Source organism: Pseudopipra pipra, chromosome 4, assembly GCF_036250125.1.
Source record: "Pseudopipra pipra isolate bDixPip1 chromosome 4, bDixPip1.hap1, whole genome shotgun sequence".
Lineage (NCBI taxonomy): Eukaryota > Metazoa > Chordata > Aves > Passeriformes > Pipridae > Pseudopipra > Pseudopipra pipra.
In genome coordinates this window covers 3,397,465-3,469,553 of record NC_087552.1, presented here as the reverse complement: position 1 = coordinate 3,469,553, position 72,089 = coordinate 3,397,465, and the positions used below count along the sequence as shown (strand labels likewise).

General features: G+C 42.7%; 2 long non-coding RNA genes across 8 annotated transcripts; both read right to left on the bottom strand.

Moving 5' to 3' along the window:
• Positions 1 to 21,756: 21,756 nt before the first annotated feature.
• Positions 21,757 to 31,305, bottom strand: LOC135412644 (uncharacterized). Of its 3 annotated transcripts, XR_010429821.1 has the most exons (3): positions 30,139 to 31,303; positions 29,008 to 29,310; positions 21,757 to 24,382 (listed from the first exon to the last, which is right to left on the bottom strand). It is a non-coding gene; the product is annotated as an uncharacterized LOC135412644 (long non-coding RNA). The 3 variants fall into 3 exon arrangements; XR_010429822.1 differs by having other exon boundaries at positions 26,679 to 31,305; XR_010429820.1 differs by having other exon boundaries at positions 29,008 to 31,305.
• A 3,976-nt stretch (positions 31,306 to 35,281) lies between these two features.
• Positions 35,282 to 66,857, bottom strand: LOC135412648 (uncharacterized). Of its 5 annotated transcripts, none has more exons than XR_010429827.1 (8): positions 66,703 to 66,857; positions 65,538 to 65,581; positions 65,395 to 65,484; positions 45,766 to 45,882; positions 44,540 to 44,655; positions 43,118 to 43,168; positions 39,522 to 39,611; positions 35,282 to 35,568 (listed from the first exon to the last, which is right to left on the bottom strand). It is a non-coding gene; the product is annotated as an uncharacterized LOC135412648 (long non-coding RNA). The 5 variants fall into 5 exon arrangements; XR_010429826.1 differs by having other exon boundaries at positions 65,828 to 66,856; XR_010429825.1 differs by having other exon boundaries at positions 65,538 to 66,855.
• Between the last annotated feature and the right edge of the window lie 5,232 nt (positions 66,858 to 72,089).

Below are 72,089 nucleotides of genomic sequence, written 5' to 3'. Positions count from 1 at the left end.
GTCATCAAATGCCACATCTTTTCAAGGCAGCTCATCTATTTCTAAAGCTCTCCTTAGTAATTAAATGACTTTATCACTATTATAACAAATGTCACTCATACTGTTAATGAAAGCATTAGGATAGTGTTTCAGCTAAGAGCTCAGCAGGGGATGTTAGTATATTTTGGATTCCATATTTTGAAATTTTTGCCTCCTTTTTTTTTTTTTTTCAATTGGAAGCCTAATTTGAATATAGAATACGTAGGGTTTAAACAGTTGTTTAGCATTTGAATATTTCTTTGTTTTCCCTGCAGTGGCCCTTTCACACCTGTGCTTAACACATACGGTGCAAACGTCAGTAATATATTAAGAAGATGGATGGAGAGATGTAGAACATTAATATATGGTGGTGGTGGCAAGCTTGACAACTGTCAACTTTGTATGCATTTATCTGGTACTCTGTATTATTTATTCATCTGAAACACTTTTGCAAATGAAGCAGATGAAAGGGAATGTTAGGTAAATTAAGCCTGCTTGGGGCAACTAGAGATCAGAACAGGATAAAATAGAAGTAGGAATAGAGCACCTGGGCATTGGTGGCTGCTTCCATATGTGAAGTGTTTCCCTTAAAAACATGACTCGAATTATTCAAGAGTCACTAACATCTCTAGCCCCAAAGCATCTTTAGTTTATTCTTCTGAATGTGCACATAATAAATATTTTATGGTTTAAAGTCTGAGTCTTCAAATGATTGAAGGAGGCAAAGGGAGAAAAAAATTCAGATAAGAAAGTGAGCAAAGAAGGAGGCACCTAAAGAGAAGGAAAGGTGCATCCCAGATGCATTTATTGCATCTCCCACATTGGGAGAATGGGAAAATGCAGTCCAGCTCAGGACATTTAGGCTGAGCATAACTGGGGGCAAATGGTGACTAAGTATTGTTGTGTGTTTTCAGACTGAGCTAGACTACATAGTAAAACTATTTAAATTTTCTCATCTCCTTGTGTTTGAATTGTGTTGGATTTCATGTAGCTTAGCTCACAGCCATGGAATTGTTTGGGGTATCCATAATTTTCAGCTGCTTCTGGGAGCTGAGCTGGTGCCATTGCTGCTAGATGTTGCATGAAGGATGGTGAGTTGACCTCTATCTGCATAGCTTGGTGCTGTAAAGTGTTCTTACCACTGTGATTTGCATTCCCCTTGCTTAATTTTATCCCTGTTCCATGGTAGCAAATGGCCTGGGAAACCTGGGTAGAGCTGTATTAATCATAACAGTCAAGGGTTTGGGCTTGAAAAATCAACATAAAGTGCATCAAGCAGGATTTCTTTTTAAATGGCTGGTTAACTAAGTCGATTAAGGGCTCCTCTACTTATTATTTTGCTGGTTCATTTCTTTGGGCAGCAGGATTTCAGGCACTATACAGCACACAAGTGATGGGAGTTTGATTTGTTCTCATCTTTTCTGTCCTCGCTTACCACGTTCAGACCCACTTGCTCTTCACGGGGCAGTGCTGTCTTAGGAATCAATCAATGACTACAGACTCTCTGTAGATGATTTGGTTTGATTATTGATATGGTTAAATCAACATGAATATATTGCACAGTCACAAAGCTCAAAGCATAAACCAGCTTCTTTATTTGAGTGCTTGCTTCTTTTCTTACAGAAAATCTTTGCTGAGACGTTGCTGACTACAGGTAATAATGGCATTTTTAGAATCAGAAGTCTGTAGTTACAGCTCTCTCTCAGGGTATGGGTGCACTGTTTTTCCTCAGCATTTTGCTCTTAACACCTGTGGAGACAGGGAACCCTGTCAGAAATAAGTGAACTAGTTTTAAAAGGGTTGTTTCTCTCTGGTTTTGATGGGACCCCCACAGGTTATACAAAATATGAGAATATTTATTAGAATGAATGAACGCCTGTAGTGAGAGGGACCTACTGACACAGGGGGAAGATCTGGATTCCAGTTGCTGCTTGAACCAATACTTAACTAAATGATAGAGTAGAAAATATTGATGCATTTCTTAGAGCTGAGTTATAAGAGACTATTTTACTACTCTGCTGTTCCTCCCTCTCATCGCTGAGTGTGTTAGTGGAGCTGTGCTGCCTTTCTTTGCAGTGGTTGCTCCCAAGGAGCAGCGGGTTCAGTGATGCTGAAGGGGTGACTTCTGGCAGTGGAACTGGCAGCGGTGCCATTACAAACTGAGCAGCCACGGTGCAGTGAGATGAGTGTATATTTTTCATGCTGCTTGACCAAATTCAACCTACTGTAACTGCACCCCCAAAATTGTTTGCTTTGTGGTTGTGGGAGTTACTTGAGTCTGACATGAGAGCAATGCAAATCTACACAATGTTGTCTTGGAGAGCAGATCAGTGCACACTGGGAAATTAGCAGCCTCCCCTCGTGCTCCAGGACAAACGAAGGCAATGATATTAATCTCCTTACCTTTCAGAGAGTGTCACTCATCCTTCATCAGCAATTTTAGGCTGCAAGATAGATGCTGTCATTTCAGTAATTGTATTAGCTTGGTTATTCTTCTGTACATTAACCAAATTCATCACTTAGTTTACTCAGAAGAAGAGGGACCAGCCTTAGCAAGGTACACTCATGAACACAAACAATATTTACTTGTTTTCTTTTGTTTATTAACTACTTACCGTGTACTTCTTGGTGCAATTTTTATCCTTGAGACGGTGCCTTCATTGAGATACATGAGAACAAATATCTGTGGGCAAATAGAAGTCCTCTAAATACTAGTGATGTTACAAAAGATAATTAAAGCTGCCAAGTAACAACAAGGAATAATTTCCAGAAATCGGATGTCGGTGGTTCAAAAAGTTCCAACTCTGTGTTTCATTTTTCCCCACTCACTAGAAAGTGACAAAACCTGAACTATTATTCCAATAATCGTCTTGTTTATTGTTGTTTGTAAAAGGGCTTCTGGCTAAATGTTCATTACCTTTTTTTCATGTCTCAACTAGTATAGATCATTGCTTTATGGATGCACTAAAATAAATGACCCATTTCAAACCTTTGAAGGCTATGTAAAAAACCGCCATATGATGCAAAAATGGTATATATGCTGTATGCAACAAAAGCAGCTTTCCTATTGTTTTCCTTTGAGGGAGAATGGCAATGTAATAAATTGTGACTGGCGACATTTCCCCATACTCCCATCTATCTGTAACACATTTACTTAAAGGCTGTGTTGGCCATATCCATTCATCTTTTCTCCTGGGTCAATTATGCTGTTTGCATTCAAATCAATCCCTTAATCAAGCCCGTTGATAATTGCAGCAGTGCCAGGGAGATATTTGTCATAGAAATGTAAGGAAGGCGCTCTGTTGCAGTGCAGCAGAGTCTAACATTGCCCTGCCACAGTGGACCATTTATGTGTCTGTGTGGAGTTTCTGATCCTGGTCACCAGTTTCAGACCCAGGCGCGCTCAGATCTCACTGCTGGGGTGGGATGGGGCAGCATTACAACCTTCAGACCACCATCTTCAGGGTCTCCATGTTGTCTCTTGACACTGCTGATTTCAGAAATCTGCTTCTTGCTTCTTGCTTCTTCTGTGCAATCAGTGAGAATACTGTTTGTGGATGGTAGTATGAGGCTGTGAAGAGGTAGGGATTGTGAAGAGAAATAATAACTTTTATTAGATTAAAATACATAGCTGGGAAAAGGCCAGTCATATTTTGATCACTAACACATTTCCTGTCTGAAACAGAAACAGCAAGCTTTAATTTGAAGGTAATACTTAAATATTTTAATTCCTTTACATGAGAGATGAACTCAGGTTTTTCCTTTCTGGTAAAACTGTTTTAAAATCTCGGTGGTTTTTGTTTGCATTAGGGTTTGTTTTTTTTTTTAAAAAGCATTTGTAGTAGCTACCTCTTGTTTAACCCGCTATGAGATTCTAACAAAAAGAAGTTTAGATCCCTCCTTGGCCAACAAAGGCCAAGGCCAGTGAATTTTAGTTCCTTATAAGGGGATTCAGCAATGCTCTTCAGTATTTCAGCTAATGCCATTATGTGTCTAGATTCCTTAGTGTCCTTTCAGAATTTTCCCCCTGCAGCTTAAATACTGAACATTGTATGTAAAGTTGTCCCTAATTAAAAACCATCATTGTAGATAACTACTGTCCTGGGAAAGAAAAAACCCACATTTTCATCGTAGAAAACCAAGTAGTCCAGTTCTACAAAGGGAATACAGTTCCTCAAAACACGCTGCCATGTGCAACATCAGAACACAATCTTAAATGAACGTGATGAGACCACGCTCACGGATGTTAATTCAAAAGAAATGAACATTGAAAAAACTTATTTTTGATGATTCAGGTTATTAGCACATATTCTCTGTGCAGCCAAGCCTAAAACAAAACTGTATTGAAGTTTTCATACATCATTTAGCCAGGGTTCTTTGAACTGCCGTTCAGCTCAGCAATGTTCCCAAAATGCCTCAATTCCAATTTCACTTTATATTTCAATTCACCAGCCTTCACCCTCCTTCCCCCCTGCCATGTATTCTCTGGGGATCCTAAACAATCTACAAAAATGCCATTTTATTGCCCAGGTAATAGTGTTATTTGAGGCTTCAGATTGTTTAGGCGCATCCCAAGTGAAATACTTTGCAAGCACTGAAACTTTGAAATTGTGGTAAGATGAAAGGCAGGGTCCTTGCTGCTTCTGTTCCAGACTGAGGCTGAAATTCTGATGGGTTTTGACTTTCCTGACACTGTCTGGGTTTTGATTTGTCCAAGTAGCCCAAATTTAAACACAATTCCAGGTTAGATATATACATGCAAGATCTCTGCTGTCCAGCTCTAATAAAGGGTCTCATTAAATACCTGTTCACATATATCTTTATGGCAAACACAGGAAAAATGCTAATTCCCTTGACAACCTTTTATGACAATTATGGTATCGAGTAGAAAACCTGGATATTGATGTGACAACAGGGCCTGGCTTTTTTAATCCATTGGGACAGTTTGGAATTGTCTTACTGACAGGGTTTTTTCCTACCTTTTGTGTTATAAATCAGGTCATGAGCAATGTCTGTGTTACTAACATAACTCACACTTGTTAAGAATATCTGTTTTTAAGATTTCTGGGCAGAGAAACTAACTGGTAATCATTAGTTCCTACTGATGGTCAGGATTTTGTAATGCCAATTTGTAACATGCTTGTGGATAGCACATATAAGGAACTGGGAATGATAACGTTGTTTTAATTCATTATTGACCTCCTTTTGCGGTGACACTCCTAGAATAACTTGTGAATACTTTCATTTCTGAAGTGTGTTATCTTGCTGCTAAAGCAAAATAAATACCATGCCACCAAATATTGGTTGGGTCCAGAAAGCAAATCGAGACAGAAAATGTTAGCACATGATTTGATTCCTGGAAAAACAGAACAAAACTTTATTACACTCAAATAAGAGACCCCTTGCTGCCTGAAGGGAATGACCAGAGAGTTCCACACGAAAGTGATACCAAACAAATGATAAATAAATAGATTTTGAAAGGGAGTAAGTATGTAAGTAACTTAAAGTAGCTTAAGTTTAGGTAACTTATTCTTCAGGTACTTAAATATTGGGAAGCATTGGCAGGATGATAATGAGGTGTGTTTTTCAATTCAGGAAAGTGCAGTAAACCAAGTTCTAAGAGAATTATCTCTTTAAAAAACATTGCACTGTACTGTTCTCAGCTAGTTCATGATGCTTAATCCAGGATAAATTGTGATTTTATACCTTAGTACTTACTTATCATCGATTATCCATGTCATACCTGGGATTAAACTCTGCCTGCACTATAAATAACATGTGCACTCATGCAAAGACACTGTAGGTCATTAGTAACAACTTAGAAATCACATTGTAATAAACTTCTTTAAAATTGGTATCAGCAAAACAACTCAGCTGAACCGATTGCTTATAAACAGCAGCCCTTTACTCTCTTTAACCTGCACCACTGCAGTGATTAACTTTGGCTCATCCCTGTCTACCACCAATAGAATAAAAAAAGTGGCAAACAAGATGATCATTTGGAGGGTATTCCCACTTCCTCCATTTAAGTCCCTTACACCTGGCTGTTATCTGCTACCAGAGACAGCATCCTGGACGGACTTTTGCTGTGGTTTAGGACAGCCATTCTTATACTCACAGAACCAAGACTAGAGTCCCTGTCCTGCTCAAGTCCCTTCAGATCTCCTGCAGAAAGTAATCCCAGCAGACAGAGACACCAGAAATGCGAGGTGGCTGGGAAAAGTTCTGATGAAAGAACGAGTAACTGTAAGGGATTTTGAGAAAACAGAGCCATGCAATTTCTTGATTTTTATTTATTTGTACATAAGGACATGCCTGTGGTTAGAGAAGGCCTGACATAGAGATGTTTCTCAGTTATATTGCAACAAGTTGTACACAGTAAGAGTATTTTGGATTTGAGAAGAGTTATGACCTCTTTAACAGCAGGAGGGAGGCAGTCACACCGAGTGGACATCGGATTGCTTTGTGCTGACTTCTTGTATCAGATCTCAGCTCACCCCTGAGGGAGGTGATGGCTGGTACCTCTTTCAGATATCCAGTCCTCTCTGGGTCAGTGGTAATGTGGAGCAGCCAGCTCATGCTGAAATCATGCTGTTTTTCCATAGGGAAAACTCCTTTTTGCTTTCCTGAGGTATTAGCTCCTTTCCCTATGGCTGGGAGGGATATTGCGATACCTTTCAGTAAATGTTAACTATCACAAATAATTAATATCAAGCACAGTGGAGAGCACCTGGGGGAAAATGAACTCTATGAAGGTATGAAATGCTTCTGTAACGTGATAGGTAAAGACCTCCCCTGAATAATGAACAGGAGAAGAGCAGTTCATGCTGCAGTATCCATGGGTCATTCTTTCCTTTAGAAAATATAAGGTTACCATGTCTTTGAGGTAACTGCTGAGTGGCTTTTGTGCTTCCCAATATAGCAGGTCTATCTTCAAGGAAAGTCCATTATTTGATGAGCCCTTTGTCTACAGAAAAGATAGCCTAACATATTTAAATGGAGTAACCCAATGTTCCCACATTTTCCATACTAATCTAGTATTAGGAATCTCACAGGAAGTGCTGACAAATGCAGAGCAAATAGGCAGTCTTTGAAGTAAATCTATGTAGTATTAGGTATGTTACAATTCATTTCAAAGGACAGATTTCTGTTCCAAAGCTGTGTTTGCTTCTGAAGATACTCTGTAAGGTTATGGCCAAAGAAGGTTTCTGCTCACTGTGGAATCTCCTGGGTTTGATTTAGCAGTGACATCTCCCCAAAAAAAGCCATTCAGTAAAAACTAAGCCCCTTCTTTCACTCCACTCTTCCAGAGGCACCCATGAGGGTGGGTTTGATTCCTGTGAGAGAGGAACGTGCACATTCATGGCGGTGACTTCAGTTCCACCTTCTGAAGACATATCCCATCTACTCACATCAATCCCAAGCCTCCACTGCAGTCTGCAACTGGCTTGTTCTCCCATTCAATTAGTAATTTGCCTCCTTAAAACCAAACCCAGCTGCCTTTCTTTCATTTTGCCTTTCCCCTGTGTCCAGCAGGCAGTGGGGTGGAGGTGGGCTGTGAGGGCCACTTCAGCCTGTCCTAGGAAACTGCCGTGTCCCAGGACCAAGGTAAATGTGGGCTCGATGCCCCAGCTGCAGGCAGTTGAAATAAATGAGGCTTGGCCAGACAGTGCTGAGACAACCAGACAGGAGAAAGAAGAGACATATCCCTAGTCTATACAGGCTGTTTTTTTCCAGCTCAGCAAAGGAAATGGTCCCTTTTTCTGAACAGCACTTCTGTGACTAACACTGGGAGAGGCTGAGGCTATTAACAGCTCAGGGAACTGGAGGTGGATATCGGGCAAGCACTAATCCATCTGTTCGGGCAGACGGTTCTCCTCCAAACATAACTCCCCCATTAGCTCCACTAGCTCGTTTCCTCCTCCTTTCCCTTTCCTGCCCATAGTGGCAGAGATGGTCAAGGTGCTGGCTGAGACACTCTGGCAGCCTCAGGCCACCTCTGCAGGCCCAGGGGATGACTGATGTCAGCTGTAACCTGCTGTGAGGAAACAGAATTGCTGCCTTGCCCAGAGCTGGCGTGATCTGTGGCAGTGATCAGTGGGAGCAATATTACTACCATGTCCACAGTAAGAAAATGAGGTCCTGATGGGCTGTGCTGTACAGCTCCCTGCTCAACATAGCTGTGATTCATTGGCTCTGTATGAATGAGCTGCAGAGGCTCCTGAGCCTGGGAGAGATCACATGATTTATTTAGTGGAAGTCTCGTGTGCCCTGTAAATGCTCATATATCTGGACACAGGCACTGACTCGATTCTGGGGAGTTTTTAATACATCCAGATTAAAACAGAGTTCGAGTTAACTGGGCATACTGAGAAGTGCTCTACCATACATAGCATTATCCATTTATTCTGTGGTTTTGGTGTGATTTTGGGACTTACAGCAAACCCAGGAGTATCTTTGCAGCACATGGCCTAAAACCCAGCGATTTTTCTGCAGGCTGTGATTCTTTGCATTAGCTTTGTGAAGGTCTCACTCAGGACAGCAAAGGGCTAGAAGTTGTGTTTGCTTCTGGTTGTATCAAACCTAGGTCTGATTCTTTCACCCACACAGCAGCAACACCCCTTTATATGGAAACCCTCTAACATGTAGGCACTTAGGCCATATTCTCCATCCCGATACAGCAGATTTGCAGCCAGTGTTACAAAGTGCCTGATGAGAGAAAACAGGTTTCTGCTCATTGTATTTCATGTTCTTTGAAATCTTTCTCAGTTCCCTAGTGAGAAATCACTTTCATACCAAAAGAGAGTGTGAGCGGTCTATGGGGGTGCTGGAGATCAAAAAACCTTGGCATTTCTATTTCTAGCAAAGCCATTATCTTGAAGACTAGTGAAGGGTGAGAGGTGGAAAACAGCATAGATGTGGTTTCTTTTGCTGAGACTGGATTAATAAGAAAATTAATTATTTTTGCTTTCAAGATTGTCTTCATCATCCCAAGGGTAACTCAGTGTTCCTGAGGTACATTTAGTTATTTCTCCTTTCATCCCACACGTGCAGCACTGATGGACATATCTGGACATCCACCCACCTGCAGCAGCAGTGGTGAGAAGTTTCAGTAGAAGCATCCCACCAAACACACAGATGAGCCGCCTTTCTCTTATAAAAACCTCATTTACAGCTTGGGAAAGATGAACTGGCACAGTTAATCCATAGACAACTGTTTAGGGAAGACACTGTGAGGATGTGCTTCTGTTTAGTCTGAATCTTTGCTCCTGCAGGTGTTGGAATATTTGCAGTGGCTGTGTTTCCCTACAGGGTGCATGCTATGAACCCCATTTTTTTTGGTTAAAATTGGGAATATGTAGGCTTGAATAAAGCCAATCATGCTCTGAAATATATTCTGGTTGGTTTTACTTAGATATTTATTTTTGCTATAAAGCTTTCATTGAAATAAAACAGCCAGGCCCAAGGAAGTCCTTGGTTCTTGTTGCATTTTGTGCCGAGCAGCAGATTTACGTTTGCTGTTAGCTTTGCTTTCTGGTTCACCCAGGCTGAAGGTGGGGGCTGAAAGCTCCAGGGTCCAGCTGCCTTCACTTTGGCAGCTTCACCAGCTGGAGCAGTGGCACAGCCTAATGTTATCCAACATGGAGGTTTTGCAAGAGGCAGCAGGACAGCAAGTAGGGAGGAACTGGCAGAAGGATGGAGGAGCTCATGACATTTGGGTAGGTGTTGCTGTTGTTTCTCTATGCTGGTTTTTTTTTTCTTTAAAGATGTGGGCATGTGTAGTATTTGGGAAAGTGAAGAACAGTTACCAGGCCTTCTGCTGATGCATCCCCATTGGAATCAATCCCCCACTTTCAGTCTTACTTTATGTCCAGATAAATCCCCTGGCTGCTAAATTTCTCTGGAGCAACAGTGACACCTTGTGGGTTCCTTTTAACTGTGCTCCATATGGAAATGTTCGTTCCCATCCTCTCTGCTTGCATGGAAACCAGCAGTTGGAATTCAGGCGGCATCCATGGCCATCTGCTCAGCACAGCCCCAGACCTGACAGCACAATAACTGATGGATGGCAGAACTGCTCACAAAGTAGGATGCCAAGGGCTTGTGTGGAAATTCAGTTAGCAGGATCATATTATTGGGAAATAGTATTTTAATTGGAGACTGACTGGTAATTGGATATTACACATATTTCATTAGAAGACACATAGAAAGTGTAGTTCTACACGGACAACAAGATGCTGAGGTATTTGTTAACACATAGGATTTTGAAGATGAAAGTGTCCTTGTTTTAGTTGGTGAGAATGCAATTAGGTTAACGTGTTTCAGGTCCCCCTTCCCATCATGGTAACACCCTTTTTTATTTTGGTTTTCATCTCTGAGCATAACTTTTGCTACTGTGTTTGCCCGTCTGCTTGCAAGACTTTATTCTATTCAGACCTACTTTTTTTCCCTGGCATATTGAATTTGTTGCTCCAGAGGATTTTTCATTCCAGCTGGGCTTCAGTTATTCTCGGATTCCCCCAGGGCTCCATTTTGAGTCCTACTGTGATTTGCATTTGTAGACTTTTGATGAGTAAACATTAGAGCTCCTCAAACTCTGTACTGTCACATCCTTTCCGATGGCACTCAGCTCCTGCTGATCTTGGAAAAAAGCAGGATGCTTTGCATAATATTCTGCATGACATTCAATTATGGAGATCTTCACATTTAAAAAAACCTGGAATCGAGAGAAGAGCGATCTGCTATTAATTAGCTGTCTGAGGCCCTGGACTCATGTTGATAGTAATGGTTCCCCTTAGCTATGGTTTTATTAATCCATAGGAAAACATGCCATTATGGATATCAAAAATTCATTTCAAAAGAATACTGCCAGCTTGAAAAAAGGAATTCAATCTTTTTAATTTATTACTCTTTTAACAGAACAATTTTGAATAACAAGTTCTAGATTTAAAGCACTTATTTCCAGCAAACTTGAAGATGGCATCTTTATGTTAGCACATATTTGTGCACACAAGCACTGGAATGACTGCTTAAGAGAGCTTTGAAATCTCTCTTATTGAATATACTGGCACAAACTTTGGGAATGGATGAGGTTTCTAAAGATGAGCCACCCAAGCTGATGGTTAAAGTCCTTTCCACCTATTTTTTCCCAATATGTGCCTACTCAGACCTACACATGAAAACATCCCCACATTTGCACATACATACAAATTTTAATGGGTTTTTGAAAATGAATGTTGGCACCACACATCTCCTCATCCCCTCTGCTTCCTCATCTCCTTGCATCATCCTCATTTTAAAATCCAATCCCTCTCTTGCCATAAATACAATCTATTGCCCTGGATTAAGGATTGTACCTTGTACCTGGCAGTGTTTCCTTCCAGGTTTTCCATGGTGGATGGCCAATATACTGTTTTTTTGCCCATGCCCTCAAAGAGAGAACCATGATCTTCAGTACCACCACACATTGTCTCTCTTGTAAAATCAGTGACATCTACAGGGATTTTTTTCTTGGAATCATAGCTTTAAAAGTGAAAAAGTAGACAATAGAGCCCACAACCCAATAATCTACTTATCTTGTGCAGTGGTAATTCATCACAGTGCCATCTATTTAGAAACATTATAAATCAAATGCCTTCCCTGTACCTATAATGATGTCTATAGCAGATTGGTGGGTTTTAATTTATTAAAAAGAAATTAAGGGAGATAACAATCCAGCAATCTATCAGTTTCAAAACTACATTCTTTTGGATATTAGACATCAATTAATAAAATCATACAGGTGCAGCCTGTCATTACTATAATACATTTTTTTAGTGCAATCAATGTTTCCACTTTATAAATTTCTAAGGATTGTGAATTCTGTTCTTTTAGCCATATGTGCATGTTATCAGGGCAAGGGGATGCATGTCAGAGCAAAATATATTGCTGCATTATCCCTTAGAATTTATTCTACTTTCTTTGAAGGAACATTATTTTTACCAACAATGCAACTATGGGGATTTTTTCCCAGATTCTTCTGGCCTTGTCAGTGTGTATTCACTGATTTTCCCACCTGCACTTTTGCATGGCTACTAAATCAAGCACATAATTATATTGCTGGTGTTTATTAGGTGTAGGAGTATCCTTAATCTGCTGGATGTTTTCCATGGGAAGGTAGTTACTTATATAGGTTATACCCAGGAGTTACTGATTTGCAGCCAAAAATGCTTCAATACATTTACTCTCATTAATACTCATATTGTGTGAGTTACAAAGACAGAAGTAGGTTCTGAAAATTATTCTCTAAGTGTTTTTAGGTCTTGTCCTTTCTTTCCTTCAATGGTTTAAGTATGTCATGTAGGAGAACTTTCTTTCTTCCAAGGGAGACAGAAGGCAGTTCCTCCAGAAACCCTGTGGGCAGAACAGCATCTTGTCCATAGCTCTGCCCACACAGCAGGGCTCAAACCAGTCCTTTCTCTGGCATAAAAGATCCACCTTCTAGATGTTTCCATCCTTTAAATTGTGATCCAAGAAATGTCTTCAGTTACAATGGAACAAAATTTTGAGGAAAGATATTGCCATGTGCTTGCAGTTTCTCTTGAAGGTCTGTCCAGCTGGCAAACTTTCGCTATCTTTGGAGTGATTAGTGCCTTAAACTTCAATTATTTATTTCATTTAAGTGATTTTTAATGACTTAAAAGCTAACAGGAAAATTCAAATAACTTCTCTTAAGAGTTACACTGCTGTGATTCACGGAAATCTCAGTATATATGTTTTTTTCAACAAGTCTCACACTCTCACCTCCCCATATTCTAAACTTTGTAATATATGGTGTTGAGGCAGTTTTAACATATTTTACCCTGGAATTCAGGGAAGTTTGGGGATTTGCCTGATGTAGCTGAGAAAACAACTTCCACCTACATGGAAAATGTAGCGAATTAACACAGCTCTTGGCATTTAAAAGGAAAAAAGAGACTGACAGTTATGTCCGGAAGACCTTCTTAAGGCTCCCTAATAATTTTCCTGGTTTTCAAAAAATGCAAAGGCCTTGACAGGTAGTGAGGGATGACATTTAACAAAGTGATGGGAAGCGGTAGAGAACCTGAGAGCTCTGAAACACAAACGGTGATTGCATCTAACTACATGCTTGGAGAAAAGAGAGGCGCTCTGTTCATGTCATCTTCTTAAATAGGCCATCAATTTGAAATCTGAGGGATGAAACTGAGTGACAGCGTTTTCTTATGACAAACTTTAGGACCCTGCATCTTGATCAAAGGCAATCCTAAAGTGCTTTTGTTCCAAAATAGCAGCTCTAGCAAGAGGGCAGCAGCAGTGACATTTTCCAGGGTGAGGTGGCCTGGTGCACAGTGCACAAAGATGGGCTAAAAAAGAGGGAGAGCAGTCCCTCCTTCCCCTATAAATCCTTGTAGACATAATACCTGGAAAATCAGGAAGTAATTTTCAACAATAACAGCCGTAAACTTCTCAGAAGAAAATGTACATAGTTTTGCTGTGTTTGAAAGGATAAGAGTGTGTCTTGATGTAACTTTCTGGGGGGATGAGGTTGGTGGGTTTTTTTCTCTTTTAAATAAAGATGTGGCATTTGAATAATGGCAAGTAGGAGGCATTGCTGTGTACTTTTCCATGTGTGCCAGCTTGTATCTGTTTCGGGGAGGAGAGTGGGAAAGGCGTCTCTTTAGTCTGGCATTGCAGGCAGTGCTCTAAACTGGGAGGAACAGGGCTCATTATAGCAGGGAGTGGAAGCAGACAGGGATGTACCTGTGAAGGGTGGGCGTCCTCTCCCCAACAGAAACAAGTGGCAGTTTTTCACAGTTGCCTCATCTTCTTTGCAAGTGCTTTTTTGGGGAAATGAAAAGTGAAAAGCAGCCTCCAGATTGATGCATCTTCAGCATTTACAATAGAAAAGACAGCGGGTGGGACAAATCCTGCACGTCACCCTTGGTGAATTATTCCTCTGCAGCTTGGCCATGCAGGCAGAAATGGCAAGATGTGTCTGCAGTGTCACCAGAGACACTGCTGTTCCCCTTCAGGTGGTGCAACCACAGCAGTTAAATGTGACACTGCTTGGTGAGGATAGACAGTAGCTTGGAAGGTTTGCAAGGGATTGTGCAGGTGTTGGTGGTACTGCCTGTAGAATAGGGCAGAAATACAGAGCAGGCTTCGAAGAGTTGTGACAGTCAGTGTTTATTCTGAAATAGTTGTTACTAGTTTATTCCCGTTTTCTGGCAGAGGATTGGAATCTGTGCTACGTAAGCTGGAAAATGAGAGGGAGAAGTTGTGGATAAAAGTGAGAAATCAAGGGACAAAGATTGTTGAATGTTTCAATTTATTTTTTTGTTTCTTTGGTCACGAGGAAGAACTGATTGGCTTCTGGAGAGAAACCAAGGTGTGCTTTACGGCCTGCTAGCTGAGTACACAGGAAAAATAACACCACCACATCACCCCCCATGTATTTGTCAAGCACGGGATGCTTTTGACACCGTGTTCCTGATTTAAAGACACAAAAGAAACTAAAAGAGGCAGAGAACTGAGGCTGCTGATTGTAGTTCACCTGCAGCCTGGTGCCCTGCAGTCAGTGACCCAGAGATGAAAAACCCTGCTGTGATGTGTGCAGAGCCTTCCTACGGAAATTGTGGAGATCTGGCACTGTTTCTGATGCTTGAAATAACTTGTAGGAGTTGTCCACTGACATTTTTTGTTGCTCTTTGCACACAATTATTCCAGTGTATTTAAGTGTTTCTTGCTCTAAGTGTGATTTTAATTGAATCCCCCTTACAACTCCATGTGGACATTTCAGGAATACACATTTCATCAGACAATTTGACTTCTGATGAGAGAATATGCAGTGTACAGATAGTCTAGGAGTCACTCCTCATGGTAAAATTTGTGTTAAGACTTCCCAGATTTTAAAAATCTATTGAAGCTGAAGTATTATGCTAAAGTTAGCATTACAATAAGAGCTGTAGTAGGAGCCAAAATCTTAACAAGTATAACATCTATAGCTAAATTCACATCTGATACATTTCCCTTCAAAAGGAGGTGGGGGAAAGGATATTTGTAAAGCCAAAGATTTCTTGGGCAATATTTTTCTGTAAGTCAACATAAAATCAAAATACTTAGTTTGGGCACACCAAATCTGCTGTTCTGGGTGAAGATGTGATGGTTTTGATATGTGGGCTGGTTTTGGCTAGGAAAGAGTTCATTTTCTTCAAAGTAGCTGGCATAGGGCTGTGGCTTGGATTTGTGCTGAAAACTGTTGATAAATCAGGGATGCTTTCGTTATTGCTGAGCAGTGCACTCACTTTTACTCTTTGATTCTTTCCCCCATCCCACTGGGGGGAATGAATGAGTGTGAGGTTCAGTTGCTGGCTGAGGTTAAACCACAGCACATGTTTAAGGTCTGTCTCTTTCTGCACTTCTGAGAGATTTATTTATTTATTTATTATGGTGTTATGATTTCTGAAGAACTCTCTGGCCTTCCACACCTGACCCCAACCGCAGCAATGCCTTAATGCCATGTGCATCCACTAAAGTGCTCTGACAAAGTCCCTTTCCCCCCTTTATTCACCATTTAAAAGTCCCTCCTGAGCCTCCAGACTCCTTCAGCAGAAGGAAGCTCCTGGGCCTCCTCCCTCCTCCTCAGCCTCTCAGCGGGTCCAGAGGAGCCCTGAGCAAGGCATAGATAGCAAGTTGCACCATGGAAAATTCATATGCAGTTTTGAGGCACTCTACAGGCTGGTAGATGAAAAAATAACAATAATCTCTATAGCACAAAACCACAGGGAATATAAGTGAAGATGAGCAGTCTTTTCCTGACTAGTTGGCCTCATTTCCAATTCCTTTTGCTAACTGTTGGTGCAGCTAGTGCCATTCTTTAGAACCTGGTCAGAGATCATCACTTAATCCAGCTTCATTTATTCATTTCACATAATTATGACTGTGGATTATGATGACTTCAGAGTTCAAAGCTGCTTATATTCACTATGATTTGTCTACAACATTACTGAGGGATATATTTTCAAAGATTGAGCTTTTCTAACAGGGTCACTGAGTGGTGTCAAGCTGCACTTAGCAACACAGTAAAGGACTTTTTTTTTTTTTTTTGCAAATGCTGGGGGATTGCTGGTCACCACACAGTACTGGTAAAAAGAACCAGGAAAGCTGGAATAAGAGAGGCAGGAGCAAACTCCAGTTAAGCACTCGGTGCTGGTGAGAGCCTGAGCCCCTCTGGGTGTCAGTAACTTGCGTGATGCATTGCCTCACGCTGCTGCTTTGACTAAGTAATGCATTATGTACATCTTGGGGGATGTGGTTAGTGTGGTATTTATGCACACAGGTATCTCTGAGAGTCACCTTGAGCACAGCACAGCCTGCACAGAGCAGATAAACAGCATTAGTGCCTGCAGTGAGCGCTCAGGTACTTCACTGCAATCCAGCACCTTGGCTTTACATAAAAAAAGTTATAAATGATGGAAGTTCACTCCTCAATTGGCTTTCTAATGATTCCTCTAGTAAGGAGAAAGAAGTGTAATGTGGGGTCTCATCTAAAATGCATGTTTTTAGACTTCAGCAGCAATAAGTATTTTGGAGACACGTACGTGATCATTTAAACCACTTGAACCCTCCTCACCTGCTTGAAGGGCAGGAAGAGTGAGAAAACAGCAGACAAAACTGGTGCTGATAAATGATATAATGAGTTCTGTGTATAGCTGTAGTGTTACAGCTTTACCATTTTGAGGAAAGAAGGTATAGATAGGTGTGACAGGGTAGCCAAAAGTGTGGTAAACTTCTGTGTAAATAGGCTAAGATGTTTAACTCTGGAAAAAGGGATATATGGGAGATACATGTAGGAGTGGAAGGGGGAGAGGGGCTTCTACAGCTCTGCCATAGAAATGTAGCCAGGCCTAGTTTTTGTCTGCCTTTTGTTACATGAACCTAGGAGGCATCAAATAAAAATGGTACCAGTATGTGAGTAGCAGAGGGACACAGCCACAGACAGGGCTGCTACCGCTGCCCTCCCTTCGAGCAGTGACCTTCTGGTCCTGACGTGAGCCAGAGCTCGGTGTGACAAAGTGTGGGCAGGCACAGCCCCAGGCATTTGGTCACTGTCCTCATCTTGTCCTTTAATTCTAGAATCTTCTTTACAAAGTAGGCTGAGCATTGGTGGGATGCAGATGCTCTTGCTGCGGGGCTGGCAGTGGCAGTAAGTGTTTGAGCCCTTCCAAGCTGATCTCTGGCAACAAAATGCACCCAGGCACTGAGCAGCACGACAGTTTATTGATCTTGAGCTGAAGTACCTCCATTGTTCCTTCAGCTCCTGAGGCTTTTTGTGAAGTCTTCCATCCAGATAATGAAGAGGTGCAGCCCTCCTGAGCTCATAAAACCTGATGATTTCATGGTATGAATCAAGCCTAGCTTAAGGCTCAGCTTTGCTATTCCAACTTCATTACCGCTACTTGTTTTGGTGTGTGTGTAAACCATCTAATTTTCAGCTACGTTATTCTCAGAGTAGAATCAATACTGGCTTGATCCTGTTTAGCAGAACAAGGGTTAGCTTTTCTGATGAGGATGAAGCAAACAGAGACTTGCCCTTTTATTTTCAAGAGTGAAAACAAGGCAAGTTTGCCTTTGGAAGTGTGGACTTTCTTGTGTTTAGAGCAACTCCCGCTCCTTAGGTTGCTTCTTTTTTTCCTTTCAACATAAAGCAGTATTGCTTCCTGGTGCACAGCACAGAAAATAGAAGAGGCTCACTGGATAAAAGCTGGGTGGTTACCTGCTGCCTTCAGCCTTGCTCTGCAGTGTATTTTCTGTGCAAGTACCCTACAAGGGCACCTCAACAAGCTGCTGATGGGAGAGATCCTTTTGTCATGGCAATGGTTTGTAAACACCTCACTCCCACTCAGATCAGCAGACTGACTCGTAATTAATGGCCCCAGACAGGATTCAGTATTGGCCTAAAGTAATTATTACCATCCATCTACTTGTTAAATATGTAATTTTTCAATTCCATGTAGTTCTTTTCTTACTGCTGGTATTAGCCAGCAACCATCAGGCTGCAGCAATTTTCCCTTATTTTTGCTGTATGTGCTCCAGTCCTGTGCATTCCGATGGGGTTGCATTAGGCACTGACATTTAGATCACATAATTTCTCCCAACAAGGACCAAAGGTAGTTCAGTAGCTGTCAGCACCACGCTAGTGGAGCACCTTCCATCATCTGTTCTGCTCTCTCCTGAGCCATATTATTAGTGCTGACAAACAAAGAGGCAGGGCTATAATTGTTGGTAATGGTGGGCAAGAAAAGGCTGCTTTTCTCCTTCCCAGGAGAGAGCATTTCCCGGACAGAAATACCAATTCTCCCTGTTCTCTCAGGGCCATTGAAGGCTGGAGACGCAGACAAAATGGGCAGGTTTTGTGTCTGAGGCCTGCAGGAATATACACCATTCTGACCATGATTATTGTTTAACAGGGTATTGTTGGACTCAGTGAGGTAGGGATGTTTTAAAAGGGGCCCATTAAACACCACCAATAATTGGACTTCCTCAGCCTGGACACCATTACACCGGCTTAATGGTGGTGAGCCTCCAGGGAATGCCTGCAACAGCACTGGCATCAAATAGGGAACAGTGCTGACCTGGGCCACAGGGATAGATCTTAATAGGATGGGGACAGCAGCGAGTGGGGTTTGTTCATCTTGGAACACTGTGCTTCGTTTTTCTTTCCCTTCAAATCTGCTTTTCTTATTTTTCTCCCCATTTTCGGGTTTGCGTGTGATAGTGCCTGCCTGTTCCTGCAGCACCCGTCCTGCATCCCCCTCTGGACTCCTGCTCCCTGCCATCCCAACATCTCCACTGCTTCCTAGCCTGGGCGGTGCACCGGGGGTGGGGAGTGCAGTGGGTTCTGGGCAACCCCAGGGATCCCAAAGGAGCCACAGTGAAACAGGTAGCTCCTTCCATGCAGGGCCTGACATCCCCAGCGCACTCCCACTGCACCAGCGGTGTAGTTTGCCTGGAAAATCTGTCAGGCAAAATTTGTTGGGTTTTTCGCAGCTCTGATTTCTCTATCCCCGAGAGTGTCTTTGCTAAGAGAAAGCATTGATTTTTGCCATCCAGCACACACACGTATGAATATGATTCATTCCACCCCATTCCTCAGAATAACTTTGGTGAGTTGTTATCCCTGCTAAAATGAGCCTTTTCACAGTTCTGTATTTCCACCTAGCACACCCACAATAAAATTACCAGAGGTGAAATAAACTTTCCTTGGCTTGAGAAGAAATTTTACGTTGTTGTAGGGGACTCTTTCTGAAGAAATAATAGTTATCTTTATACCACCTTAATTTATATGTAAACCTAGCACCGTATTTATTTGGGGTCAATATAGGGTCAACAGAAACAAGCACAAGCAGTTGGACACAAAGGTCCACTCGTACCATTACACTACATTAAAGTTAAAAGCATCTATTAAAGGCCAGATTCCACCACACTAACTAACTAAAAGTTTCAGAATCTGGCTAAAAAAATAAGCCCCCATTCAAAAGTAAATGCTAAGATCAAAATGTTTCTTAGCATTAGGATTTTCTCAAGTACCTACTCAGTCAACTTTTGTTAATAGATTGAAGGGCAACGTTTCAGGAACCATTTTTAAAGTGTACATATTTTATGTGTTAAATTGGCGAACAGGGCATGGGCTGCTGAAGAAATCCTATAATATTGATTGTATGCTGCAGACCTGAGTTGTCATTTTTGTCTTATTGCAATGTCTCTTATTCTTTCAGTTCAGTTAAACCTGCAAACAATTCAGCCTTTAGAGCTTTAATATTTTCAAAGAGACATTCATGTCCAGAAGATGTCTTAGGGTGTTTGTTCCATCAGGCTGGGTTTGATATTCCTATTAAAAAATATATATGGCTCACTTGATGAGAAAATCTTCTTCAGAGAGAAGGATTTTTCTTCAGCTTAAAAATCTGAAATATAGCATTGAGTATAAAAAAGTGAAGAGGCAAGTCTTGAAGCAAGGGATAGAAAAGAAAAATGATTGTGAACTTGTTCTACTGAAACTATTTGGATTTATTAGGAAAAGGCTAAATCCTTTGCTAGTAAGCTAATTAGAATTATTTATTATGTTGAGGGATTTTTGTGGGAAATCTGAAGAAACAACTTGAAGAAGGAAACTTACTTTGAAAGCTGCAATCATAAATACTTCTCTTTTTTGACTGAGTAATGAAGAGGTAAACAGACAGGAGTGTGATGACTTTAGGTCTTACATTTTACCAGAGCAGATTATGCTTTAGCTTATAAATAATCATGGTCAAACTCTGGCTGGTTTTGTTCTGGGCGAGGCTGGGCAGGCACTGGTAGCAAAACACAGAGAGTGGTAGGAAAACACAGCGTGGATCAAGTCCCGGGCACTGGAAGGGAGGACAGGGGTGCTGCTGTTGGCACGCTGCCAACTGAGTGTGTATACAGTCACAAAGTGTGAATGAGTGTAAACACAAGTCCTTGCTCTGCATCCTGAAATCCTGCAGCATGAACCTGACTTGCTGTGCTCTTCCCTTTCCATGCATCCCGTCCTTAGGGGAAGGGTGACATCAGGTGCTGGCCCCGTGCCCGCCTGGTCGCAGGAGACCTTCGGGGTGGGACGCAGGGCTGGGCCACGGAGCCCTGCCGGGACAGGTGTGGGGCAGATGGGCTGGCAGCCATCCCACCCCACCCACTGGCAGCCTGGCAGCCGGGGCTCCTGCTCCACTGACAGCACATATTTCATGGAGCTTCCCTAGCAGGCTCCGGGAAGGGGTGTGCTTGTACACAATGGCTGCAGCATTCACAGAACTCGTACAAAGGAGGGCAGAACTTTAAAGGATGAAGCTTTGAGATGTTTGTCTTTAAAAAAACCTTGATGCAAGTTTTTCCTTCATGTTACAATAATTTTCCTCTTAAATCCAGTGGCTGCTCTGTCAATATTTTTGTTTGATGCTACTACCCATAAAAGAAATGTTCTCTAGATTCAAATTTGGAAGAGAAATACATGCTCTATTCTAAATTATTTTTGAAAAAGCTGCAGTTATCACAGAATTAAAAAGCAGGGGCCTAGGACACTGCTGTTGCAGCATGGGAGGAACCCAAGTAAATAGGAAATGGGCAGGTTATTCTTCCAGCTGTTGAGAACTCTGGTGCCAGATTTTGAGTGGTGATGTGACTGAAGCAGTTTGAAGGGGCAAAGGTTACCTGTCTCTAAATAAATGCCATATTGCTGCAGTGATGATCTTCATCTCACCACTGTGATACACTGAGGGTGGAGGTACCTCCTCTGTTTGATGGACATTTCCTGCTCAGAAAACTCCATCCCACATCTCCTGTGCTGGGCACAGCCCAGAGCAGGGGTGGCAGGCAGAGACATGGGGAAGGATTAGGGACTTTAGTGACACAACACTCACCAAGAAGCATAACCAGTGGCAGAAATTGCTGATTTGTTGGAATTATTTGTCAGCAGCTCAGGCCTTCACCAGAGATATGAATTTGGGTATAGGTGAAAAACAAACCTCGTGTTTTTTGTGTTACAGGAATTCATAGCTAGGCCTGAGCTGAGGGCTGACTTTCTCCAGGACTGGGGCTCATATTTTATTCCTGGGCAGAGGATTGTCTTTGGGGCACAGTTTGGGTGGATGAGGAGGTCTGTGATTGGTGCTTGTAAGACAGGCCTTCAATTTTCAGATTTGTCATTGAATTTCAGTGTGATTCTGAACCAGTTCTGTATGAGCTTTATTGATATAAGGCTTGATCATCCGAAGCAGGAAACAGTAAATGATCATTCAGCAAATTTGGAAGATGGGTGCAATTACTCAGAAAGACAAAGCCACGATCCGTTCAATCATGATGGGTGATGTCATGAAATAAAAGCTCAAAACTAGTATTTCAATCTCTCATAGATTCTTTCCTAGAAATATTCTGTAAGACAATTTTCAAAACCATGCACTTACCAAGTACCACATAATGAGGTAATAGTGAGTGCTGTATAAAAAAAGAGTTTAATCTTTCAATTCAAGGAGAAACAGATTATATCCACAGAAACCTGAGGGTGTATTTAACTCAGTAATATCCATAGCAAGCAGAGTTTTTCCATGTCAGCTCATTTAACTTACTTTACAAACTCACTAAACAAGGCACACAGCAATCTGCAGTCCCAAAGCCAAAATCTTCCAAGGTTAAAGTGACAAAACTGCAGAAGGTCAGGCCACTCTGCCAGTGGCGAGAGCTTTGTCTGCACCAGTCATTGTCTTATTGTTCACCCTTTCCTTGCAAGCACATTAAAATTCACCAAAATATATTTAAGTAAAGCAGGCATTTGTTGGTGTTTGGCACTGCTGTTTCTAGAATAGGGTCTTTGGGGGGGGCATAGGGAGTGAACTCTCACTCTTGCAGTCTTGGAAATGCTGTATCACCTCTATTTTATTTGAGTTTCTGATTCATTTTGACATCATCTTACATATTCCTGCCTTAAAGGTCAAACCTGCTTCTTGCCAGGGACAAGTGACAAATGAGAATATCGGTGTTTGAGAAAAATGACATCCATAATAGGTTAATCTCATCTTTATCAACCCAACTTGATAGGATGCTCTTGAGAAGTGATTGGGGATATTCACCAGGAGCATTTCTGAGTCTGTGAAAAGCTCAGCTTAAGCTTCCACCATAACAGGCTGTAAAACTGATCGATGTCATATCTGAAAAATATTGGTGGATCCAGGCAGATGCCAAGTTTTCCCAGTCACTTAGGATTACTCTATCAATGAACTTGAGAGCATAACTAAATCTGCAAAGGTGCCCTCCAGACAGAGCAGTTTTGAAAGGACCTTATTGTCAAAAGAGCTCCAGAAAAAGTACATCGTGTTTTCGTAATATGTGTTTTTGGAGCTGAATAACAGAGAAAGAAATTTTAAGATACTTTGAAAAAACCCTGAACAAACTCAGTATATTACATGTATGTCCACAGCGGCACTGCAGGTTTAGCTGGTGTGTTTGGCATATAAAACTAATATGGATAAAAAGACTGAGAATAAGGTTGACTGGGATAAGGAACAGGAAAACTAAATGTCCTACAGCTCTTGACAGGGAACATCTCTAGGAACAATGGTTCCCTGATTCCCACAGTTCCAGAACTTGGGGTCACCAGATGAAATTATCACGTGACAGTTTGAAAAATGAGAGGTACTTAACCCACTGAACGCAGCACCACAGGCTGCTGCTGATGCAGGAAGCTCCCATGAATTCCAAAACCAATCCATCAGATGCTCATGGAAAGGGGGGGAGGGGTGGAATCAGTACTCACTAAACAGAATTTTCTGCTATGACCCAGTAAGCTCGCCCCCAAAAAGGGGGCTGTAGCCTGAGAGAGACCAGGCCAGTCCTCACAATAAGGTGGTTGTAGCCTTAAACTCTCCAGGCATCTCTTAGGGGCCAGTGAAGGACTCATTTCATGTTTTTCTTTGCTTCTTGTTGGCTGCATTTTACTGCTCTGGTTTAGGATGGCAAATGACATCAGGTAAATTACAGCTTTTGTGTAGAAAAACACATTCCTTTTATACTGAGTAGGAAATAGCCCATCTGTGGGGGGAAAAAAAATAACTGTGATTTACATAACACAATGTGTCTGTCTGGGCTCCTCAATAGCCAAATGAGTTTGGGAATATGGAATCACAGAATCATTTAGGTTGGAAAAGACCCTTAAGATCCTCAGGTCCAATCATTAAATAATTAATGGGTTTTGGGCTGCCCACAAAGAAAATGGTCTTGGGAGTGCTGTGAGCATCAGGCTGTTCAAAGTTTAGGCCAGCTCAGGAGTGATATAACACATCATGCTGTAAAATAAGAAAAGTAATCTAACTTTGTAAAGGCTTGATCTAAAACTGATGTACAGAAAAAATTAACTATGCCTCTTCATAAATAATGTTAAAGAAAACAAACAGTAAATTGAAATTATTCTTTACAAATGCAGTTCAAAAAGACTTACTGTCAGAGCAGTACCCTTCTGTTGCAAAAAACAGTCAGTGTAGATGCTCTAAAAATGCTGAATGCAATTTATAGATTCATTTTTATGCTAAGATGACACTAACACGGTACCATGATTATTAATTATAGCAGTGTAAAAGCCATCTGTGACTTGGCTTCTCCATGCTGATAGAAAAGCTGTGCTGAAAGCTGCAGCAACGTCTGAGTAGTTTCATTCAGCACCATGTTACTCCAGTTTTCAAGTGATGTCATGCAATATTCCAGTGGGAATGTGAATACCACAGTGGGGAGTCAGTCCTCTGCTCTGCCTCATCCAGGACAATGGGCAGGTGACATATGGGCCACAGCATTATGTTTCCTAGGAGAGAGAGTCAAATGCAAAATAAGGAAGAGCATCTTCTAAGCAATCCCACAAAGCTTAATTTCAGAGGTGTGAGCTTAGTGTGATCTAACAGCTCTTCAGCAGGTGCCCGCTAAGTATTACAAGTGCAAATGATCCAAGTCACCCTCCTGCTAATTGGGCAGGATTGACAGTCTAAAGTGAATTCCTGTCCTTGTCTAAGTCAATTCCAATTGATTTGGAGGGGGGAATGAAATCATCCTCCAATTCCTCTTCAGTGCAGTCCATCACAATTACTCACAGTCTGCATTTCACATTGCTCAGAGAAGTGCCAAAGCTAAAACCTTGAGGAGCAGGAGGAGCAGACCTTAATAAGACTATTTAAATAACTTTAATAATCTCATCCTTTAATTTTTTTTTTTTCTTGAGGAAATCCTAATTGACTTTGGTTTTACTTAACCAGAGTTAATCCAAACTACGTCTCTTCAGGCCACTTTCTGGCCTTCCATAGATCATAATGCACTTTTTTTTCTCTTTAATCTTTCTCCTTGCTGGCAAAGAAATGAAAGGAGTGAGAGATATTGTGAGTGGAGCTCAGTGAAGGTCAATTGCAAAGTTCCTCGCTCTCACCTTTGAAATAATGAGGGGGAACAGTGCCCAACAGGTAGAAGATTAAACTGATGAAGATGCCTTGTGAGGAAGGTATGAGGAATTATTATCTATAGAAACCAAGTGAGTGTTGAGGCTGTAACTTGGAGATTCACTATAGGCATTTTCCCTAAAACAGAAAGAAGCATTTTCTGATATTACTGAGGAATATTAGCATTCCTATTACTGCTGTTACCATTATAACTTTCACCCCCAGGGCTCAGGTCAGCAGCAACAACAATTTCTACAAGGTTATCAGGATTGCTGAATGTTTCCTTTTCTGCTCAGTGATGCTCAACAGTCTTATTTCTGGTCAAAATAATTTTAGTGGGAACTATGAAGCATAAAAATAATTAGATCAATTTTCATAAAGACATCTTTCCCTCGTGAATGCAATGTGCAATCCCAGCAGAGCAGGGGCAGCAAATCACTGTCTGTGCTTTCTCTCAGGGACCTAAATGAGCCTCAGTTTTTAGCAGGAAAGGGGTTACAATAAACTGTGTTCTCCCCTTATTGGATTCCCAGCTGTAGAAAGAATTAAGCAATGAGGTGAAATAATTGTTTAAAATTACTGAAAATGAATCTTGATCACAACCTCAAAACTGAGAATCATGATCATTATATTTGCATTCTCATGAATGTACATGAAGTTATTGTTGTGTACCAGAGGATATATTTGTGTATTAACTTTATCAAATTTAAGTGTTTGTGATATCTCAGTGAGCATGAAATGTAGTTACTTGGTTGCACCTGTTCATAATAATTGGATTCAATATTCATGAATGATTTTCCAGTAACCATGTGCATGAGTAACGATCATTAAGACAGGCTTCCAGCTCCCCAAATGTTGCACTGCAAGTGATCTGTGAGCTCGGGGAAAACAGAGGTTTATAAAATATCAGCTGACACTTGCAAATGCATGCACAGGTGATTGCTTCTCTTGGCCAGGGCAAGAAATCCCTGCTTGCTTACAGGTGGGAATTCACCTTCATGTAGCAGTTAGGAATGATGGCAAACAGAAAGGGACACTATCTAAGGCAAAAAAGATCATGATAAAACTAACAACTGTTTAGGGGAGCTGAACCACAGGCAGCCTGGAAAAGGCAGAGGATGAAATTATGGAAAGTTAAATGTGCCAAGACTGGCAAAAGTCAAAGAGCAGAAATCCAAGCAAGCAAAAGAAAACATAAACCATGAAGATAAAAAGATGATTTAATTTGCCTTGTCGTAATGAAATACATACTTTGTCTTCCAAGAGACCTTTGTTTACCCCTGAGCTTATCTGTCCTCCTCCTGGACTATTTGAAAGGTTTTTGGGCCAAACCAGAATCCTGTTGGAGCTGACAGGAGTAGCACCTTAGGTTAGGTGAGCTAATGGAGCTGGGGGAAGTGTCCCCACCCCTCCCCCTGGAGGGGTCACAGGTTATAGTGATTCATTCAGCCTGTTCCTGTCAGACTAAAAATCCTCACTTAAATCACAGCTGTTTGTTCTTGTGAGCTCAGGTTATTGCAGTGCCTGGTGAAATAGTGTCCAAACAATGTTTCTATTCTCAGATCTTCCAGGTAATTATTCCTGATAACTGTCATGGTTCAGATGAAAGTAATTACTTAAAGATGGAGATAATCTGTCTAACAAAGCCAGCAGCCAGGCTGGAACATCACTTACCTTAAAATCTGCATTGCTCTGAACACATTTCAGTTATCAACACTGCGGATGTAAAATAAATATGAAATATTAAAGCTCATACTAAAGGTTTGCACAGAGGACCTATTCCTCAGTGCAGCATGAGTCAGCTACAGCTACACAGCCATGCAAGAGCAGACTCCTAATCAAAATCAGTCACAATTAGTCTTTCATTTGACTTCAAAAGGCTCTGAGCAGGTGCTCAGCTGGCTTACATTACATATTGAGGGAAGTCTTCGGCCCTAAAAGTACATCCCAGCGCTGCTGGCTAATTAGAAACTGGCACATCTGACTCACAGCAAGGCTAAAACTGAGTCTCTGGGATATTATCCCATGGCTTTTACTAAAGATGTGACAGCCATGAGATTCTGTGTGTAACGGGAGCACAGCTTCCCCTAAGTTTTGCCTATGGACAGGGATTACAACAGGCTCCATGGCTGCAGGCTTTGCATCATTGGCACCTAGAAAGCAGGATGAAAACCAGCCTTTTTCTCCTCTCCTTCCATCTCTGCTTAGGTCAGCATCTTTCTAAGCATATCTTACAGTTCTTGCCTTGCACATGTTGAATGATTGCCTGGGCAATCTGTCTAAAGTGTTTCACCAACCTTTAAATATCCTCTGAATCCCATCTGATCTCGTATCAGATGGAACAGGGAATAGGCAATTCCCAGTGAGGTGCACAGTCAAAGATCATACAGACAGCTGGGGTTTGGCTCACCTCTGCTTTACTAGAATGTCACTTGGCTCTGACTCCACTAAAAAAAGATCAAAAGTTATCAGGAAGATCTAAATGAACACATAGGTTGATCCAAGAGCCGCAAAAGGCAGGAATAAGGCACTTTAACCCCCATAGTGTGCTCTTCCCTTGTGTGCTAAGAAAGGGCAAAGAAAGCTTAAGCAGTAATTTCTGGTTTGGTGACATTTTACAACAATATGTTTTCTACAGGTGAAGACTTGAAAAAGAGCAGCTCTGTGTTTAGATCTGATAAAGACCAAAGCAATTAGCAGTCAGTTCCTTAGATAAGCAATTGGCCAGGATAAGCCTGCACATTGGGGGAATTCAGGGGCTTTTACAACTTCTGGGGATGGCTAGGTGGGACCGTGCTGGGATTACTCAAAGTATCTAATGCAATGGTTATCCAACACTTATGGATGGAGGAAGCTCTGGAAATTGGAAAAATATTTAATAATCAATTGCTCTTTACATGGGCCAAGAGATTTTTTTGTTTTTCTCTTTTCCCTGCTGTAATGTGACTTCCCCTTAACAAAAGTAGCCAGACTCCACAGAAATGAGGATCTCAGAAAGCCCCCCAAACACGTGGTCTACTTTGTTGCCCCTCACTAGCTATAATTGTGGCTCACAAAAATAGGAGGACTGACAAGATAAATCTTGTTTAAGGACACAGCCATTTACTGACCATGAATTCTGAAAACTCACAAGTCTGGAACCACAGCTTACCTCTGATTTGGTATTCATCACGTTGAAAGCTACTACTCATGAGTTGTACCACCTTGTTTCAGCTTCCCAAGTTGTGCTATTTATTGCAGAAGGAGCAAAATGCAATTTGGTTTGCCATTATCTGTTTCATAAAAACATGTCCCATGCTAATGAAGAGATGACAGCAGTCTCCAGCACAAAAGGCAGAACGGGGTAGATTTAGGGTGTCATAATGAGATTAGAGTGAGACAAAATAGAAGATAATACAAGCAGAAGACCACGTGGACCAATTCAGGGATTTCTGTAATGGAAAGCTGAATATGCAAAGATCGGGCATCGGTTCTAATTTATCACTTTCATCTCTTTCTGCTTTTGAAATCTAGTTAAGGCATAATACTGGCCTAGAGATTTAAGGAAGAAAATGTCATCAAGCATTATTAATCTTACTTATATATAATTGCATAAAAGAAGTAAAGGAAAACAACATTGTTTATCTTTGTTTTGAAGCCTGCAGATATTGTGGCTATTTTGCATAATGCATATTGGTATCAGCTGATGGGAGTTGTTTTTAAACCTAAAATGAATATTAAATGCTTATGGCCAGTCTCTTAATACTGCTCCAGGAACACAGAGCGAGTTCTCCCCCTCACTACCGGCCCTGCCAGCTGCCCGTGTGGTTCTGCTCAACACAGCCAGTGCCAGGCTCCCCTCGAGCACTCACATCTTCCTCCTCCTTTTTGCAAAGCCCACTGTGCCTGAGGAGAAACCCCACGGCATGGAGCCCAGGGGCAGGATGTGACTTACGGGATCAGGTAGCATTCCGTGCACTGGATGCTGCCCAAGCCCTTGACTTCTTTCCAAATATATTCTTACCTGAAAAGAGCAGGGCAGCTGGCACTGGAATGGGAACGCAGTCATCCTTGGGGAGCCCACTGGGGATATCCTTGGGAAGTGGTTTCTTCCTGGCAGCAGCAGGTGGGAGCTACCTTATCCTGAGCTAAGGGACATGGCAAGGAATGCCTGGATCATCACCTGCTGGTGACTGCTCAGTGCTGGTGATCTTCCCTCCCTTTTGCTGGGATCAGACCGAGCCAACCCGGGGGTGTTCCCTGTGCCCCCGGTGTGCCTGGAGTGCTGATGGGCATCAGTCGGCGAGCTGGAGGCAGCACAGCAAACCTGGTATTTGGATAATAGGATACTTCATTATTGGGATAAATACATAATGTAGATAGGCCACGTCGCATGGCTTTGTTTTGGGGGATGGGGGTGGGAAGTGTTTAGTTACTACTTGGAATTTGTTGGTGCCTGTGGTACAGTGAGATCTAATGACCCAGCCCCATCGCAGCAAACATGCTCATTCCTGTGCAGAGGGTTTTCCAAAACATACCTTACGTGTGCTTACTCAAACTTTTTCCAGTGATCAGCTTGAGCCACTAGAGTGAAACAGTGGGAATACAGTGGAATAACATTTGCACCTGCTTATGGAGGAGCTTCTTACCTTTTAATCCTAAATGTATTTTTCTTGGTAGGCTACAGAAATTCTTAGAAAAGAATCAAATGTGCAAGAAGTACATTGCCCTGTCACCATCTGCGGCGATGTCCACAGTCAATTCCCCAACCTTATGAAACTGGGACTAATAAATCAGGCATTTTTGGGGCTCAGAAACGGAGACTAAATCCAGTGGTTTTTTGGTGGAGGCGAGGGTTTGGGGGCCTCAGGGGTAAAGTTCTGTGTTGCTGGCACTTGGAACCAGTCCCACTGGGCCAATGCTAAGGCTGTGAAAGTGACTTCAGTTCTGTGTTTTGGGAGTGCAAAACAAGGCTCATCCAAGCAGTTTAAGTACTTGAACAGAGAGCCCAAATCCTGCATTTTGGGGGCTCAGGAACAGAATCCAAACCCTGCGTGTGCTTGGAACACAGAGCCCTGGCCTGGCACTGTCAGGGTTCGGCCCCCCTCAGCTCATCAGGGCAGGTTCAGGGCCCAGAACGCAGGTCAAGCCTTACCTTGTTGGGTTCTGCAGCCCAGCCACAGCGTTGTGAGGCTTACGTGGCCGGTGCGTGGAGGATCCAAACAAGTCCCCATCGCTCTTTCAGGCCGTGGAGCCCCCACCGCTGTTCCTGAGACGGGCAGGCTCCCTCCAAGGTGGTCCCGGGGGCACGAGGCGGTTCGGGAGGCGCCGAGATGACCATTCCCAGGCTGTTCCCCGGCTGGGGCTGCTCAGGGGCTGGGACCCCAGTGCAGGCGACTGCAGGACCGGGTGGACAGCGCCGGGGCAGCCCCAGCACGGCCGGTGATTTCCAGCCTTTATTCGGTACCTGTGCGGAGTCGCCGCGCACATTCAGCGTCCCCGGGACCGGCAGAGCCGCGGCGGGTCCCGTGGCCGGAGCCCTGGACAGGAGAGGAGAGGGAACAGCGGACTCAGCGGGGCTCCCCCTGCCCGCGGTGGCGAGACTGGGAAGGTGACACTGGTGCGGGGTTCTGGGGGCCAGGCCAGAGCTCGGGGCACCGGGAGCTCAGGAAACCTCGGAGCCGAGGCACCAGCTCCACGGGGCGGGACAGAGCCCGGGTACCCGCAGGGAACTGCGGCACCGGGTGGATCCCCCTTGCCGGCTCTATAGCCCCAGGGACCCGGCCCCGGGCGCAGTTGGGGCGCCAACCCCGGCCGATCCTCACCGTTCCCGGGCTCTGCACCAGGAGCAGCCCCGGGCCGGGGCTCCGGCTCCGAGCACTGATGCCTCCGCGCTCCCTGTAGCAGCACGTGCGACCCAGAGTGGGGCGGGCGCGGCTCTGCCGGGAAATACGGGACGCGGGAGGGGCGGGGCCCAGGAGGCGGGGCCGGCACTGGTGGGCGAGGGGCGGGGCCAGGGCAGGTGCGCGGGGCCACAGAGCGCCTGCGCAGGGCGGGACCCAAGGGGGCGGGGGCGCACAGGTGAGCGGGGCGGGGCCGCTCAGGTGCGCGGGAACCCAGGGCGGCTGCGCGGGGCGGCGCCGAGAGTATTTAAGCGCCGAAAATCGCCCACGGCGCCATTTGCCCGGTTAGTGCGCGGTCGGGTTCGGTCGTTCGGGGCCGGCTCCCCCGGGGGGCCCAGGTGAGACGCGGGGGCTTCGGCCTCCCACGTCTATTCCTCTATATTCCTCTATACCTATCATTTCTCCCCTCCCTTCCTCCCCTCCCCCACCCCCTACTCCCACCCCCCCCCCCAAACCCCCCCCCCTCCCTCTCCCCCCTAGCCCTCCCCTCCCTCCCCCCCAAACCCCCTCTACCCCTACCCCCCTCCCTGCCCGCCTCCGGCCCCCGACCCACCCCTACCCTCCTTCGTCTCCCTCCTTCCTCCGCCCTACCTGCCCTCCCCATTCCCCCCGCCTACCCCTACTGCCCTCTGCCTGCCCTCACGTATCCCAACACGCACCTCTCTGCCCTTCCTTCCTGCCTTGTCCCTCCCGCTACCCAACACGAACCCCTCGTCTATGCCACAGCTACCCCTTCACCCTCCCTTCCCCCTAACCTAACCTCCCTCTACCCCTGTTCCCCTACACACCCAACCCTTACCCCTCTACTCCTCCTTCCTTCCTCCACCCCACCTGTCCTTCCTCACCCGGCTTTCCCCTGCCTTTTTCCTCTCTCCCCCTCTTTCCCCTATAGCCTCTGTCTTCCCGTACCCCGCTCCCTCTTTTCTCCCGCAGCCGCGGGGTTCGGGGCGCCGGTTTAATAAAGCCGCCAGGGCCAGACCCGGCGCCCCTCGCTACAGTCCCCACACGGGGCCGGGCCCGCTCGGCGGGTCCCCCCTGCAGTTCACAAGCACCGCCCGACACCGCCGGGGCTCCGGCCTGTCCCGACATCACACGGGGGGCTCCGTGGGGGGGTTCGGGCTGGGGGCAAGTCCTGCGAGTTTGGTCTCAGAAACAGATCGAGAGGTCTGTTTCTGGGACCAAACCCAGGGGCCGTTTGGGCCGCGTCTTGGGGTCGGGGGGAGGCGGGTGGGGAGGGGATGAGGGTCCCCTCCGGAGGAGGGGGCCCGGGGGGGGGGGGGGGGGGGAGGGAGGGCCCCCTCCGGAGGAGGGGGTCCTGGGGAGGGGGGTGGGATGGGCCCCCTCCGGGGGAGGGGGCCCCGGGGGGAGGGGGGGGGGGGCGGAGGGGGGGCTTCCCCCCCCTCCAAACCCCCCCTTCTCCCCCGGGTCCCCTCCTCCGGACGGGGTCCACCCCGGCCCCCTCCCCGGGACCCCCTCCTCCGGACAGGGGCCCCGGGGTGGGGAGGGGGTACACTGCGTTGCGAAACGATCACAATTCATGATGCAAAGTGACGTGACCCCTGCTGCTGCCCCCCCACCCCTCCCTCCCTCCCTCCCTCCCCGGGGCCCCTGTCCGGAGGAGGGGGTCCCGGGGAGGGGGCCGGGGTGGACCCCGTCCGGAGGAGGGGACCCGGGGGAGAAGGGGGGGTTTGGAGGGGGGGGAAGCCCCCCCTCCGCCCCCCCCCCCTCCCCCGGGCCCCCTCCCCCGGAGGGGGCCCATCCCACCCCCCTCCCCAGGACCCCCTCCTCCGGAGGGGGCCCTCCCTCCCCCCCCCCCCCCCCCCCGGGCCCCCTCCTCCGGAGGGGACCCTCATCCCCTCCCCACCCGCCTCCCCCCGACCCCAAGACGCGGCCCAAACGGCCCCTGGGTTTGGTCCCAGAAACAGACCTCTCGATCTGTTTCTGAGACCAAACTCGCAGGACTTGCCCCCAGCCCGAACCCCCCCACGGAGCCCCCCGTGTGATGTCGGGACAGGCCGGAGCCCCGGCGGTGTCGGGCGGTGCTTGTGAACTGCAGGGGGGACCCGCCGAGCGGGCCCGGCCCCGTGTGGGGACTGTAGCGAGGGGCGCCGGGTCTGGCCCTGGCGGCTTTATTAAACCGGCGCCCCGAACCCCGCGGCTGCGGGAGAAAAGAGGGAGCGGGGAACGGGAAGACAGAGGCTATAGGGGAAAGAGGGGGAGGGAAGGGGAGTAGAGGGAAGAGAGTGATATAGGGGAGAAAAGGGCATAGGGGACAGAAGAGGTATGGGGGAGCCGGGGGTGCGTAAGGGAGCTGGGTGTGTGTAGTGGGAGGCCGGGTGAGGAGGAGCAGGCAAGGTGGAGGAAAGAAAGGTAGAGAAGGAATAGAACGGAGGCTGAGTTGGGTAGCGGGGGAAGGAGCGAGGAGGAAAGAGGGGTAGAGTGGAGAGGTCGGGGTGCGTAGGGGGGCCAGGAGGGGAGGAAAGGAGGGGCTGGGGCCAAAAGGAGAAGGGATAGCGAGGAGGGTTGAGAAGAAGGGGTAGAGCACGGCAGGCCGAAGCCCCCGCGCCTCCCCTGGGGGAGCCCGGCCCGAACGAGCCGCCCCGACCGCGCACTGACCGAGCAAATGGCGACCGGGGCGACTTCCGGGTTTTAAATACTCTCGGTACCGCCCCGCGCAGCCGCCCTGGGGCCCCGCGCACCTGAGCGGCCCCGCCCCGCTCACCTGTGCCGCCTCGCCCCCCGTGTCCCCGCCCCGCCGCCCGCCCCGGCCCCGCCCCGCCCCGTGCCGCGGCCGCTCCTCCCGGGGGGCGGGACCTGCGCTGGGGGCTGGAGCCCGGCCCGGGGGCTGCCCCCGGCGCTGGGCGGAGCCCGGGGGCTGAGGCGGGGACGGGGCTGGAGCAGGGGGGTCGTGCCCGAGTTCTGCTGGTGTCCACCGGGGTGCCGCGTCTCCTCCAGCGGGCGGGGTGGGGGTCCCGGGGCCGGAGGACCGAGGCCGGGCTGGGACCGGGACTGGGACCACAGCGGGCGGGAGGAGCCGCTCCGGGGCGGGCGCTGGGGCCGAATCCGGCGCTGCCGCTCCAGCTGAGACTGCGGCCAGCGCGGGGTTGGGGACTTCGGGCACGGGTCCCGCTCCTGCCGCGGGGACCCGGGGCTGTGCCGGTGCAGGGGCAGCCCCCAAGGATACCTGCTGAGCCCGATGCGCAGAGCTCTGCCAGTGCCCCCAGACGCGGGACTTGGACTCTGCTCTCAGCCCTACAACCGTCCCCGGAGCCCAGTTTGAGTCCCAAAACACGGGACAGGGGCCGTGCCTCCAGCCCCAAACACGGCACTGAGGTGCGGTTTCTGAGCTCTCGATGTGGCCGGGTGAGCCCGAGTTCAGACTGTGCCAAATGCAGGACTTTGAGAAACAGAGACTCGCTGGCCAAATGAACCTGGTTTGAGCACCAAAACAGGAGATTTGGGCTTTACTTCAAGCCCCCCAAACCGCAGAACTTTCTCTCATTTTGAGTCCAAATGTCTGAGTGACCCTGGTTTCAAGCCCCCAAAATACCTGACAGTTAATCTCCATTTTTACACTTGTGCAAATTAGCCTGGTTTTGAGCACCCAAATTCAGCGTTTGGTCTTCATTTCTGAGCCCAAACACACAAGACGTGGTCTCTCAGGCCCCCAAAAATGCAGGAATCAATCACTGCTTCTTAGCCCAAAATGTGGCCACCTAAGGCCGGGAGGACTTTTAGTCTCCATTTCTCAGTTTTAACGCTGGTCACATAAGCCTGGTTTCAAAGCCCACATGCTGTACAAGACTCAGTCTCTGCCTTAAACCACCAAAATGCAGCACTTGGTCTCTGCCTTAAGTCCTGAAAACACAGGTCTTAGTCGCTGTTTCTGAGTCCCAGAATTGGCCATATGAGTTTAGTTTCAGGAGTCCAAAATGCAGGATTTAGTCTGCTTTTAAGCTCTGAGCCTGAATTTTGAGCACCCAAAGAGCAGCACTTGGTCTCTCTTTTGACCAAGTGAGTCTGGTTCTGAGCCCCCAAAACACAGCAGTGGGTCTCTTCTTGTGAGCCCAGAATTGCAGGACTCTGTGTGAGTTCCGAGCCCCCCAAACGCAGCGCTGGGTCTCTCTCTGTAAGCCCCCAAAATGACCCCGTGTGGTGGTCGAACCTCAGCCGGCAGCTCCGCACCGGCAGCCGCTCGCTCATTCCCAATCCATGCGGTGGGATGGGGAAAGGAATGGGAGACAAAACACAGCCCGCGGGGTGAGATCAGAACAGTTTAATAATGGACACCAAGACAAATATGACAGTGTAATATCAATGACAACACACAATACTGACGGCAGTAACAATGACGGCAGTACCTCCATTAAATAGGATAGGTGTATCGCTGCCCCAGCCCCGCCCCTCGCCCCGCCCCGGCAGAGCCGGGGGATCGCAGAGCTCCGAGCCCCAAACCCAGAGACAGGCCCATCCCGCACAGCAGTCATGTCCCCGGCATCAGTCACAAGGGACACACATCCCTATGGATCCATCCCAACGGCGGTGACGTCTGTGTGGCCCCCGCAGCCGCGGCCCTCACAGAGCCTTCACCGCGGGGACCCTGGGAGGGCGAGTGATGGCCACCCAGCTGGGCCCGAGGTGTACTCTGGTTCCGCAGCTCCTCGGCGCGATGCCAGGGGGTCCTGGAAGACAAAGCGGATGCTCCCGGAGCTGTCGGGGCACACACACACAGCCCCAAGCCAGACCCAAACCCTCTGCCCTGGGTTGGGCTTCTCACCACAGCCAGGCTCCTCACAGGGCCACAGGAGACAGATCAAGCCCCAGAGCAAGGCCAGGGAGGCTCAACAGCATCAGAGGCATTCCCTGCACCACAACTGCCCAACAGTTCCACCATTCCATCCCAGCCCCTTCCCTCTCCACCCCCAGCCCAGCCCCGCCCAGCCCAGCCCAGGTATGGGTCCTTTCCCATCAGCCAGAGTGGCCCCAGCTGTGGGGTTGCCCCAATTGCTGCTGTTCAGGGTCTGGGAAATAGGCTGCTGCCTCCATGGGGGGCATGGATGCGACTGGGAGAGCATGGCCGTGATGGGATGGCAGAGTGTGCCTTAAAAACACCTCTGCCTTCGCCCCAGGGGATCTGATCCAAAGGGGAACATCTGGTCTCCAGGGGAGCATACAAGGAGCTGGGCAGATCTGGGGGCTGGGGCTCAGGGCTGTGGATGGGTTTCCATTTATCCAGATCTGCTTATCAAAGCTCTCCCCAGGCACATGGTTGAACTCCTCGGAGCCACTTATGTGCCTAAAGAATTAGGAATTCTAACAGAACGACACATAATAGCCTGGAAGGGGCACCCCCGGCTTGGGACCCATTTTGGTCCTTTCCTGTCTGTTTTCCAAGGAATATGCTGCTATTTCTCACAGTGCCACAGCTGCCCATTTTTAGGGAATTGAAAACAGTAGAAGGGACTTCCCGGAAATCAGAGACAATTAAGGAAAACACAGAAGGCTTACTGGATTTCTTTAGCTGCTGTAAGGAGTTCTGCTGCACTACCAGCAATGGAGAAAAACTACAGCTCTTCCATTTAGGGACTGTCCAGAGCACCAGCACTGGCTTCTTTTCTGCCCAGGGATAAGTTTATTTTAACACCTTTGTGCCCATCTTCAAGTGAATGTGTGGAATGGTGGGGCAAGCAGGTACAAATAACCCTTCCCATGTGCAAAGGGGACAGTGGAGCTATTGGGGGGGTCAGTGTAGTCACCAGCCTCTTGCAAAGCCACCCTTACATGTGCTCGTCACATTAAATACCACTGCCAGTGACTCATTTATTTGTCTTCATAATTAAAATAACAATAATACTCTGACATACAGAAGCACCTTGATTTCTTTTGTAGGAAACATTATCAAACGTTATCAAACCCCAAAACCCCTATGTGGCTGAAAATGTTCACGAGTATTCTATGGGAAAACTCCTGATAACATGCATGTGTATCTCTTCAGCTCTTAAAGGAGATAAAACAGCCAGTGTTTTATCTCTGGTGTTAACTGCCACTATTTAGTGGAGGGGACAGCTGCCATTCCTTTTCCCCTATGAAATGCTGCCCCTTAATCTCAATCTGAACTGTTGGTGTACGTTCCAAAGCAAGACAAAAGCAGGACTCCTGAGGGTGATGGATGACTGATGTTTCAGGTCTGGGTGCCCAAAACCTATGGCACTTGCAGAGAAAAATCTGGCTTTCCACTTGTTGAGTACTTTTTATTTTCCTTTTAAGTTATTTTAAGCATGTGATCTTTCAATCTCAATATCAGAATGACATAAGGATGTGCTTTGCCTGTTTGCTTTGTATTGTTATATTTAATGTGTTTAGAATGACCTTCTACCTCCATTAAATTATGTATGATCTGGATTATCATCAGGGCCATTTATGATCATTTGTTTTGGATTTTTATGTATTGCTTTTCATTGTCCATCTCAGAAATTTTTGTACTTGCACTGAATAAAAAGTGACAAGAACTGATGGAGTATGTTGTTAGAAACACCTTGGAGATTCCTGATTCCAGAAATGTTAGTTTATGATCCACGGGCCCTCCTGGGATGGACAAGTGTGGTCAGTGCCACCCTGGGGGACACTTACGGGGCACTCAGGGAGATGGTTCAGTGGTGGCCTTGACAGTGCTGGCGGAATGGTTGGATTTGATGATCTTAGAGAGCTTTTCCAACCTTAGTGATTCTGTGATTTTTTTCTCTGTTTCACAGATCAAAATGAACAGTGTAAATATGAATTGCGGTTTGCTTGTAAATACAAAACCCTGGAGCCACATCCGTAAAAGGCTTCAAACATGCAGAAAGTACCAATATTGATACTTGTGTTCGATGTGATAACTGACAAATCCATCAGTGCAGAATTAAAAATGACCAGGTAAACAGACCAGGCAGTCTGAACACAGTCTGAGAATATTGTCCACCAATACAGTCGGTAGGAAGAGAAAAACCCAACCTAATAGTCTTAGCAGATGCTTTGATGATTCCATGACTGAGTAATCCTTGTTATGCTCTCCATTGCTCTTCAGTGGGACCATGCAAAGCCAAAGCATACCCTCAGCCAAAAGGTAAAAGGGTTAAATAAATCAGTGCAGAGTCACTTTTGCTGCTTCAGGACAGCATTTGTAACAAATTGAATCAATAAAGGTTTTCATAATTTTGGGAGCTGTTGGCTGTAGGGTGTGTGAGAGCTCCAATTTCTGTGTTAATTTAGTTGTCTTCAGAGGTTAGAAAGACTGAAGGAATAACTGTTTCAAGATTACTGTGTCTATCCCATTTCTGGCAAAGGCTGCTAGGGTTGAGGGTTTTTTTTTAAATCTTAATAACTTCATTTATGACAAATGATGCAGCAGAAAACATCTTTCTCCTACAGGTTTATCAGGTTTTTAAGCCATTGCGTCTGATATTTCATTTTGTTCTTCTTTGCCCCTACCACAAATAGGAGGCAAAACAGAGAATTTGTTTCTTTAAGGTTCTTTGAGAACACCCTAACACAGCATAGATAAATCCAAAAGTAAGTCTGAGGCTCATCTAATTTTTCAAGGATCAATGAAAAATGCACGAGTGTCATTTGCTTCCCACTATTCTACCATAAGATTTCTTTTATTATTTTTATCTCCTGTAAAAGCAAAATTGAATATGTCCAGAAAATAAACACAACACGGCAGAAGAAAAACTCAGAAGATTGTGAAGTGGAACAAAATCTGGAACACTGGTTGCTCAGTTATATAGCTCTAACATAAACAGGAATGGCAGTTTACTGACTATTCTTTATGCAACATTAGGGAGGAAAAACTATTCTCTGGTGCTTGAAATGCAAATGTTTCAAATGTACATCTGGGCGTATTCCCTGTTAATCATTACTAAGGTCAGTTCTTCTATTTTTGCCAGGATGAATGTGCAGTCAACATTTGTTTTAATTCTGAAGCAGCTAGTTGCAGTTATTAAGAAATGTCTCTTCTTATTCAAGGCCAAAATGTTCTCAGTTTGCCATTGAAAATTTCGATTCAGCACAGAAATGCAGTTAAATCACAGTTTCAGTGGTGCCCAACCACATCTAGGAGATCTGTGCACGTGCTTTGTTTTACAAGAAAAGGGAGAGGGCATTTGCATCTCAGCTGTAAGAGACCCTCAGGTGGCTCTTTTATTGCCACTGTCATCTCAGGAGACAGAGCTGATCTGAGTAGGTTTAATGCTGACAATATGAATATCCCACTGTATGTAGACATTAAAATATTTTCCCTTTAGAGCAATCTGGCCCTTTACCAACTCCCCAATGGCCATGAAAATAAACTGCAGTGCAAATTATGCTAAAAAAAATCAAAGGGTGAGAGTAAAATTCATATCTGCAGAATTTTTAATTTGTGCTCGTGGCCATCTGGCATTGCTTTCCCTCGGGACAGTGACCTTCCTCTCCTCTCTGTTGGTATTTCACTCACTCACCTCTTTGGTTGCTACACTGCCACAGAAATGCTGCCTTCTAGTTTTTAACTTGATTTTTTTTTTTGTCTGTATTTCTCTCTCTATGGAAGTGCATTGGAATAGGAATTTCCATAACAGCAGCTCTGCTAGTAGAAACATAATCCAGTCTCACTTACTAAACTGTCAGTGTGGGTGAGCACCTTCAGCTCCAAGGAACTGGGGAGAGCAAGGATTTGGTCCGTCACAAAGCCTGGAGTTATCAGTCCCTGTGTCAAGAAAATATTAGACAAATGCTATTATCTGCCCTCAGCATGAAGATTCAGGTTGTGAAGCCAATGTCCTGTGATAATTATATTTATAACTGTAATATAATTATGCTTTGATAGTGCAAAGTTGGCAGAGACTTTGGCTATTCCACCCAGGCTGGTGAAGTTAGTTAGGGGGTTTTATATCAGTCTAATATGTCTGAGCATGATCAGGAATTAAAAGGAGAATTTTACAGAAATATTTTCTGAAGTATTGCTCCAGACACTGGGGTAAAAACTTCTTCTAGGGGCCTAGAAGACTGAAGATTTTTCTGTTGGATTCCTCTCAGATGTTGAAGGGATTGATGTATTGATATACCATGGAAAGAGACAAAAACAGAGAGGCAAAAGGTGTATCTCATATCCTTCCCTGAAAATATTCTAAAGAAAAAAATCCATGGGCACCAAACAATTAAATTGATAAGACACTGGTTACTACCCCTGGAGTTCAGTTCTGCAGTTAATTGGAGTGCTAACTGAAATTATTTTGGTAGTGGTGTGCAATCCTCGTCAGAGGATACTCCACATTCCAAGATGTGGCATTTTTCCTTTTGGATGAGTGACATGGTTTAAATTTATCCATATGTGGTACAGCATTGGCATCCCTAGATTAAAAGAATTGATAGAAATATTATATATTATGGAAGGGCAACTATATCCTGAAATCATAGAAATATGTAAAAATTAAACTATTTACAAAGGGAATGGAAAAGCTGCCATTATTGTCAATACATACTATAGAACATGAGAATACACAGCTCCTCTGTCAATATCTAAAGGTCAGAGCACTTCCAGGATGGAAGTGCTTCAAGGATGGATCCTCTGAGGATCTCTAGAAGCCTGCTGAAGAAACAGGTATGGATGTAGGTAAATATATTTCAGGAGAAAGGGAAAAGGAAGGAACTAAGATCATTACTCAAGCTGAACCCTGTCTAGTACTAGTTCTAGATCTTAAATCCTGGTAAAGCACCATTTGTGCTGTAATCCTCTTTCTCGTGGTCTGATGTGTGTTTTGGGGCTGGAAACGATTCGTTCTGGGGTTTGATTAAAAGACTGTACAACGTGTGAGGCAGCAGAGAACTCATCCCGAGCCCTCTGAGTTATTCCTGTCTGCTGGAAGCTGACATTCCACTGACAACCATCCCACACCTGCTTTATACTCACAGGTTTTCGGTTTCTCATCTTAGGGACACAGACCAGAGGAAGGCATTTTTTCCCCTAGTTTATGTTCTTTGTTGATTTGTGAAAGCATATCTCAGGCTGTTTGGTATCTTTTGGCTTTCTACTGCAGGCACAGTTTTTTTTCCTTTATCAGCTCCTCTAAAGCCTGAAAGATTGACTTTTTTTCCTCACTTGTTAACCTAATGTAGTTGCCTTTCTTCTACTCACTTAGATTGCATTTCTGCAGTGTTGCATAGCAAGGAACAAAAAGAAAAGGAAAGAAAGCAGAAAGATCCCCCAAACTACTGCTGTTTCCCATCCTATGATATTCTATGTTACAAAGAAAACAGTTCCCATAAATCATTATGAGAAATACCTAAAAACTGAGGCTTTAATTTTAATACAATTTTAGGATTGAGACAGAGGCTGAAATTATATGAACCAAGTTGTTTTGGACTTCCTATGATGCATGAGCCTGGATTCATCACGTGACATGAAAACGTCACTCAGCCACACTTCTTTATTTTACCCTTTAGCCAATAAAGTACTGTGGGCTTCAAATTCCAGAATCACCTTTTTTCCTTAATTTAAGGTCAACAAAATTATGCTGCAGCCTATAAGTGTTGGTGAAGGTTATTACATTAAAAGAATGACACAAGTGCACAGGCAGAGTGACATAAAGGTGAATCGAAGCGTTTAATCTACAACTTGTCACCTTTTACAAATCGTCTTGACAAAATGCTGATCACTGCACTGTAGTTCACTTGTCTCTCTTTCTGCCCCATTAAACAGCATTATGTCTCTTAAAGTCTTTTCCAGTTTCTTATACTTTCCACTCTTTCCCCCTCTCCCTGTTATAATACCACTCCTCTAGCTCTATCATTCTCCCTGACAGACTCCTCAGCCTTTAGCTTTGGCAGAACACTGCTTTTTGTTGTAGTTCCTGTGATCTGTTTTGGTGCTCAGTGTCAGCTTGTTCCTGAAAAGACATATCTGCTTGAAAGTGAGGATCCCTGCTCGCTGAATTCCTCATGTAAATGATTTAAACTCCATTCATGTAAGAACTGGGAGCCAGAGCCTTCCTCTCCTTTTTTTGCTTTAATATTAATGTAGGAACTCAGGTGCCTGACTCCCAGAGATGTCTCTTCCTAAGCCTGAGGGCAAGTACCCAGCTCTCATCTTGGTTTGTGGGGTGAGAGCTGTGTTTGAGCACTACCACACTTTGGAAACCACCCACATAGGGCACGAGCTGATGGAAGGGGAGAGGGACAGGTTCATGTCAGAGCAAAGGAAAAATAAGATGTTAGGAAGAGACTATTCATATTAAACAATGGTTGGACCCTGTAGAGCCTGCTTACTATCAAAACAATTCTTTCTCAGATAAGTCTCAAAATATACAACACAAAAAGTGGCTGTTATTTACCTCTAAATGCAGCAAAACATTTTAAATAAAGGGCAAAATCCTGTCTGCTCTTTTTATTGCATTAGAAAACAGCGGCGTGAACAGATAAAATGTTCAGGCACCAGATGAGAGCAGACAGAACCAATAAAATCAGAAATAAAGAAGGTGTTTTATTGTGCTCTGGTGGATGGGTGAATTATACCTCTGAAATATATCTCACCAACTCCCTGTGTACAGGTTTGATGGTAAGTAACCCTTTCTGTAATTGCTGCCTGGCGTTTGCTGAACAGTTCCAGACAGAGGAACATGATAATAACCTGTGTAAAACTCTTCCAACGACCATATAAAGTCCAAGACTGAGGTCTCTAATAGTGCTTTAATGGCTATATAAAGATTACAGCACATTAACAGTGATCCTAGGACATGCAGCAAGCCATCAATAAAAGAAGCCACGTGCCAGCCTTCTCCAAGTGCAGATAAATGAGCAACAGAGGAAAAGGTCAAGAATATTATGTAGAGTGAGAGATTTTCTGGGTATAAGATCATTAGATCATTTAGACTCACCACCTGTACAACTCATGGTAAATAACATCACTGTGTGGCCCTGGGATCCATCCAGGTACCCCGTGTGAAAGATGCAGAAAGGCACCAAGGCCTGGCCTAGAGTCCCTCAGAAATGGAAAACCTGACACTTCCTTCAGTGTGCTGCTACCATGATAAAACGTGTGTTGTTACCTCAGTCTGACCTCATTCAGAAATGTTTGAATATCCCCATGGCTGTCTTTAGAGAGCAAAATACTTCAGGGAATATTCCAGAATGACTTGACATGTTTAGACCTCATTATAAAGGAGGAGCCACGGGAAACAGGAATACTAATTGTTAAAAAGAAGCACCAGGACTCACTTCAAAATTGATTTGTCCTTCCTGAGATCTTCAAGTGGTGACACCACATCCCTGTGAGGAGAGAAAAAATAAAAGGTATTTTTTGGTACAGGTCCTGGAAGTCATATAAATATCTTAAGAAAATCATGATTATATATTCCTAAAAGGACTAATAAAAAGAGAATAGGGAATCTTCTGGCTACAAAAAAGGGAGGTTCATGAATTACAGACCAGACACTGACAGAATAAACTTGGCTACTAAGTTCAGCCGCAACTTCAGCAGTTTAATTTGCAGAATAAAATCTACTGTGCAGAAAAATGCCTTTGAGTAGCCTCGTGCCACAGTTTATGTTTTGTTGAGGAAAAAACCCCATACCTAGCAATATAAACTGCACATACACAAGTATTTTGTAAACATATTCCAGACCAACATGGAAGAACAAAAATCTGGAAACCTGAAATATGAGGAGAGAGTTATTTGTACAGACAGGCTGCTACACTGTGAGACTGCATAGCCTGAGGTGCCCAAGCTACAAATGCCCCGATGCTGCTGAACGACAGATTTTCTGTGTGAACACAAACACAACCCAACAGTCACAAGTTGCTCTGATGTTCACAGTCAGATGTCCTCTTCACAGGAGTGCACCCATTACTCACTTCTAGGTTCTGCCAATGAATTTTCATATTAAGGAGGCACTTGCTTCCTAAGAGAGATAATATTAAAAAGATTAATTTGCTGACCCTTTTTAATGTTTATATTATCTCATATATTTTACTATCATAGAAATTCATTAATGATATCAAAAGACATAGAAGAGATTTATGAAGAATTACACTGGTCCGGCATAATCCAGTGATTGAGTTTGCAAGTCCTGCTTGAAGGTTATGGCTGTTGACATTTAATCCACATGATTTGATCTAGCATGAAATTTTGGCTTCTCTATGCCAGGAAAACAGTTTATGGATATATATTTCCCCAGTTCTGCAACACCACCTGAACTTGGGTTCGAGGTTATTATAATATGAATGTTGTCTTTGCTTCTGCATGTAAGGGCAAAACTCAGATGATGAAGGCTCTGATGTGCAGAGGCATAACCTGATTTGCTTGGGAAGTTCTTCTGAAATAGCACTGTGTAAAAGGTGGGGATTTTGCCAAAGCTCTGTAATGTACTTTCCTAAGTTAGCAAGGAGTATGGATGTCTTTACAGACAACAAAATTCCAGAAGAGTTCCCTTATTATCTGGTAATAGCATTAAGTAATTGCATTGCAGCTTTATAAATATGTTTATCCCCAAAACAAATTTGAGTGTTAATTCATCATTTGGGATCCTGCCACAAATTATTCCCATTCCAGTAGCCAAGTCAACAGATGGTGCATCAGTAACCCTTCAGTGACCTGCTGGCTGGGGGAGGAGGCACCTACCCTGACAGGAGCTGACCCACCTGACATTGTCCAGGGCTGCACCAAACCAGAAACAGTGCAGGAAACAGAGAACTTCCAGAAGAGCTTGATATCTGTGATAACAGCCACCTCTTAACTCAGGCACTGTATATTATTGCTGGGGAAAAAAAAAAGTAAATAATCCAGTTAATTATTTATCACCTGTGGAGAATTTTTAGAGATAGACATTTTTGTAACTAATATTTCATTGCTTTTTACTTGTTCACAATCAAAGAGTGAAGCAAGGCTTACTATAAATATGGTTGAGCTGCCAGATTTAAAAGAGGAAATCAGAAATGTTGGGTTCTGTGCAGATATCAGGTAGTAAATCAGCAATAAGTTCAATTCAGTGTTCTGCTCACTGATTCATTTCAGATATCCCAACTTCAGTGTCATTGCAGCAGTCAGAATGTCTGAGTCAATCACTAAATCTGAGTTGAGGAATAAATATCCTCATTCATCATTGTAAAAAGTGCCTGGGGTCTTTTCTAAGTGTCTGGGTAACTCAGAAACTCTTGCTAAATCTTCCTTTCTTGGGAAGTACAACTGAACTGAGGAAAGCACAAATTGTTTTCACAATTTACTGGCAGATACAAGGCAGATACTTTTGCAGGACTCTGAAATAAAGCAGGAGTCAGGTTTGGTGGAAAACAGTTGCTTTGATTTATAAAACAATGCTTAACTTTAAAGCATTAACTTTAAACATTAAACTCCTTGTGTTTGTTAACAGAAGCTGACTTGTGTTAACAGACACAGAGCTGACAGAGACCTGCTGAAACAGATTTTGACCAATTTGAAACATCTTTCATTCTTGTAAAGGAGGGCAAACTTTGAAACTACAACTTAGTTCTTCTGAATATAATATTCAGAGACATTTTCATATAAAAATGTGTAAAAAACTCAGAGATTCCTTAGTAATAAATTAAAGGATTTGGTTTTTTTAAGGAAATTCCTTTTCGATTAAAAAAAAAAATCTCAGCTTCACTAAAGCATTCATGAATATTACCAACAAAAAAAATTACTTTTTTTCCTCTGTCTATAAATAGCACTATATCATCCAACAGTGTTTAAGAAAACTTCCAGCAGTCTTGGAACATGGTCATTTTTGTTTCTCAAATATTAACATAAATGCATACTAAAATATTTAGCTGCACATGCATATATATATATGAATATATATATGAATATATATATATGAAACGTTGTGCTGCATTTAACAGCCACTCACAGCACATTTTGTGACTTAACTCCTCCATTTTAAGCAGGAAATCTCATTTGACCTCACTCCCGTCTAGTACAGTTTAATATAACTAACACCTAATGGTGTCAAAATGTGAAGCAAAACCTGGGCAAGTAAGAAAAGAAAACAAACTAAAACATTCTTTGAAATATTCCTACAACATAAGGGCATCAATTCAGCTACTTGATAATTTTCTTGTCATGGGACACGATATGAATGAGAAATTTAATTGGGCTGTGTCTTGCTTTGAGCTCCGTCAATGATCTACAATTTAGAATAAAATTTGCCACACTGAGAAGGTTATTCCAGTGACCTGAGCTGGTAAGAGGATGGTTTAACATCAGCACCCAGTTCTGTACCACAGTCCAGTATAAAACATCACACCAATTCCAAACGGGAAAATATTCACTGGCAGAAAAAGGTATTCAGTGCTACCAAAAAAAAGTCTCTTGTCAAATTGCTCCTGCTGAAAGGATGCCAGGAAAATTCAATACACTGTAAGCAGAACATGAACTGGAAGTCCCTCACTGTGGGTTTGATTTACCTGGATGGGTTCCAGGGAAAAATAATAGTACAAATCACGGTGGATGTATACATCAGCTACTGCATTTAACACATTTTGCACTGAGTAATTAAAAAACTCACCCTCTGTAAATTATGTAGCAGGAGTTTTATACAGAAGGAATTAAAAGTACTTGTGCAATTTTACATACTGTTATAATCCATGCTTTCCTAGTAGCTACATTCTAATGATGGTAAGTCAAATATAAATAAGGAAAACATTTGGTTAAGAGCCCTTATTTTGTTTCAAAAGTGGGCCTTCTGAGCACCAAGTTGTTAGTAACTGGACTACTACTACTTGGTAGTAAACTGTTGTTACTATGGCAAACAAAAAAGATGGTACCAAAAATAATTTTTTATGTCTGTTTTTAGCACCTGCCATTTGGGGGTGTTAAACCTTGGGAGCTTGTTGTGTTCAGACAGATAAAGTCTCCTCTCCCCTCTCTTTTACATCAGTGTAACTATATTGACTTTGTGTGTTATTTCTGAGTGAGAAAAGAACCATTTCCCGGGAGTAAAATTCCAATTTAAGGGTAGGCTTGTGTACAGCCACTTATCCATATGAATTATGTGAGAGTCATGGATACTCCGGGTGTAAATCCAGGTGGAACCGTGCCACCAGCCCAGAAATGTGCTGCACTCCCGAGAGAAGAAAAAACAAACCTAAAGACCTGACAGCCTTATAAAAGCATTCCCATCGTGGCATAATCCTTCAGAAAAAAAATAAATCATAGCCCATCTTTTTGCAAATTGACCTGTAAGTTACTGGCAGCAAATCAATAGGATACAAATGAAAAATAATAATGCAATAACAATGCTCTGTATTATCTTGGGCCCCAGACGAAGGGCTGTGAAACGATCAATATGATAAAGATTCAGAGCTGTTACTCTCCTGCAAAGAAATGACAAAATAACATACTGATTTCAAAAGGTGGCTGTAAAAAACACCAAACCCATCTGCCACGAGATGAAACGAAAAACCCAAATATAAAACACTTCCTGGTTTGTTTGTCTGTTCCTTCTCCCCCAGACTTCCATTAATTTGAACTGGAATTTAACGGAGCAATTTTTTGTTGTTGTTTGGAGAAAAAGCACAAGGAAGGGAAGGAATCAGCTATTTATCATTAGCCCGAGAAGCTCAAGGATGAAAATTCACAGGAATAAGAGAACTGGTGGTTTCCATGAAGTAGGATTTAATTTTAACTGCTATCTCCACGTTTGAACTGAGGAATTTAGGAGAGCAGAGGTGGGATTACAGCAAGGCTTCATTATGAAAAGAATAAGATTGGCCATAAGCTTCACTAAATGAACTCTAAAATAAGGAGACTTCTTTTCTGTACATCCGTGAAAAATGCCAACTGCTTTAACTGATTACTAAGGAATCTTTGCTTTTTTACACATTTTTATATAAAAATGCATCTGTAGCTCAACAAAAATACCCCCGTGTGCTGCTGCTCTACACCCATCCTGTGGGACACCACACTGGAGGCTTCACCACACCCACAGAGCTGGTTTTGCACAAGCCAACAGAGTCAATGCTGAGGCCAAGAACTACAAGGTAACTGATTAAGCATTTATCACTAATGCTATTTATTTATCCCTGTAGGTTTGCAAGGTACTTTTTGGACAAGCAGAAGAGTAAAGACTTGATGAAGTCAGGCAGTAAAAGGAGAGGGAATGAAGGCAGAACTGGAGGAGAAGTGATAAACCCACGTGAAGAAACCATCTACACAAAACAGCCCTACACATACAAGGTAAGCAGTTGCCTCATGCATTAGTATTAATATCTGCCCACAGCCACCTTATTGTGCAAGATTTTTATAAATGAAAGCACAAAAAGGTTGTGGCAACTTGTGCATTCCCAGAACTATGTAAAGTAACTTCCACGATCAATGCAACATGGCACATAGCAGTTACCCTTCCATCTCAATTAGATTTTCATTTTGGATTACCAAATGCAGGGTGAAAATAAAATGCCTTTCTTGAAAGGCAGCCAAAAGCCACGGTTTTCAAATTCTGGTTCATGTTCTCAGCTTTATCACAATTCCATATGAATAACAATTTCATATGAATAACAATTTCGTATGAATAAGTTCTTAGCATAGAATTTTCCACAATTGCTTAAAGGTGCATTTAAAGTCACCTATCTCCACATGGGTGCAATGCTGTAGGAATTTTAAGGGTTATTTCAATATTAATCCACAGGTTGTGGTTAAGAGGACAGAACAGAGATCCTCACGAAGCACCAGCCCCAAGACAGGCCACCACCCATGGGGTGACAGGTGACAATCCCCTCTTGATCCCATTAAAATCATGTGCATTGAAGTTACTGTGACCTTGAAATAAAGGGTGAAAGTCTCACTAGATGTCAAGACTTTTAGTTCCTGTGGCATATCAGCCTATGGAGATCTTGGAAATGATTGCTAGAAGGCTCTCTCTGTCAGGGTATGGTAAGATTCTTCCATCTTAATTCTGTGTTTTTTTTAAAAAGTTGTGTTTGCACAGATTTTTTTTACTCTTTTTTCATAGTGTCTGTCACTCTCTGTCTTTTAAACAGCATTTTTCGCAAATCAGAATCACCTCAAAACTGAAGAATCTCACTTTGGGGATGATTAAAAAAATAATCAAAATTCTTCCTGGGAATAAGATGAAGTTTTTCAGACAGCTGCACTTCCCACCTGTTCGCAACATTTACAGAAAGAAACACAGAGGCATTTTTTCCAGATGTGCCAAACTGATTTCTGCATTATTCAGTCCTTCTGTTCCCTCTTAGCTTGCTGTCATTGTAAAATCTGAAGGGATAAGTATGAGGAGAAGGGAATATCTCACTCTGAGCTTACAGAACAGTCATTTTTCTGTGCAGACAGGAAAACCAAACCCATGCCGCTCCCAGGAAAACACTGTGACACCAAAGAGGAGCAGCAGCAGGTTGTTTCCATGCTCTGCTGGGCAGCAGTGCATTTAGAACTGTACCCAGACACCCCTTGTGCCATCAGGAACGTCTGCTGAGGGCTGTGCCAGCCCCTGCTGTTCCTCATTGCTCCCAGTTCCTCGGGATGGAGGGTTTGTTTGGAGGAGGAGCGGCTGAACCTGCTTTAATCTGTGTTGGGCCACAGTCCACGGCTGTAGCTCTGCCTGATGAAGAGAAGGAATTCACATCTCGGCCAAACAAGCCTCAGACATGTGCCCTGAGTGCTGCAAACAGGGACTGGTGCCTTCTCCCCTTCTGCTTGTGTCAGTCCCTCCCAGCAGGGACAGATCCAGCACTGCTGGGGTTTGCCTGTGGACTTCAAATAGTGAAAGCAAAAGGACGGGCTACAGACAAGATAAGGAAATACCTTCCAGTAGAAGCGACTTGGTTTCAATTTTAAAAAGCCAGGAAAAGATATCACACAAATATTCTTTTCTACAGTCAGGGCTAGTTATTCCCTTGAATACTAAATCAGAGCTATATATAATTTCAAAGACCAAGAAACCAACTCTCTTCCTCTGCCATAAAACTAAACAGTATTCTGTTTTCTGTTTCCAAGTAGGCTGCTAAATCACACAAAGTATTTCTTATTTCTTTTACTTTTTTTACTCTTTTGTTTTAGCTGCTGCACTCCTTTCTGTATAGCCATAAAAGCAGCCTAAGCTCAATCTAACAGGCAGCCAAACATTACACGGCCCTGACTCTGAAGAAACACAATTAGTTTTGAAATCTTCTATAGGATTCATACTTATCAGCATCTGATTTCTACAGCTGAGGTGTCCCTGACTATTTCAAGAGCCATAAAGCTTTAAGTCTAGTGGAACAGTTTCTTAATTTTCATTTTTTGTGCTCAGGTGTTAAAATTAAAAGTCTACTAAGTCATAATGTGAAGCCAGACAGTGATAATTCCAACAAAACATCTAAACCCAAAGAAAGCCAGGGGAAAAAAAAAATAAAAAGACATGTCAAAAACAACTGGGAGTGAAATATTTGAAAAGCTGTAGATCAGAGACAGTTTCTTAGTAGCAAGCCAGGTTGTGCCACAAAGCAGCCAAGTTCATGTGCAACATCATCTGTCAGCCTCAAAACTCTGAGATAGTTGAAAAAAAAAGTTCATGTCTATATTAAGAAAAAGGAAAGGGAAGATGTTTTCTGAAAACGTTTTACATTTTGTCCTCAAACAGATGAAACAAAAGTGCTACATAAAAATCATAGTCTGAAAAGAAGCCCCAGAAACAGAGCTAAAGGCTGTGCCCCCCTTTCATTTGATTTATTTCCAGAGTTATTCAGCACCAAGATATTCAATCCCTAACGTAAACCTGCAGGGAACATTATTTATCTTTAAGAAGACTAGAAGGCTAAAATAATGCAAACTGAGACTTCTGCCCTTTCACTGTGTGGGGTGGGAAGAAGAGATGGATTAAAGTGCTGTAGATATCAATAGATAGTTTAAGAAGGTGGTAGGGCTGTGATTCCTTGGAATGATTCAAGTAGCGTGTTCATTCTCCTTAATGAAAGAAAGCTCCCAGTTTACACAGAAAAATGACAGAAATGTGGCCACATAGTGTTGGGTCTGTGCTATTCTGATTTGTTTATTTGATGCACCTAAAGCAGGTATTTCATTACAGAAGAGATAAGCAATAGCTAAAAGGACCAGGTGTATATGTGCAATAGTAGAGGACTTTGCTGCCTGAGGGTAATTTTATCACACAAATAAATGTTCATAATAAAAAGGACCCACATACCTTCGTAGTTATCACATTAGATATTTTCTATCCTTCCTAATAAAAAATTATTAATAAGAATGGAACTGGCCTCTCAAACATCTGATCACTGCTTTCAGGGAAAGGGATCAAGGGGTGGTTCTCATTATTTTTTCAGACTTAGAAAAATACATTTTAATGAGGCTGTTTTAAGCTCTACACCCCCTGTCCTTCATCTGTCTGGCTTCTGCCATTCCCTCTCGTGGTATTTCTGAGCTGAGGTCACAGATGCCTCAGCAATGTTAAAATACATTATGCATATAGGCCTCAAACATATGGGGGTTGCACTTGGAATAAGTTTAACTTTTAAGGCTGTAGGAATGCATGATCACAGTGCCTGGAACAGCTTTTTCAGTAATCTTTCCACAGGAAAATTAAGGGAAAAACACCAGTCAGGAAAGATTCCAGCTTCAAACAATTTGCTTCTAATGAAGAAGCTGGACACTGTTTGACTGGTGCTGGCACCTTTCCCTCTCCAGGGTAAGCAATTTCCAAAGTACTGAATCCACTGTTGTCTCTCAAGGCTTCATAAAACATCCTGGAGAAACACTGGTCCAGCTGACAGCTAAATAGGACAGGATTGCACCCTTACCCTTAGCACAAGATTATGTTCATCCCAGACCATCTCCAGCCTGAAGCACTTGCTCCTCCTGCTACTTCTAAGGCTGAAAGTTAATTTTCCTTTTGATATTCCTAAAATGCAGTCTTTCACAAATGTAAAGAGAGGAGAGGATCTGGTTCGGGTTCACACCCTCCCTCCCCTTCCAGTTCCTGCTGTGCCCAGGCCTTGATATAAATGATCTTTCCCTCTGCTCACTATGAAGCTTCCTGCCAGGATCATTTTCCATGCCATTCACCTCTCTATTTTTCCCATTGCCAGCTCCAGCTTCTCCTCTCTGTTAGATAAAAGTTATTTATCCTCACTTTCAAGATTCATTATAATTCACTCCCTACTTATTACCTCTCATCCAGAGATGGACTTTCTTCTCTGGTTAGTGCACAGTGCTGGTTTCAGGCACCCCTGGAGTACCTGTGAGATGCAGCTGAGCATTTATTCCCTGTCCTTTGGTTCTCCTCTGTGTCTTTGGCACAGGGGAATGGACAGATGGGAACACAGGAACGGACACAGGAGCCAGTGCTAAGGCAGTAAAACCCCTTGGATTGGACACAATCTCTTGTCACAGGCCTGAGAAGTGATTTGCACAAAGTACCCACAGCCCTCCCAAGCTAAATAAGAGAAGGAAATAAATAACAGGGAAATAGCGGGCATGTCATATGTAAATATTTTCTGAATTGCATCTTTCTGCAGACAATGTTACCCCATGTTGGCCAGCAGGAGTCCTTGCACTACTTTCAGTGTGGTTTGGAAGAGGCCACAAGGCCACACACATTGGGAAGTTCTGAAAAATGACATATTGCAAAAGTAAAAGACAAACCCAGATGCTTTCTCCCTCAGTTTTCCAGGGGTGTGAGAGCAAAGCTCAAATGAACACACCTGGTGCACTGTACCAAACTAAGGCTTCCCAAGCCACTAATACAAAAGATGGATCCTCAAACACCAGGCACAGGTGACAAGATAAGAAGCCGAGCACATCATGTATAAGATACAAATGGATCCATCTGTCAGCAGTCATTTTATGAGGGAATTGCTCCCAATTATGCCAGAAACAGCTTTTAATGAAACGTGATTTGAAAGTACTACAGAGGGGAAGAAAATGTGCAAAGTAAATTCCTGATCCAGTGAAAATTGAAAAGAGTGATAGATTCTGCCATTATAATTGGCAAACAGAAGGGAGGGTTTTGATAGAGGTGGCAGTAGAAGAGCTTTTGGGGCCGTATTTGGCTGGGATAGCAATCTTCTAATCATATGTCCAGCCTGTCTTCAGAGGTCATTTTCCAGGTACATGTTCAGATGAGAAATAGAGGTGTTATATGACAATTTCACTGATGGCTGCAAAGAAATGTTCATTACGTTGCCTTCTTGCCACAGGAGGGACCAGCCATGTATCAAATGGGGGAACAGGTGTCAAGGAAAAACTGGAGTTTAGGTATTCTGAATCTAAATCCTTCATACAGTCCTTTCTCTTATGACAGGAAGTCAATGAACCCATATTAAGTGGCAGGCAAATATTTTTTTCTCCCCAATTTCTTCTGAGTTTTGGATTTTTGGTTGTTTGGTGTGGGGTTTTTTCATTATTTCATATTTATTATCTCAGTCATCATGAGAGCTGCTCTTCCCACAGCCTGGCTGCTGGAGGCACACCATTTATTTATTTTGGCAAAGCAGTCACCAGTGTTCTAGCCTGAGAGACGGGGTTTAATAATGCTGAATTTAAAGTTATTAGAAATACCATTGCTTTCACAAGTACACAAATATTGAATTACTACATCTATTGGAGATCGGCTGAATTACGAGTAGGATTTCATTGACTGATTTATGCTGGAAATTCACATTTACAAATTATATTCCCCAATAAACCAGGCTTAGGTATGACAGAGAAGTTATTGCTGTTACTCGTGCAATGTTTTCTACTTTGCTCTTTGTTCTTGGGAATGCTGTACACCCAACAATATATTTCCCACATGAAATAGCTTTCCTGAAACATCTGCTGCCAGAAAGTTTGTCCGGAACTTGCAAATGATGGATGAATTTTTGACAGGTAATTGCAATTCAGATCAGATGCAGACAGATTTAGTACCTAGAAGCTCCCAGTTTATTAAAATCACCACTGATTTATTTGAGCACCCCCCTCTCTTTTCACCACCATTCAGAAATTAATCACTTGGGTATGGTGTTCAGGGCTCATCCAGCTGCTCCTAATATGAAATACATCAGTTTATCCCAACTTTATCTATCTCTCAGCACTTCTGGAGAACCTATCACCACAGTATGTAGTCACCACCACACCCAACATCGACAATTAGTGGAAGCCTTTAACGAAGCTCCAAAGAAATTCTAGAATTTGTATTAGTTAGAAGGTTTAAACTCTTCAGACTTCTCTTCAGGCTTACTACAGCAAATTAAGTGTCATCACTATCCATCCCACCTATGAAAATCATGTTTATCCTTTTCTCTAGTAGCTGAAAAGACTGGAAGGCTCCATTGGTTTGATTCCCATCAGTACAGTGTTCTTCTTTTTGCAGCATATAACAAATTCATTACTGAATAGACATATGTCACTGAAATATATATATATTATATATGGACATGGTGCTTTCACCAGTTCTCAGTGAAGTAAGCAAAGGTGCACTGAAAATATTTCACTCAGCTCTGGCAGTTTCCAGACAGATTTCCATCAAACCTTTTGGAAATTCAGACATTGACTTTCTTTGCAGCTCACATCTGTTCTGATAAAGGATTAGTTATGCATGGATAACAGCCATATGACCTCCAGCTATTTTTCTTATACCTTTCCCAGACTAAACAGAGCTAGGTAAGTGTGGGACATGCTTGGAAAAGAGCCATAGAAAGTTGGGGATGCTGAGGTAAAACGAGCATGGCAAATGCAGACACTTAAAGCATTTCTACTTGATTTAACCCAGAATTGTCATTCCAGTTATTCCAGAATAGCCACTGAAGTGACTCAAAGAGAAGAATGGCAGAAGGTGATGTAATTCCTTGGATATAACCTAAAAATACACAACTGGCAGCACCTGATCAGAGATCCCAATATTCCCTCCTGCAGTAGGCACAAGCAGATGTCAAAGGACAAGTAAGACCCAACCATGGTACTCCTGTGAGTACTATTCCACCTGCCAATTCCTTCCAGCCCAGAGGGATTTTCTCAGCCAGATGTAATTTTGTGCATTTACTGTCAAAGGTAAGTACCATTTGGCTCATGTGGACATAAGTGCCTGCTCCAATTTGTTTGTCATTTAAAGTCTATTTTGGATGCTGGTCTTGCCCTAAGCCATCGAATGTTGCTTTTATTATTCCATATGCCAGTAACTGTACTTAAAGAAGAAACCTAAAGGCATGTCTACTTTTGTGCAGATACCATAATCTCTTGCTGAAAACAACAATAAGTCTTGTTTTAACAACGACTTAAACTGGTTTAGCTGTTTGGCTGAAGGGAATGGCCATTGCTTGTATGTGCAACAAATGAATTACAGAAACATTATGCCTGTAGTTTATATCGTGCTCTTACAAGAACAGCTTCTCTTGCATAAAAAAAGCATATATTAAGAGTTTTAAGGTCAGTTTGTGCTTCTTCAGTCACAATAACTTAGCCAGATTTCTAGTGTACTCTTTTCTCAGCTGGCTATGAATAACGCCCACCTCATGGGTAGAACTGAGCTTAGGTAGAACATTCCTCCTCAGTCTGACAGGGGCTTGTCACCTTTTCTCTCTACGAGTGATGACAAGATCTGGGACAAAAAAGATCCATGTTGTTCCTCCCACCAAGGAGCTGTTACTTGGTTTATGTGATGCCTCTCTTGTTCTCTCCACCTCCCTCTAGATGACCAGTGCTGTCCCTCAGAGGTGTTTAACTGGCTGGGATTACTCCATCTAACCATGCACAGGCCTTTGTTATCTCACTATAACTCCCCTGGGTCCTACATTTGGATGCTTTCTTAGCTCCTTTCCAGTCTACTACACATTAAACCCACAGGCCCAGCATTCAGTACTTTTCAGTGTTAAATCTGAGGTGGTGAGAGGCATAGAATAAACAGAGGCCTAGACAAGGTGAGCTATCAGGAATGCTTGAAAGAAATAAAATTATTTAATCCAGATTGAAGACTAGTGAGAAAGGGATCCTATGTCCAAGTACTCAGCTTGACTATTTGAGCCCTGTGGTTTCTGATTTCTTACAACTGACCCACCTGTCTGTGCCATTACAGGAGAGGGAAACACAGTTTTGCAAGATGTGATCCATCTCTGGTGAGTGGAAAAGGAGGGTAAGGAGTAATGTTTTTACCAATATTCATTCTCTCCTTAATTACACAGGTTGCTGCAAAGAAATTATTCTTCTGCCAGAATTTTGCTGGTATGAATGCTCATCAATCTTTTAATGATTTTAGATAGAATATGTGGATTCTCTCTCTCTTGCTTATGAATAGTGGTTTAAATTTTTAGCAAGCTAATATTTTAAAGAAAAAGAGCCCACAGTGTCTCTGACAAAGCTGATTATAGAATATCAGAATGAGGATACACCTCTATTAAAAACAGCTTTATAGGGAGTGAAGATTTATAGTGGTGTTCTGCTGATTCATGAATACTAGATATGGAAATCCATTTCTGGCAGCCACTCAGTGATGAAATATGTAGCATATAATGCATTTGTCTGTAAGACAAATGTGTGCTTTGGCTGATTAAAGAAGATATACGAACTTCTAAAAAAAAGGAGAGGAATTATTCCCAGGAACAAACCAGCTAATTATAAAACCAACAGGGAACCAAACGTATATGTTGAATAACTATATAATTTTTCCTAAACAGAAAACTTTGACTGTTAATTTCTAATATACTCTATATGCAACTTCAATATCTAAAGATCCATAATATATCCTACTGAATATTTGAAATCTACCCCTCTTCTGGTTCTAGGCCTGTTTTCAGACAGGTGGCTCCTTGCACAGCAGGCACAGAAAGGTGGGTGAGGGTTTTTTGTTGATTTTTTTTTTGTTATCACAAGGATCTGTCAATCTAAGAAACAATTTTTTGAGAAAAACAGTTCAGCCTCAAACATTGAACAAATGATAAAGGAAGCTTTTCAAAAATAGAAGTGCCTACATGTGTTGATAAGACAATATGTGAATGCTGATGAATAAATATAATCTGCTCGAGAAAGCTAAATTTCAGCTTGTCCTCACATATAAGCTATTTGCATTCCTACAGATGTGTTGATTTTACATGCCTCGTGGACAAGAAAATAGAAATGTTAAAAAACAGCTCTTCCCTATCTAAGGTTAGAAATAAATGACTCCCTTGTTCTGTCAGGTTCAGAGACTTGAAGCAATTGATGCTGTTTGAATAAAAAAGATCAGGATCCAAATCACTGAGCTTATATTTTAAAATTTCTGTAGTGCTCTTGCAGAAATAAGAGCAAACTGTGTAATGGGTTCAGGCACAAAACCCTGAAAGATGAGGGCTTTGAAATCTGTAGATTTCTCTGAAACTTAATGGTTCCAAACACATTCTGTTAAGATTCAGCTTTGCTAAAAGAAGAGATAGTAGGTCTATGTATGTCTTTTAATTCAAAAAGGAAGACTGTGTGATAGCTCAGAACTGACAAATTTTCACATTTTTCCCCCTGGTTTTGTTCTAGTGGGTTTAATGGAATGCATGATGTTCAAAGGATGTTATGCTTTTCATATTTCTTTTCTCCATTTTCTCTTCTATCCCATAAGAAAAAGAAAGAGAAAAAGATAAATGGCAAGCGAGAGAGGGAGTGTTTGTTGCTTTGTGGCATACAAAATAGGGAGGGGGGAAAAGAAAGACACAAACCCAGAAAATTTCTAAATGTAATAAGGAACACACTGAAAACAGTTGTTACAAATGTCTGTGAAGTAGAAGCAGCTATGATTATTTATAGTTTCTAATTTTAACAACTCCTATTTAGAAGCGCATATGTCGTTTTCTTTGCACATCCATACCTTTTCTACCATGGTAGGATGGGATATAAAAATATGTGGTGCAAGCCAAAACTACAGAGCAGCACAGCAGATGCATTGCATTATGTTTACTTTGAAGTGAAGAACTATGACATATTGCAGGAAAATTCCCAGTGGCAGAGCTGGCAGTAGAGCCTGTGTGGACAAGGCCCTATCCTGCCTTGTTTGTTAGAGGGATCAATGGATACTGACCACAAAGATGTAAGAGGGATGAGTTTTTGGCTATTCCTCTCCTATCAGATTGCAGTGGATAGTATTCCAGCCCTTAGACATGAGCTTGGAGCCATTCTGGAAAGCTGAATGAGCACCAACCATCTGGTGAGGCAGAGCAACCTGGTAAATCTCCATTTCTCCCAAGAGCTGCCCACAGATCCACACCGTGAATATCCCTGGTCGTGGTACTTTCAGCATAAACAGCCACGAATTGAAGTTATGTATCTTGACCTTTCTAATCTTCTGACATCACATTCTCCCCACTTTACTTGCTACCAAGCTCTTGTCTGACCCCTCCCTCAGCCATGGGCAGGGGTCACCCTTTGGGCTGCACTGCCCTTTGTAGCTGGAGATTACTTCCCCTTAATCTGATATTCCATGTCCATTCTGTAAAGTTCATGTCCAACAATCCTGTTTTCTTTTAAAATCATGACAGAGTGTTCTCCTGCACAGTTGTTTACTCATGACTTCATTCAAGTCTTGACCTCTTCCCTCTCTGGCTCTCAGGCATGAATGATCCTTAGGATCAAAGCCACATAGGCATCGTTTAAAGTGACAGTTACTCCAGTAAGGACAGGAGAAGACAGGACAGAGGAGAGAAAAGGACGGGACAGGACTACAAAATTTGATTGCATGACTGTTTTTACACCTGATAAGAGAGGTCACTGGAGTAGGGCCCAAATATACAAACCCAACAATTTCTCTCATATTGAGAATTTTTTGGTCAGCTGTAATTACTTCTTAGCCTCTTAGTAGTGGGGACATAGAGGCTGGGACATTCTAATTGCACAAAACTGTGTTTGTTACACAAAATATTATAGGTCCTTCATTTAATAAATTTGTGCTATCTTGGCTCATGTACTCCAAGGACATTGTGCCTTTTCAATGTCCCTTTTTGACACCCTCTGGCTGATAGGACAATTCAGCAGCAGCAATTCCCTATGTCACAGTTATGGTCTCAGTTCAACAAAAACATTAAAGCTGTGCCAAGATCCTACAGAAACCTGGAATAAGGGTTAAGTGGCATGCTTCAGGTTTTCCTCTACGAGCCCTTGAATCCTACCATGCTACTGGAATCATCAAGAAACCTTGCCCAGAACATACACACTTGCTCAGTAATTGCATCCTTTTATCTTCTTCTCTAGCCTTCCAGTGTTGGGATTGAAAAATCCAGCCTAATTATTATCCTTCGGGATATCCTACAGGAATCCCATCAGATAAAAAAATTGTTTCAACACCATGAAACATTAAACCACCATAAAACATTAAAACAGTGCAAAAGATCTGAGCCCAGGGCAGAGGTAGAAAGAAAACTGTGCCTGTTATTCAGAGTGTTTTGGTTTCTCGACTCTGCTAAAGAATAAACATATTTTCAGTAGCTTGAGGGAAGTAGACTGTGATGCCATAGCAAATGTGGATCAAAGCTGAACTCATCATTTGTATGATTCTCTTTGCACAGATAATAAAAACAACTAAAATAAGGAAATACCAAATTATAAGTCATTGAGAGAAGGTGATGAGTTTACATGTAATTCCAAATAGTCCTTGTAATCTGTGTGTATTGAATAGTTAGTTGAAACAGATCCCTAAAAGACTCCAAACCTTTTGTCATTTATACCAGAACTAACCATAAGAAGGGATCTGATGTACAGGTGAAAGATGAGCTACAAACCTTTTTCACTTCTCTTAAAAAACTGACAATGTATAGAATACAGCTTTAAAAATTAATGGGACTGATCCTATTTCAGTGTTGTCTCATTAAACAGTGCATTAAAATAATAAAAAGATCCTGCAGCTTTGATAAAACATGGCATGCTTTGTGATTCTTTTTACACATAATGTCAGAATCATTTGGAGAACAGTAAAAATGGTTTCAAAGCTCCAGGCTGAAAATAAATCCATCTGATGTCCTTCTTTCAGAAGGTGTCCTTTCCTTGGCCATTGTTAATGTTAATATTTCGAGCAGAATAGTTCACACTGCTCTATCCAAAAAGGACTAGAAAATGGAGGTTCAGTCAAATATTTGACCATATTTTTTCACCAAGAATAGCCAAAGATACTAAATGTAAACACCAATGTCCAAGTCATTTTAGGCAGGAAAAGGGCATAAGGTCTCCTAACCGTGTAACACCGACCAGTTAAACAAATCCTTAAGGCATTTATCTAAAAGGGTTTATTATCTTAAAATATATCTATATTTAATGTGAACTGATGAGATCTTTTTGATGAAAATACGAACAGAAAAACAAATTCCTTTCCAATTAAATCTTCAGAGATAGAATTAAACTCAATAGAATGGCTTTACTACCTCACCAATGGACTTTGGCTTTAAGTCCCAAATGGGAAAAATTTAAGAATAGGTTTAAGTTAAACTCTGTATGACAAGGAAGAAAACCTAACCAAGGATTGCAATTAACATTTTTTTACCCACAATTCTATTTTACATATGACTTCCCTTACAACTCTTCCTTTACTGGGAAGTGCATTTTTTCCAAGTAGAAATAAATAACTTAACAAGTATTCTTACTGAGAAGATGGTTTGATGTCTGTTGAGAAGTCTGAGCTATAATTTACAGAAAATAGGTTACCTAATAAAAACTCATTACAAAAGCAACAGCATTGGAAAGGAGGAGGATGGGTCATTTCTCACAAGGAAGTGATGCATTGCTGATTCTAATGATGTTTAAAAAAATCAATACTTTTCTTATTTTTGCCTTTCCTAGGCTGATAGATTAATATCACTGTTTTTCTTCCTCCTGTGCTTCCACTTCACAGCTGATACTGAAGAACAGCCCATTAAAAACCAGTATATCTGTGTTTTAAGACTCCCTATGGAGGGCATTGCCTATGTTTCATGAGCCACCAGCTGTGGGAATAAGTAAGAACAGGCTACCACGAAAGGGCATTTGGAGGAAGAACAAATAGAACCAAAGAGGTTAATATGGTTGTACTTACAATTTAATAAAAAAAACCAAACCAAAACACAACAAAACCCAGGTAGATTTACTGCAATTGGAAAGGTTAGAAATATTAAAAAAATTACATTAAAGGCTAATAGAATATATGATGTCATTTTAGGTGCCTCCTGCAGCTTGTCCTTTAAAATACACCAACATCTTAGACATGGAAGGGCAAGAGAGGACAAAAAAAGCTACATATGTACCATCTCCTGTTTGTTTTCCTCTCTCACTGTTTTCTGTTTTCTCTGCAGTGACCTGATGAGAGATCATTAGTCTGAAAACCGAACTTGAACTTCAGAAACAGGATTGCAATGGGAAAGAATCAGAGCAGAAGCTGCTTGGGTTTTTAGTCTGCACTTACACCAAAGAAAGAACGAAGTTTTAGAGTCATGGAAAATTAGAAAGAAAAAAGCACAAGATCATGACCGGAAAATGAGCACTTCCTTCTCACCATAAACTTGTTCACTAGGCAAGTATTTCACCTCTAATAAAAGTTAATACATGCTAAATCTGCAGTGAGTGCAGTTAAACATCACATATTACAATTGATGCACCACTCCCCACTCAATAATGTCACTGAAATCAAACTTCAGCGTTTTACATTAATGTAATTTAAATAACCAATAAACAGCATATGGTAATGCTAAAACAAGGAAATGAGTCACCATGTAAAAAATTATTTCTTTTTTAAACAGCAGAAAGATTAAGCACATCTTTAGTGGTAGATTCATGGGAATAACTTAACCAAACAGAAATATGCCTGGCATAGCCCCAATATTTCCTGTTCCAATTAAGTATGACAAACCATTACAGAAGATGTGCAGCAAGTCTCTTACCTAAGCAGGGGTTTAGGATAGGACCAAGAGGTGACTTTTTTCCCTTGTGTTTCTTTTCACTTTGAGAAGAGGTGCTGCAGCTACCAAAATGATGAAAAAAAAAAAGATCCTAATGGGCAAAATGCCCTGAGCTCCTGAATTACAGAGAATTACACTGACTTTTCACGTAGTTAGAGAATGATAAAGAGAAAGATTTTCATATAGAGGAAACTGAAAATAGAAAAAACCTATTCATCATCATTAGTAATTATTTTTGCAGTGGTTTGGGGGGACATGAAAGGAGAGAGAAGCCCTAACAGAGAGGTGTTAATGAAGGAGAAGAACTATCAGCTCCAGACCTACTGAAAGATTTGAGGTGAAGCAAGTATTGCTTCCCTCTCTTACATCATTCCAGCCCAGCTGTTAGTTTTACTTATTTTTTCGCCTGTCATGGTACAATATGTCAACATAAACCAGGCTTTGATAATACAAAGAGCACATCATGTACAAGTGCTGTACAGTCCTTATTCCTTCAGATTTTGTTTCATTTATGTTTTGAAAAACAGCCACATATTGCTTCCACGCATTTTCTTGTATCCTGACAGCTCTTGATTAAAGACAATTCAAACTTCTCCGGGTTGGCCAACAAACTATTCTCCCTCATGGCTTAACATAGATTCTGTTATGGAGTAATGGTGTAACTATGGCAGGGAATTTATGAGAGTCTTCAGGATGTTATTTTTCATCTCTTTTTCCTAGATTTTTAAACAAAGTGCTAGCTATACCATCAAAACATTTGACAGATGACCAGATATTTAAAAAATGCCAAATCCTGATCTAGTTATAATCATTATAATCCCACAGAAGTATTCCCAAAGCTTTTATAACAATACCTGAGTTCAAGGTGGAAAGACTTAAGCAAAATCCACTGTCTTCCGATGCTAAAACCTACACTATTGGATAAATAGGGATTTAGTTCAAATTAAACAGATGATTAAAGAAGAAAAAGCTCGGAGAATAATCAGCACTAATTATAGCGATGTTGCTAGTGTAATTAATCAGTTTTGCAACCTGCAAAATTGAGATAAAGAGCTGGAAGATCTAGAGATGAAAACTCACTATGTAGAGATTATGGACTGCCTTACCCAAAATAACACATTAACACTAATTTTTCTTGGGGGTGGGTTGTCTTTTGCCCCCTTTCTCCTGGCTGCTAAAGGGAGGAACCTGCTCTGTCTCCTACGCTCCTCAGCCCATGGAGCTGAGGCCTCTTAAAATATCTGCAGTGACCTAAAAAGGACAAATAATATTAACCTAATCCAGGCATTCACACCCATATCTATGCACTCAAAGAACTTATATCAAAGACTGTTGTTGTTTATGAAGCTATTTTTCAAAAGCATATAAAGTTCTCTTGCACCATGCACTGGTAAAATGAACTATAAAAATAATTTTACAGTGACATGAAAGCTATAAATCATAAGGACAGAAATTCATGGATGTACCTTTATCTAATGTGCTGTCCTTGAGTCCTCCTGTTAAGCATTGCATACAAGAATATAGCAAAACCTCTCGAATAATCTGTGATTTTACATATTAGCTGTAAAGTGGTGTTTGTCATAATGACTGAGTAAATACTGTTCATCTCAATTGTGTTTCAACATTAGTTTTACGTTGTCCTGGCCCTGTAGGTTCAAGAAGTAACCTTAGCACTACTTCAGAGTAGTTTTTGTGATTTAATTTTATATTTATGTCTTTACTCAGCTGCGAGAGATTTTTCCAATAAATAAAGAGAGGGGCCATGAATCTTCCCTTCCAGCTGTAAATTCTTGCAGCAGGCTACAATTTTAGTGATGCAAAGGCTGGCGCTCGTCAGCTCTTTCACGATAAATATATCAATGTCCCTCTGAAGCCCCCGGTGGAAATATGGCTCCAATTTTTTTCTTAAAAACATGGATCAATCATTGTTGCCCTTGCCTATTCTTTTCTGTCAAATGCTCCAAATGTGCTGGAGTATCTGTAAAAAGTTTGAGAAGCACTTTGGCTACACGTCTTACAATCCTGTTGAAGAACACAACTTCGGTGCAGCTCTTGTTTGCTTTCCTGGAGATATTCGAGGAGCTGGTCCCCACTCAGAGATGAACATGATTAATGGCAATCCAACACATTCAATAGACTTTATCAAGCAGTGGAAGGGCCTTTCTTGCCTGCAGCAGACCCTGAGATCAGGATCTAACAGCTCCCTGTGCCTCTGGGCTCTAGGGGTATTCCATACCCCTGGAAGAAAGCACCAAATGTCCCACCAGTAGATACAGGGCAGAGAAAGATTATAGGTTTACATGGTAAAGTAGCTTTCCAATTTAGTAAAATTTAAACATTTGAGTTAAATTAATAAATTGAATTAAATTAATTAGAAATCTAATTTACTAAAATTTAGAAAGTAAAACTTCCCAGTTTACTGCACTGGCTAGAAATTTTTGTTCTGTGCTTAGTGAATTTATTCAGTCTTTTGTTAGATAAGTAGCCCTTCCTAAAAAAAAGGCAATTTCAGACCAAGGAGTTTACTGGAGAGACAGTAAGAACTAAACACTTTATCATTTAACATGGTATTTGGGTTTTGTCCACTAGTGATGAAGGAGACCCAACAACTTTTCTGATGTCTAAGTCTCTTATCGTAGTTATATCAGCCCTTGCAGTTGGATTAAAACATCAGGGCTTTGAAATTCCAGAAGTTTGTGACTCACAGAAAGGAAATTGCAAAGGAGAGAAAGGCAGGAGGAGTGAGCTTCCCCTCCTGTGAAGTTCACTACTCGAGCTTTTTTGCCAGTGACACACTCATGTCCACCCAAAATGTAACGTGTGGAAGTGGCTTTGATCCTTTTCTCTCTAATGATCTGCTCAGTCAGAACCTTGTCATGAAAATGTGACACCACCATCTTGTTAATGCTCACCTTCTGGAAGAGCTGTGCTTTGAATGAAAGCATCAAAGATCTTCCTTAATCTACTTTATGGCAAAGTCTCTATTTTATGGCCATATACACTAAAAAAACCACAATATTTGAAGTTACAGTATTGCATAGCTGAATCCAGCCCAGTACAACCCACCAGTGACTGCCTGGACAACCTCAAAGATCCCACAAACTGAGAAAACCTATTTCTAAAACACTGTTATCAATATTGGCTTTTTCTCAAGAAAAACCCAGACTGAAGGAAGGGAGTCTGTATGAAACTCAAGCTGATAAATACCACAGCTAACAAAGAGAGGACACACTGCTTCTTACAAGTAAGAAATTACTATGGTTTCTTAAATGAGTTGTCTAAGATACACTACAGAGAAGCAATTCTTGTAAGGAAGATTATAATCCTCAAAAGTAATTTGTTTAAGCAGTCTTGTGATGCACCAAAAAAAAAATAAAATTAAAAAATAAGGAAAAACCCATCCAGATCCCTGACAAAGAGCACCACCAGGGCTGCTGGCAAGGCTGTACCACACTTGAGTCCAAGGGAGTAGGGGCTGGCTCCAGAATTCAATAGGAGAAGCCAGGACTTTGGCTCAGCAGGAGTGCAGGAGCTGTTATCCATCAGACTCTGCAGAAATACCCCTTTCCTATTTGTTTTCAAGCCTCAGGCTCCAGCCACATACAAGAATCTCCACCAAGCACCCTGAAAGTAATTGTGACTTTTCTTGGGCAACATGGCATGGTATTGCAGTCACTCACCTTCCTCGTGGGGACTCTCCTCCTGGTTTCTGAGTGTGGTTCTCCTGTGTCCTTATCCCTGCAGTGTTTCAGGCACCCTCATCACTCCTCCTGGCGCAGTGGCAGAAGCATTTTGCAGAAGGCAAATACAAGCTCCACAGCACCTGGATCCTCAGAGGGTTTTCCATACGCCAGCAGAGGTGAAGCTCTGGAACAGAAAGGCAAAACTTTTGGTACCTTGCCTGGTCTGAGCCAGCCTCGTACAGCCCAAGCTGCCTCAATTCACGCTGCAGTGACAGATGCCAAAACCTGTTGCAGGTGCTTGGCATTTTTAATGTTAAAACATGCCACAGGTGGCTGTGCTCCTCGGCATATGGGGCAGCAAGTGCCCTGTCTGCAGCTGTGCATGGACAGCAGGGACACTCGGCTGGCCAGACAAATTTCACCTTCATACCCGGTGCTGCGGCTTGGGCTGATGGGATCCTTGCTGCAACAAAAATGGAGTAAAATTAGGGAGAAGAAATCACAAAGGCTTTAAGTGGACTCTTACACTACTTTTTTCTACTTATCATCCATCTAAAAATGCTAATATTGCATTGGTTATGTGTAGAAGAACCTGAAAAATGTAAGACAAGCATAGAAGTCCTCAGAATTCCAGTTCAGGGCTGATCTTCTTTTCCCCCTCAACTCTTTGATCTTATCCGTTACCCACAGCTCACGACATGGAAGGTACAAGTCCCTCATGCCTGCATATTCCTACATAGCTTCCAAGACCTTGTGAACCTTGTTTCAGTTTCTAGGCCACATTATTTGCTGCTAACGAGCCAGGATTCAAGTCCAAAGACTTAAGGGGGCTGTAGTACAACACACTTGTAAATAACGTTTTAGATTACTCTGGAAGCAAAAACATGGGTTCAGTGCCAAAGGAAGCCAGAGAAGCATTTCTGGGATGTTCTAACTCTTATGAGACACCTCAATATGTTTTGTAGTTATGCTTTAAATCAGTTCTGCCCTAAAGGAGTGGGACACAGGGAGACAGAACGAGTGGAGTTCCCTGCCAGTCCAGATGTTTAAATTATCTATCTGTGAGCAGCTTCCTGCACCACGACTGTAGGAGATTGGAGGAATGCTTGACTGGCTCAAAACAATGAGGTGGGAAGTAGAGGGGAACTGGGCAAACTCTGTGTAGATGGGATGGCCACTGCTCCACCCCATCCCCTTGAGCTTTAGTCAGCCTTTGGTCCACACTGGAAGGGCAGCAGCCGACCCCACAGGCTGTCACAAAATGGGGGAGTGACTCCATGGCCTGTCACAAAATGGTGGACTGACCTCACTGACTGCCCCAAAATGGCAGACTGTCCCATGGCTTATCACAAAACGGTGGACTGCCCCCATGACCTGTCTCGAAATGGTGGTGACCGACTTGTGGCCTGACACAAAATGGTGGACTCGGCGCATGGCCTGTCACAAAATGGTGGACTGACCCCATACCCTTACCCAAAATGGCGGACAGACCTCCCCCCCCCATGCTCTTACCCAAAATGGTGGACAGACACCTCCCCCTGCCCATGCCCTTACCAAAACTGGCAGTGACCGACCCCATGGCCTGTCACAAAATGGTTGAATGACCCACAGCCTCCCCTAAAATGAGTAAGTAAAATTAAAATTCAGTAAATTACTGGAGTGGATTTCTTCCTATGAGCTGCTCTCCTGCCTGTGGCTGCTCACTAGCAGATGTTCCCACCGGATCCTGCTGTTTGGCACATATTGCCTTTATCGAATGAGTAATAATATAAATGAACAAGCACAGCACTGTAGTCTATAGCTGAAATATTCATTCGTTAGCAGTTAATTAACACACTAAATGCTGTGTGGTAATAAGGATAGCCAGAGAAGTAAGGAAAGTTTGGAAACACAGTCAGGTATGTCTTGTTCTGTGCAAAAGAGAAAACTAATAGTCAATAATTAAGATTTTAAATGAGATGACTTTTCAGTGTGTCTGTACTTTTGATTGCAATAATACAAAAAATGGGCGATAATATTCTGTATTAATCCATGTCATATATCTATTATTTCAGACATAAGCCAACCCATTTCCAGGGACTGGATGCCCCGACTGCAGGAGAACAGTATTACACAAAACAGCCTTAGAACTGACTTTGGCAGCATCCAAGCTCACAATTTGGACACTGACGACACTTGTTCCTACAAACAGGCCTAAAAAAAATACCCCAATAACAAATATGCACCTTCCAACACAAAAACAGATTTCTCACCAGACAAAATTTACCTGCATCTTAAAAGCAGTTTAGTGATATATGCACACACATATAAAAAAGCTTTAATTAAAAAAAAGATGTAATGAAGAATGTAGCTACTAATTACTTTATTAAAACTATAAGAAATAAAGAAATGGTGCCAGTTTATGTACTTGTTGACTCAAAACCTGTCCTGAGTTAGACCTAGCAGGAGCACCAGCTGCTGTGGGGGTCCAATGAGGGCAGATTTTAGACCACATAAATTTAGATTTTTTTCCTCCTAGCAACTTAATACTCATGAAATTATATAACAAATTTGTAAACCAATTACCAAATGTCAGAAGGTGCCCTGATTAAAATACACACATCCCCTGGAATGTGCCATATTCACAAATTAGCCATGTGTTATTTATAGCTCCTCAAGGCACAATAATGAAGAAAGTGGTAATGAAATCTGAAAGCCTGAATATCTCCCTTCTGTTGGAAAGCAAATCCCATGAGACCCATCTGTAGCCCAAACTGTGGGAAAAAAAGTATCCTTTCTAAACCAAACAAAAAAACCCTATAAACAACCTCCCCTGCCTTCACAGTTTCATATTTCTTGTTTCAGTTTTAACATCATTTAAGCTGCAAATCAGAATCCTACCATACTATTTTCATTCATTTAATCATAATGATTCCTTGAAATCCCTTCATTTGTATTCTCCAACACCACAAAGTGCAACCCAAATGCTTAAAAAAGACAGTCTTCTTTATTCCTCTTTTTCTATCTTTTTCTGTCCATGCAAGGCTGAACTTGTATGCACGCCAATTCCTGCTAAATGTTCCACAGCGATATTATTCAGTTTTAACTCAAAACTCTAGTTGCTTCAAGTTCAAAAATTGCATATTTACACCTACACTTGCTTCTTTCTTCTAGGAGATAACACCTGGTTCAATCTTCAACATCCATTAGTCAACATCTGCAAGGCCTTTGCTACATCCTCTCTGCCTCTCTCACTTCCCAACACTGACTTCTGACTCTATATTTTTGTCCCATATTTTCCCTGACCATCAGAACTGTTATTCTGCTTCCCATGTAAGTTTTTCTCCTTAAAAAAGTCACGTGTTAGTATTCTTTTTTCTTCTTTACTTATGGCCATACATACATCATGTCATATGCAGAAAAGCCTTTTTGGAAGCATATGGTAATTACTGCACTGAGGTATTTTACACTCATCCAATTTGATGCAGTCAACCTGTAGCACTGTAAGACACAATTAATTCATCATGTTGTAACATGAGTTACAATAAGCATAAAACAAGGATAAATGAAGGAGACTGCCTCTTTTTTTTTGGCACATTTACCAATTCCCAGGAATGCGTGATTATTTTCATGGCAGATGCAAACACTGCAGAACTGTCAAAAACATTTGAAGGTCCATCAGAATATTTAACTAACTATATTGATAAAATAACCAGTATTAGTGACTTTCAACCCTGAGCTCAGTAACATCCTCCTCCCTCCCCAGGCCCTTCCACAAGAGCCTCCATCCATCTCCATCTATTTTCCAACAACAAACTGCTGCCTTTTCCCCTCCTTCTTTTAACCTGCCTCTCTGTCCCCCTGCATTCATGACCTATTTTCTCTTGTTGTTGAAGAACTTAATATAGGCAGATGGAAAGCTCTTAGAGGCACCTGAAGGGGCAAAAAAAAAATCAGACAAGAAGCAAGGAGTTACATCTTTATACTACTTTTGCAGACCTGACTCTCAGCCAGAGGGGTGGCAGATGGGCATGTGTTGCCAGAACCTGTTTTGAATTTAAACAAAGTTACTTTGGCTCTTACTGGGCTGCTGCAGTAGCTCAGTGACCTCAGGAGGTGTCTCTCCCTTATGCCCTGTGCTCAAAGGTGAACCATGTTAAGGTTTAATTTGCTTGATTTAAAGCTTCTCTGTACATAAGAGAATAAGTCTAAAAAAGGTATATTAAATTTTTTCTCATCTTCCCTTAACCTTCTTTTCTCCAATTCTGTTCGTTATTTTTCTGGCTCTTGAAGAGCTCTGAGATACAAGGTTTTGAAGTATTTCTAATTAATACAACCCTCTGACCTTTGCTTTTGAAGACAAATATGTAGCTGTAAACAGCAAAATAACAAAAAGCTACCCCCAAAAGACTTTTGTCTCATCTGGTTTCAACCACAAATACAAAGCAGGAGTCTTCCATGGGAAAAAGTCTCCGAAATATGATTCCCATGGAGAAGCAAAAGATGAACAAAACAGGAAAAGCATGATTTTACATTGATAATTTAAATTTTGAAGTTAAGACACTTGAACTCTCACCTCTCAATAAAAAGAGAGACTTCCTCTCTCTGCCAACACCTCAATGTGGAATGATGCCCAAGGCAGTTTGGAGTCGAGAATAAGTCCCTTTCCTATTTTGTTCATTCCAGAATGTAACTACCTTTCTTTTTCAGACTGAATGGAGATACTGGGCACTAAAGATTGCCTTTTGTTAGCAGAAGCAGATTCTATAAGCCATTGTGCTGTTAATTTTTTCAGTTATCTCGGCTTCCTTAATATCATTTAGCTATTTCTTTTCTTTATGGGCACCTTATTCTGCTTGATTCTGTTTCACTTTGAACCTCCATTGATGATGAGGATTTAACACATTTTTTATCATGCTGTGCAAAATGCTGATGGAATCTTTGTGCAGACTCTCTGGCAACAGAAAAAGGTTATTATTATCATCCCCTTTGTATTCTATCTCCAGAAATCTATGCACATGCTTTGTAGCCACCCATTTTGCACAGGAGCATGAAGAAATCACTTTGTTTTACTCACTACAAAAGCACTTTTTAAAAGATGTGTCTTTATAATTGTCCATTTTTAAAACTGGTGCATGCATAATGCACTGCTCAGAAAAGGGTTTTGAATGATTTGCTCCAATTATCCAAACCTTACCTGCTCAGCTCAGAGGTGAAACCATCCACAGCGAAATCTGAAGGTCTGTATTAGATTTAAATGTAGAAGGGAAAGAATTCCATTCACTGGGGGCAGTGATGAAAGAGCTGCATCCACAGCCTGTACCAGTCATCCAATTACTCCATTCCTGGCGTTTTCAAGGATGCTAAACCCACACGGAGTTTTTGTGACCCCAATCCTCTGTCTGTAAAGGCAGAGAAGAAAGTGTGAGCTCCCTTTCCTCCCCTCTAAACAGTTTCCATACTTCCATTAATTCAATCTGCTTTCTCTCTGCTATCGTGACTTCTCAACAATCTATGTTAGGGATCAGCAACTATCCCAATTAAAAGGCAGTTGACTAAAATTATTCTGCAGTATTTCTCTGGAAGCAGCAGGTTCGCTCAGGGTACTCCAGCCAGCCATGCAGCCAGTCCCCATTTGCACACAAATAGCAGCTGGATATTAAGACATAGTTGTGATATCTGTATACTGCCCATATGCTCACTTTGAGAGGCTGGAGAGACTTGGAAATGGGATTAAATGAAAATAATGAAATAAACCAGCAAAAGACTAAAAATACTGTCTAGCGAGTCGATTGGCTTATTATGCTCTGGATTCCTACAAATTCACTTTGCAGTCAGGACACATGGGGTTTGAATAATTTTCTGCCTTTACACTTTCCCTGCCACAAAAAGTAACACGGTGCTGATTTTCAATAAACAAATCTGCTCTTTTCTCTCAGGGTTTGTGTACGCTCTGAATGCATTTGTGACATCAGATTTGCACCAGGGAAATGAAAAAAGACAACAAACCCGACAACCCACATTTATGAAAACCCAAGAAACCAAGCTGGCCTTTTCGAAACGTGGTATGACTGAGGAAAAAAAAAAAACCCCAAACAAATCCCTATCATGTTTTTAAGACATCCAGTACAAACTGGGAAGTGAGTGAAAAAGGGCTTTCCTACTGAGGCTGTCTCTGGCTACCATTCCTCTGAGCATGACTTTATCAATTGTGCACTGAGGATGCTCTCGGGCCAAAATCTAGAAGGTCAAAATGAAGGAAAAGCATCACAAAAAGAGTCTGTGGAAGAAGCCTTCTGTAAACTAAGAAGGACCCCATGGCCATATTAGATTTTTTTTCTCTCTCCTTTTTTATTATTTTGTTTTTTAAATTCTTTAATTCTCTTATATTTAGAAAATAATTCCTATTCCCTTTCTTTTGAATCTATGCAATGAGCAAACTCTGTTTGTTTGGTTGTAGGCAGGCTGAGAAGTGTAGTTGTGTATTAGACCTGTTGAAGCTGGAAGACACGTCTTTAGTGAGTGAAAACCATACTTTTATAAATTACACACAAATACTACATTCCAAAAACTCACAATGGGTGAGAGGAATCACTCCCATTACCAGCCCTGCCCATTACTGTGTTAGGGCTCCTTGGAAATAGAGCTCTGAGAGCTCTATTCATAAGGCCTGAGTGATGCAATCACAAATATTTGTCATATTCAGTATAAGC